Raw genomic sequence first — 67,439 nt, forward strand, 5'->3', positions numbered from 1 at the left:
ATCGACTCGAAACGGATAAAAAAATAATTAATCTACTTTTAAAAAATATTGAGTCCGGGGATCACATTACGGGATTGGAAGGTGTTAGGCACCAACCCCGCCTGGCAAACGCCGGTCTCTACTAATTTTCAAATAAAATTACATTGCTAAAAGGACCTAAATAATAGAAAAAAAATATTTATCTTTACGAATGCAACAGTTTTGTTCCCTCAGATCTGATAGAACAGCTCTTCATACAATACTCTTCGCTTCGTTCTGTCACCGGATTCGCTTCAGACCTCCAAGGCGAAGTACCTCTTTTTTAGATCTGAATTTTTTTGATTTGTTTATGGATTTCTAGGTATTTTTGAAGGGTTTCTAGGTATTTTTGGAGCTAAAGTTGAGGTATGGATGTTAGGTAAGGAGTTTGGACTTCAAAATTAGGGTTTTGGGAAGGTTAGGGAAGCTTCTTGACCTACTTTTCTTAAGATTTATTTTTTCATACGAAAATAAATTGTAGGAACCCTTATTTATAGATTTTTTAAGAGCTTTTTAGATAGAGTTAGTGTTTAATTATAATTCTTTTAGAGAGAGTTATTGTTTAATTAGAATTATTTTAAATAAAGTTAGTATTTAATTGGAATTACATTAGATAGTTTTATAGTTTAATTAGAATTCTATTAGGTAGTTTTAAAGTTTAATTAGAATTCTATTAGGGTTAGGGTTTGACTTTGGTCTTATTAGATTGATTAGGATTTTGACTTAAGTCTCACTTGATTGACTTGATTTTAGGATTTTGATTTAAGTCTCACTTAATTGACTTTAATTTTAATTAGGATTTCACTTTGCACTAATTAGTTTTTTAATTATTAATTTCAAAAATTTTAATTATTAAAATTGTAAAATTACCGTTTTGCCCTCAAAGAGGACTTTTGTGTTTTAAGTCGTTTTTCAATGTTCCAGTTTTGAAATCAATTTTTCGTAAAGAATTTAGTCGGAATATTGGTTTTTGTCATTTATGAAATTTTTTGTGCGAAATGGTCGTGAACTTTATAAGGGCATTTTCGTAATTTTGTCCAATTTTGTGAAAATTGGCGAAATGGTTTATTTGGTTTAGATTTGTTGTTTTATGTATTTGAAAGAATTTTCCTAAACGTAATGTAGGTTCTAGGGATGTTTTGAGGTTAGAGGTATTTTGGTAATTTGATCATTTTTTAGTGATTTTTATCGTGAATCTTCTTTCTGTCTGAAAAATAATGATTTCTATATTTTTGGGGTTATATTTTCCTAACGTAGCGTGGTTTCTTGGTTTTGTTAATTTGAGATACCTCATCCGAATTTCTGAAACACATCTAACAAATAAAGCATTGGAATAATCATCCATCATTGGAAACCGTTGCAATCAGGTTGACGAGTTGATTAATTAGTCGAATGCAAAAATGGGGTATCTACAGATACCAAGTCTAAAAAAGATAAAAGAAAATCCTTCAACTCTCTTCAACTCAACTCTTATTTTCTCTCATTACTTCATCACTTTAAAAACATACTTTCATAATTCTATTAAAGACCCAAGAAAAAAAAAAAAAAACAAGAAAAGAAAGAAAGATTCAAGTCTTAAGGTAGGGTTGAAGTAGTATTGCATTCCCCCCTCTCCATCACCTTCTTCTATATCCCCCTCTTTTTTTTTCTTTTTTCTTTTTAATATTAGCAAGCTTCTGAGATGTAGAGTTTCCCCTCCCATGTCTGCGGTAAATCGAACTTCAATTCGGATAAAAGTATAGGGGTTGTAATTACCTTCAAAAGAAAATCATGTTAAACCCTTAAAATACTCTTTGTACACACTGTAGACACCTAAATTTGACCGGGCCCTCAACGAAAATCCCCAAAAATTGTAAAAATTGAAAAGGGCCCCAAGGCCCAAACCTTAAAAAATGTAGCATCTCTTACCACTTTTTTTAAATAAATGGCCTAAGGACCTACTTACGTGGCCCATGGACCCAAACTCCTCACCACTCTTTTACATTCTTCAACCCATTCAACATAAACCCAAATCCATTCCTATTCAACACATCACCTAAGCCCATTGGATCCCTACCTTAATCCAAATCAACTAAACCCAATACTATCCTACACAATCCAAATCATACATCAACCCAATATTATACCTATCCAATCTATCACCTAAACCCACTAATTCTCAACCCAACCATAGCCCAATTCAACTCAACCCAAACCCATTTCAACTTACCACCTAAGCTCACCAATTCTCAACCCAACTACAACCCAATTCAACTTAAACCCATCACCTAAGCACATTCAACTCAATCTTATCCATTACTCTACCCAAGCCCAATCATTCCCCACCCAATCCAACATCACAACCAATCAACATGATCATCAAAGTGGGACATATGTCACCACCTCAACTCATCTCCTTCATCCCACCACCTATCCCATCACATTTTCTCTAAATATCATCTACCCATACCTCCCCCTAACCTACCCTCATCATTTCCTGTAAACCCTCATTTTCTCAAATCAAACACTTCCAACCCATACCTCCCCATAACCTACCCTTATCATTTCCTATAAACCCTCATTTTCTCAAATCAAACACCTTCAACCCATATCTCCTCCTAACCTATCCTCATCATTCCCCTATATGTAGACACCCAATTTTTGCATTCGTCTGATTAATCAACTCGTCAACCCGATCGCAACGGTTTCCAATGATGGATGTTTATTCCAATGCTTTATTTTGTTATCAGATATGTTTCAAAAATCCGGATGAGGTATCTCATACTGACAAAACCTTAGAAACCACGCTACGCTAGAAAAATACGACCCCAGAAACATAGAAATCATCATCTTGCAGACTAAAAAGAAGCTTCACGATAAAAATCACTAAAAATGACAAAATTACCAAAATACCCCTAACATCAAAACAACCCTAGAGCCTACGTTACGATTAGGAAAACTCATTCAAACACATAAAATAACAAACCGAAACCAAATAAATCATTTCACCAATTTTCATAGAATTCGACAAAATTATAAAAATGCCCCTCATAAAGTTCACGATCATTTCATACAAAAAATTTTCATAAATGACAAAAACCAACATTCTCATTGAATTCCTTGTGAAAAACGGATTCCAAAACATCCTGGAACATTGAAAAACGACTTAAAACGTAAAAAATCATCTCTGATGGCAAAATGGTAATTTCACAATTTTAATAATTAAAATTTTCAAAATTAATAAATAAACCATTAAATAATGTAAAGTGAAACATTAATAAAATTAATTTAAAAATTTTAATCAAAAAATCGATCAATCAAGTTTTCAGGCAAAATTGTTGATGGTTGTTAGGATATTTATTCAAGGGCCTCTCTATCTGGAGGCCCAAAGAATTAAAAGGGGTTCTCCAAAAATTAAAGTCAATCAAGTAAGACTAAAGTCCATCTTAAAGTCAATCAAGTGAGACTAAAGTCAATCTTAAAGTCAACCAAGTAAAGCTAAAGTCAAGATATTAAAAGTTAACCAAGAAAGACTAAAGTCAAAGTATTAAAGTCAATCTCATAAGACTAAAGTCAAAACCTAATCTAAACTAATCAAGTCAAAGTTAAAACCCTAAATCAAAACCCTAATCTAAACTAATCAAGTGAATCTCATAAGACTAAAGTTAAAACCCTAAATTAAAATCCTAAATACTAAGTCCATCTCATAAGACTAAAGTCAAAACCCTAATTAAAACCCTAAAAGAAACCATAATCAAACCCTAATTCTTCTAAAAAACTTTATAAATAGGAGCCTCCACACCCTATTTTCGAATCAAAGAAAAAATCCTTAAAAAAGTAGGTCAAGAAGCCTCTACAACCTTCTCAAAACCCTAATTTCGAAGCCCCAACTCCTTACCTAACACCCATACTTCAATTTTAGCTTGAAAACCCCTAGAAGCCCTTCAAAAATACCCCAAAATCCATAACAAATATGGAGAATCCAGTTCCAAGAAAGAGATACTTTGCCTCGGAGATCAGAAATCAGATCCGGAGACAGAACGAAGTAAGGAGTACGGTATAAGGAGCAGTTTCATCATATCTGAGGGAATATAACCTTTGCGTATCAAAGGTAAAATTTCTGTTATTTTTTATCTAGGTTTTGTCATTAGCAATGTAATCTTATTTAGGATAAGTAGAGACCGGCATTGGCCGGGCGGGGTTGGTGCCTAACACCTTCCAACCCCGTAATGTGATCCTCGGATTCAATTTTTCTGTAGTAGATTAGTTTTTTTATCCGTTTAGAGTCAGTATTCGGTTCTTAGACCGTAATAACTAGGTGGCGACTCCCAAACCTCAAGGGTCAAAAGCGGATCCGCGCACCCCGCGGATCGAGGGTGCTTTCACTATAAAATCTCATTCTCTCAAATCAAATACTCATCCCCTTCCATTAACTCATCTAAACCTCTAATCTCCACACATCTTGACACATGTCACCATGTCTCTCACCCTCCTAAAAACTGAATTAATTACCGTCTTACACAATTTATTTTTTAATTAAAACTCACTTTTCTCAACTCACCAAACACTCAACCACCATCTTACACCCTCATTCTCTCAATCAAACACCATTCATTTCATTCCACCTAACACTCAACCCAAATAGGTTGAAAGATCCAATCCATTTAGATTATAAATAACTCATTTAACCCCTCTTACACAAATTCCATTTCATTACCCTCAATTTACATACCCTCTCTCACAAACTCCTAACCATTCTACTCTTTTTCATCAACTCATTCCATTTTACCCCTAAAATAACCTCCAAAAATCTATAAAATCCTTCATTCTCAACTCACAAAACCTAATACTTAAACTCCTAAAAGACTAAAATCACTCTCCCTACACTACTCATATTCAACTCTCAACTCTCTCAAACAAGTCAAAAAAAGTTAAAGAAGACTCATCCTTTAAAGAAAATCAAAGAAGGTCGAAAGGAACAATGTGGGCTTTGGACAAAACACCCCCCTCTCACCTCTCCAACTTCTCCTATTCTATTTACCCCATTCTCTACACTTATGCACACACCACAAATGATTTGAGTCATCGAAGGACTCATTTTTCAATAAGGGTGCCCTCAATGGATTTAATCAACATCAAAGTCCATCATACTTGAGGGCTCACAACTGATTTTTCCGATTTTTTTTATTTTATTTTCAAAACAAGATCGAATCCGAGGTTACCACCAATAATGAAAGGAGTAGGGTGTCTAACACCTTCCATACTCCCTAACATGGACCCCCTTACTTAGAATCAAAAGTTGGACCAAATGTACCTTATCCGTACACAAGTCACTAAACGCCAAAACAAATGATTTTCTAAAAGTACATCACGGGTAATCATTCACACCCATTTCCAATATGAATGGTGGCGACTCCTAAAGTGGTTGAGATATTCAAAAATTGAAAAGTCTCGTATCCACACACCCCTCACTCAACTTTTTTAGAAGCAATTTGTATTCGGGTCCTTCTCAAACCATGAGAATGGGCTAGCAACCATTAGCCAATACTTTTCAAAAAAGAAATATATGTTGTTCCTAATGCTAGATTTCTATAAGGATCATTTCCTTCAATGAGATGATCCTTATAATCCGAGCCGATAGTAAATCCCTTCTTAGGGAACAAGTTGTCAACCGATCGACTCTTTTATTTTATTAAAAAATAATCAAGTTACATTTTGAGATTATCACCAATTGGTTAAGAGAAAGGGGTGCTTAACACCTTCCCCTTTCTCTAATCGAACAGTTTACCTAGATTTTAGATAGATCGGTGTTTTATCTGTATGAGAGTCACCAAACGCCAAAATGACACTTTTTCTAAAAATACACCTCGGGTGACCATTTACACCCTTTTATAAAAAAAATGGTGACAATTTCAAACCCTCATAGAGGTGATCTTAAAAAATCGAAAAACACGCATCTATAGTCCACACCCCTAAAACCTGAATAATGGCGATTATCAATTTACGTAACACACTAGGTGACCCCATAAACTAAACTTTAGGAGAGGTAAGACTCCAGCCAGAAGAAGAGTTAGGCCTAGTCGAAAGGACAAGTGAGATCGTGAGGGCGGATGCTATACTAATTACTTTAGCAACATGGGCAAATATTACTTAATAGTTGAGGTATTTCTTTTGATTATGACCTTTAAAAACCAAACACACTTTGTAGCACTTTAAAGAAACATATGGATTATATTTGATCTAATACACTTATTTGCATCCAATAACTTGTTTTCTTGGAGGTAAAGATGTGGCGTCCTGGAACATTAACACAAATCCCCATTTCAAATCTTGAGGTACTAAGCAGTGCCTCGAGACTTCGGCATCATTTCCTCTATTTATGTTAGCCTTCTAAGGCACACAACAACCTGATAAACTATCTACAACAAATCCTGTATATGTATGTTCCAAAAATGAACAAACAATGGAAGACTGTAAACATTGAACATCGTAAAGGTAACTCATAGTGCAAAATGAGTAAAAATATACAGCATTACCAAAAAGGTCCTCTCATTAACAAAATCTTAACTTTTAATTCCAAAATTTATATACAACCTGCACAAACTGACGCGGCTAGATATAGCCCCAGTGCTCATCAGGTAGCGGACTTTGATTATCTATATGACCAATCAGATGCTCCTCACTCGTTGGCTCCACACTTGCCTCGATAACTATAAGCTCTAAAACTAAAAAATGGGTAGAAAATGATGAGTAACAATGGTTACTTAGTAGGTAAACAAATAATTCCCACTAATAACCTCTCCTAGTATGAATGAGTAAGCATTCTCAATCATTTCATTACATGCATATTTTTACAAGATAAATTATGATTAATTGGTACATGTAGTCAGGGATGAGCAACTAAATAGTTAAACTTCTCATTTCAACGAGCAATATTATTTATAATATAAAATTTTCTTTTTATACAATTCTAATTGTGAACATTGAAACAGTAAGCATATTTTTCAGTTTATAATTTAAAATAGAGCAAAAGATATATAATACAAAATGGTAGAGTAATAGAATTAGAGAGTTGAGATTCTACGACTGGATCGCTCCCAGTCGGGACATGATGTTTCAATTATTTATTGATTTTAATTCTTAGTTTTGTGGCTAGTCATTGCATTATCACGGTTGATTGAGTATTTATCCGGCTAAAGCTGGCCATCCGACTTGATCGTAAGTAATAAGTCTCTTTTCGATGTGTCAAGATTACTCTATATTGTTTGTGCTCACTAACAAATCATCTTCATCTATGCCTATCAGGCGTACATGTGATTCTCATTATACATCTACATTTGTGTACGACCACCTTTACATTATAAGTTCACTGGTAAAGATAAAAAGGAATAAACTCGGATTTCAGTCATTAACTATATATATATATCATTTTTCTTTGAAAACAAATAAGAAATTAACAATCTAGAGTTGATAATGGATATCCAATTTCCTACCATGCAATTGTGTCCCCTTAGCCTAAATTAAATAACAACACATAAATTAAATCAACGCCTTGCACTAATAGAAAGAAATAAACATGCACTCGAAAGTAAATTACCTTGGATATCTGTTCATCAACCCACACATAGCACAACACTATAAAATGCCAACATCAACCCTTGGGTGTGATTCTAACATTTTACCGTTTCACCATTATTTTCCTTTTTCGATGTTTTCACTTATAGATTCTTCGAATACCATTTTTGATTTTTGAAATTTATTAAACAAAGTAAATCCCTTTAATATCAATCATTTTTAAACTTTAAAATTCATTTTTGACACTTTAACTGAAAAACTATAGCAAATTTAGTTAAAACAAAGTCCCAAAAATGCGTGGAAATCAAATTTCCAAATCAGATATGGCCGCAGCTAGCGATGGCAGAACACTGGTTCTGGAGATGGCAACGCCAAATTGGCCTACGGTAGGTGGCGGTAGCATCACCAGTCCTATCAACAAATCTGGTAGACTATGTAAAAATTAGGTTTTCAATAAATTTTTCAAATTTCTTCGTCGATTCTTTAATCCATTATCCCCACCCACATATCAATTCTCAAAATACGATTAAAACACAGCAAATATGTTGATTTCACATTAATTTGAAATAACAACAAAAAATTTTATGATTTAAAATACATTACAAGTTTTGTTAAAAATGTAAATGCAATTTTTGAAATCTATGATTACCAATAGAAATTGAGAGTCCCCTACCAACGATCGTGGTTGCAAAAAATGATGAGATAGAACGGAAGTTGAAGTTTTATTTGCGAAAATCGAGATTGGGTGGACTTGGGTGCAAAACAATTGAATGGCTGCGAAGCTCTTAATTACAGTACTCTATTTCCTTCTATGATGGAGGACGAGTCTTCCTCTAAGTAGATGAAATCCTTAATAGAATGTGTTGAAATTCACTCGCTAGTTTTTGACGAAAAATGGAGAAGAAGAACGAAAAATGATGATCAACGATTGTGAAGCTGTATAGTTGTATAGTTTGTCGACACCGACAACTTTCCCTTCTTCGTCGAAGCTCAACGATGTCTCATTCGTGATGGATCTTGATAAGAAGACGATGGAATCCCTTGGAGGTTTGATCGGATGGGCTTTGGGTTTCGTTGAAGAGAAGAAAATGAAATAAAAGAAAATTAAATTCCTTTTATATAAAAACTTAAGGGCATATTTGGTATTTTTTCATTTATTTTATTGTTAGGGGTATTTCGACTTTTCGAACTTGAAAATTGACAAATAGATACTCCATTCTTCAAATACAATTCATTATAAACGTAATGGTATGATCATATTCTATAAATTCTTGCTCTAACTAAAAATCACCTTTTTAGGTCCTGATTGACACGAAAATCTAGGATTTTGTAATTTTTTTTTTTCTGAATTTGAATTTGAGCATGCCTATAGGCTAAAGTATGTTTTTTAGCCATTTTGAATCCAATGACGGAGTTATTTTTTTTTATCAAAAGTGAACAGAACAAAATTCTAGACTTTTACCCTTAGTCTTATTTTTAGGATTTTCTCAAAATTTCACTATTTTGATCCTTTGGAAATACAAATTAACAACTTATGGTATTATAGACCAAGTATTATTAGCTTTCAAATCATAAATCTCAGCAAACATAGCTTCACACCATTTTAGATTCTTAATGGCTACATGAAATGCTTTAGGTTCTGTAATGGAGGCAATGGCTATAGAGAAGGTATAATTTATAAGATTAGAATTTAGATAAGGGATAAAAATAACTCACACTAGAAGTCGACATTTAGTGATATGATGAGTTGGGGATAAGATGCATAGCCATGCCATAATGATAAGATTGAAGGTAACACAGTGGATGGCTGGGTTGAATAGATTACCTAGGAGCAGAAAACAGAGGTGGTGGTAGTGGTGTAGGTAAAGAAGAAAGGTTTGGTTTAAAAGTATCATTTTCCAATGTAGAAATTGTGTGCTCATTTGAATCTTGGATGGGCATAGGTAAAACAATGTGAGAAGGGGGATATGAGGAATTGTGAAAGGGAAAGATTATTTTATGAAAAATGACATCACAAATAACAATTGTGGATTGTAATTCTAAATCATAGAGCCCTTTTGAGTATAAGAATATTCAATGAAAATGCATTATTTGACACGAGGAGCAAACTTATGTCAAGGGTCAGCATGTGTAGAAACATAAAATAAATATCCAAAAACTTTCAAGTGTTTATTAGAAGGACAACGTCAAAAATGTTTCTCCATAAGGTGTTTGACTTGAGAGAGTGGTGAGGGTGATTTATTAGGTAGGCAACAGTAAGCACACAATCACCCCAAAACTTAATGGGCAATTTGTCTTGAAAGCACAAAACATGAGCCACATTAAGGAAATCTTTGTGTTTACGTTCAACAACCTCATTTTCTTGGGGCGTAGTAACACAACTAATTTGATGCAAAATTCCTTGATCTAAAAAAACATAAGTCCATATTGAACTCAATTCCATTATCAGGAAAAATTTGCTTGACTTTGGTGCTGAATTTTGTGTGGACAAGATTAATGAAAGATTGCAACAAGTATTTAGTATCAGATTTGTGCACCATAAGGCAAATTCAAGTCCAGTGAGAGAAATCATCCACAATAGTTAAAGAATAACGAGCACCAATGAGAGAAGTAGTACAATACCCATCCCATATATGACAATGAATTAATTCAAAAAGGAGCATTTGTAGAAATTGAACTTAATAGAAAAATATAACAATGATAAATATCTGAAAAAGAAATTGCAGGTACAGCTTGAGAAAAAAATACATACATTTATTTGATAAATTTCCTAAATGCCTATGCCAAATGTGGGAAGAAGAAACAAATGTAGTTGAATTACATATTAGAGAAATGTTGGATGAGAAGTAGTAAAGGTCGTCCCACTCTCTACCCAATCCAATTATCATCCTCAAAAATTGATCCTGGACAACAAAAAAATCCATTTGAAAATAAAATCAATGAATAGTTGGATGGATGAATGAGTTTACTAGTGGAGATAAGATTGAAATGAAAAGAGGAAAACAAATAACATCACGAAGAATAATAATAATGGTGATAATTGAATATAACCTATATGTGTAACATGAGCATAAGTGCCATTAGGGAGTTTCACAGTGATAGCATCAAGATATGTAATGGAAGTAAGCAATGAAGATGAGCTAACCATATGATCAGTTGCAACTACTATCGAGTATCTAAGTAATATTAGAAGATGAAAAACTCAAGGAAATACCTAATTGTTATTTTATTAATTGTATGCCTATGCATATTCTTGATGGTCAATATCCTTATTCTGTTATGTTTCCTTCAAGTCGGACCTTTGGTTGTGTCTCGTTCGTTCATTAGTCGTCTCCTGATTTTGATAAATTTGACCCACGTTCGATGAAGTGTGTATTTCTAGGTTATTCTCGTACCCAGAAAGGTTGTCGTTGCTATGAACCTTCAGCTTGTTTTATTTATGTTAGTGTAGATGTTACATTTTTTTATTCTATATCATATTTTACAGATCCAGTACAGTATGATGATCTTTTGTTTGCTCTTCCTCTTTCTGTGGTCGATTTATCTTCCACTGTTCTATTTCCACTCACTTATGTTCGCAGGAAGCAACTGGCATCTTCAGATCTCCATCCTCCTCTAGATGTAGACACCTTACCATCATATTCACAGTCTGCAGATCAAGTATCTAGCACTTCTTCTAATATTAATCTTCTTATTGCACAAAAGAAAGGCACTCGTAGTTGTACTAAGCACCCCATTTCTAAGTTTGTTTATTTATTTCATTTGCATGATTCGTATGATGATTTATTTGATATTCTTTCTTCTATGTCTATTCCTCATAGTGTACATGATGCTTTGTTTCATTCAGGTTGGAAACAAGTTATTGAGATTGAGATGGATGCTCTTCATCATAATGGTACTTGGGAGTTAGTATCCTTACTTGTAGGTATGCGCAATGTTGGTTGTCATTGGGTATATGTGGTGAAGTATTTTTCTGATGGGTCTGTTGAGTGATTGAAGGTTTGCCTTGTGGCCAAAGGTTCTACTCAAACTTATGGTGTAGACTACTTAAAAAAATTTCTCCTATGGTAAAAATGACCTCTGTTCGTATTGTCATCTCCCTTGATGCCCACTTTCAGTGGCCTTTATGTCAGTTGGATGTTAAGAATGTTTTTTTTGAATAGTGATTTGGAGGAAGACATGTATATAGAGAAACCTCCTGGTTTTGTTGCTCAGGGGGAGTCTAACATACTGTGTAAGTTAAAAAAGCCCATTTATGGCCTAAAAAGTCTTCATTAGCTTGGTTTGGGAGATTCAGTGAGGTAGTAGTTCAATTTGGGTTGAAAAAATAGCGTTAAGAAAATCATTTTATATTTGTTCGCTTCAATTCTTTAGAGATTATTATTTTGGTAGTTTACGTTGATGATATAGTTATCACAGGTGATGACACTAATGGAATAGAAAAGCTGAAAACCTTCTTTCAAATACAGTTTTAGACAAAAGATCTTGGTAAGTTGCGTTATTTCTTAGGATTAGAAGTTGCGAGATCCAAGAAAAGTATTAACCTGACTCAAAGAAAGTATGTTCTTGATTTGTTTGATGAAACAGGTATTTGAGAAGTAAACCTATGGACACCCTAATTCAAAGTTGATAGTAGATATTAGAGAGTTATTTGATGATCCAAAAAAATATAGAAGACGGTAAATTCAATTATTTGGGTATCACTTATCAAAATATTTCTTTTGTAGTAAGTGTAGTGAGTTAATTTATAGAAATGCCAAGAGTTCCACATTGGGAAGTTGCTGTTCAGATCCTTCGATTTCTTAAATGATCTCTAGGACATGATTTGTGATATAAGTTTAAAGATCATTACGAACTTTGAGGGGTATCGTGATGCTGACTGGACAGGTTCTCCATCTGATAGGAGGTGAACATATGGGTATTGCACTTTCTTGGAGGAAACTTGGTTTCCTAGAGAAGTAAGAAGTAAAATGTGGTTGCAAGGTCTAATGCAGAAGCAGAATATAGAGTAATAGCTCTTCTAATATGTGAACTGACATGGGTAAAGATTTTTCTCGGAGAATTGGGTGTTAAGATAACAACACTTATGTGATTATATTATGATTGCAGATGCGTGATTTTTTATTTTTAAAGATCACTTCTACGAAATTTTGGAGTCGCTACCATTCATTTTCATAAAAGGGTGTGAAAGGTCACCCGAGGTACATTTTTAGAAAAAAGTATTATTTTTTACATTTATTAACTCTCGTACGGATAAGATACCGATTTACCTAAGATCGAGGTAAATAATCTGATTAAAAAAAGGGAACATGTTAAGCACCCATTTTTCTCCAACCATTGGTGGTAACCTCAAAATTTTTTGGTTATTTCAAAATAAATAACATAAAAAATTGTTTGGTTGACAATGTGAACCCTAAAAAAGGATTTATTTTCAGCTCAGATTATAGGATCTAGTCTTGGGAATAACATATGTTTTTTAAAAGTGTTGGCTAATGGTTATGGGTTCATTCTCATGAGTTGAGAATGACCCGAATATCGATCGCTTCAAAATAAGTTGGAGGGTTTAAAACGATTTTCTTTTGAGCGTGGTTACAACCCTTATCCTTTCAATAAAATCGAAGTCCGATTTACCAGAAATAGGGGAGGGGGAGCATCACATCTTAAGTCTTTCTAAAAAAATTAAAAAGGTGAGGGGAAAAGTAAAAGAGGGATATGGAGAGGGGGGAGAAAGGGAAGGAAAGGTATGTTTTCGTTTAACCCACATTGATGTCTTAACTTGTTCTTTCTTTTTTTTCCTTTTTATTCTTCTATGCCTTCTTAAGTCCTTAGTAGAATTAGGAGAATATTTTTTTAGATAATATGAGAATATGAGAGTGGAGTAAAAGATAGTTGAGGAAAGATCTTTTTAGTCTTAAACTTGATACCCATTTTAGAAGGTGAGGGGCGTATTTATATGTGTTGATGATTGTTTTTGAGGATAGGATAGGATGAAAAGGTATAAGAGAATGGCATGGGGTTTGAGGGTGAGGGGTGTAAAATTTTAGGTAGGGATGAAGGTATTTGTGGAAGAGAGGTAAACAAATGATTTTTTTTATCCAAATGGTTTGGATCATCCCCAACCAATTTGGATTGAGTGTTTGGTTGAAAGAATAATATTGAGAGTTAATTGGGATGAGAAGGTGTAGTGTTTAATTAAAAAAATGAGTTGTGTAAGGAGTTAGGCGATTACATTTTGAAAGGGTAAAGGGGATTGTGATAAGTGTAAAAAGAATATGGAGATGAAGTGTTTAGGTGAGTTGATTTGAGGGAAGGGGTATGGGGATGGGTTGAGGGTGAATGATGAAGGGAGATGTGGGTTGTGTTGTGTTAGAGAAAGGTGATGGGTTAGGTTTATGACATGGAGTGTGGAGGTGGTTTTCTTGGAGAAAAGTGATGGATTTGATTGGGTAGAATAATTTTTTAAGAGGTGAGTTGTGGTGTGGACAAATATTCATTTGATGATCAAAAGTTGATTGATTGATGTGGATAATGGTTTGTGGGTAATGGTATATGGATTATAAGTGTTTATTTGAATTGATGTGGGCTTTAACATGTTGGACTTAGGTTTTGGGAAGGTTTTTGGTTATTTAAAATTGGTTAGGGTTTATTTTAGGATGGGATTATGAGGGTAGGTGAGTTTTTGGGTTTAGGTGATATGGAATTAGGTTTAAGCTAAGTTGGATGAGATGAGGAATATTTTCTGGAGAATTGAAGGTTTGTTGGCCATAAACAGACTTAGGATATTTTCGATTCCGAAGGTGAAATGGTGAAGGGTGGGGAAGGTGGGGGTAATGCCAAGTCTTCTTGTTTGTCTATTAGACCTTTCGGGGTTTTGGGATCCTTCGAATTTAAGCAAAATGTCACGTTTCAGTGATTTAAGATTTTTAGGCCCGTTGGAGAATTTTATTAGAAAAGTAATATTTTTGGGTCCTTTTGAGTGGGGGCCCATTCAAATTGGGGTGTCTACAACTACCCTTCTTTGTAGGAATTGCATGCAAATAACTGCAAAGAATAGACTAAATCCCTATTTGTATGGGTCAGAAAACTTTGTCAAAAATATGATTTCAAAACACCGAGTAAATTGATGATTTTTGTAAAAAATGGCTACCCAAGCACGAGATCTGACAGGATTTACCTTATTGATTTCTTGATCTCGTGGCACATAACTCGTTTAAGATCTTAGATTTGATAAAATTTTGATGATTTTTGAAATTTAGATGTTTTTTATTGTGCTTCGACAAATCGAAATTGAATGCATCTTGAAAGGATTTTTTATTTATTTTTTTTATTTTTTTGGTGAGAAAGTTCAATGGCTTTTGAATAAGTTGGGGTTCACACTTTCTTTGCCTAAGGTCCCATTGCAATAGGGCTTGATCGAGATTATGTTGGGGTGTTGGGTTCCCGAATTCACTTTTTTCGTTTTGGGGAAGATGAAATGACTCCTACCATTGAGGAGTTTGAGGTATTATTGGGTCTTAAAATATTATGTGTAGTGGTTGTTTCGCCTTTACACGAGGGTTATCAAGACAAGGCTTCTGACTTCTTAGGGATAAATCGAAAGTTCTTGAAGATTCCGGATGATAGGTTGGTTTTAAAGACAATGTTTAAGTCTTTTTTGATTGAATGTCCTTCGGATCCTTTGAGGTTATTGGTTTGCTTCAATGCCCTCACTTTGATAGTGATGAGTCAACTCTTGTTTCCGGGTGGCGGAGACATCATGGACCACTCTCCCATTCATGTCATACAACAAGTCCGAGAGGGACGTTGGTTGGCTCCCATACTTCTGAGTGAGATGTTTCAATTTCTCACGGCGTGTTCGTCTGATCATAAGTAGATTTTTTGAGGATGCGCTCCACTCCTGCAGGTAAATTCCAAACTTAGCATAACTTTACAACTTAAATTCACAAGTTTTCAAGAGTTTAGAATATTTCTCTTTTCGTAATTTGGTTCATGGATCATGTGACTTCAACTGAAGCCATTAACTGTTTATTTTGTGTCAATGTTGAGGAATGGTATGCCTTTGTTTGCAACCTTGATTGGCGGGACCCGTTTCCTTGTCTTGATCGGTCTCCATGGGACGACTTACTATGTACTACTTCAGGTTCTTCAACAGTTTGACTATGATCAGGTGTACTTAATCTCAAGAATTTTAGCGAGTTGGTTGATGCTTTATCCACCGTGAGGAGAAGTGTTATTAGTATATATAGGACGTGTGGGGGCAAACTGATCTTTTCCAGTTCCACATGTCCCACTTCATTGTAGTCCTAATTCTCTTATATAAATATAAAAGAGAAGACTCATAAAAACTAACCTATTGAGACTCTCTCTAAACTTCTCTTCTAAATCTCTCTTTTTCTCTTCCAAACACTAACAGGATGCTTGAGTCGAAGAATTTTTTGGAGATCAAGAGTTTGATGACTAATGGTTCAAGAGATGAGAAACATGAGAATTGTAGGAAGAAAATCCAAGTATCCTGTTAAGAGATGAAAGTAAATCTTGACCTTCTCCAACAACAACACTATCATCTGCCAATTTGAACCACCCTTCTCCTTCTCCTCTATTGATGTTAATAGAGGTGGGAAGAAAATAAGTTTAGAAATGTTGAAGATTGTGGGAAGTAAATATACTATGATACCATAATAAGAATATATATATATAGGGTCCCGTTCGCCACCCTTAGTTTTACCACACACTTTAACAAACGCGTTTTGTCTTACATGGGTTAGAAGTTTCGGAATGAGCTGATTTTTGGTGAGGATGATCTCTATGGTGAGGAGATCATCCTCCCCAAAAATCAGCTCATTCCAAAACTTCTAACCCCATCAAAATTGATTTACAAGAAATGGACGGTTCACGATTTTTCAACGTGTAAACATGGGGCTAAACATTTCGGAATGGCTGATTTTTGGGGAGGATGATCTTCTAATCATAGAGATCATCCTCACCAAAAATCAGCTCATTCCAAAACTTCTAACTCATGTAGGACAAAAAACGTTTGTTAAAGTGTGTGGTAAAACTTAGGGTGCTGAACATTTCCCATATATATATATATATATATATAGAGAGAGAGAGAGAGAGAGAGAAATGTTGTGTTGTTTCACTATTGATAGGTATCTTTTATACACAAATACAAGAGATCTCCTGATCCTTAGATCGTAACACATAGAGATAAATCAATAAAAAAGATAAAATACAATAAAATAAAGAAATAAAAAAAGATTAAAAGATTGCTGACACACCTATAATATATGTCTAGTGTATATTTAATAATCACATTGAAAAATCTAAGTACATGAAGAAGATGAGAAAATACTAGTTTGGGTGTTTTAAAAATATTATAAGGTAAATGAAGATGAGCCACCATTTAAATAAAGTGAATGTGCATGATTAAGGTGTATAATTTGTGGTCGCACTTTTTTTTTGTACGTATATTTTGTTGATTTCCCACCTCCCCCTTACCCAACCCTCAAAAATATGATTTTCCAACCTTCTAATACTTACCCTATTCCTAAAATTAATAACCAATTCTCTTTTGACATTTTTCTAGATGCAATCATATACTAGAATTTGTTTGAGTTGTTTTAATTGACTTCCTTCGACACTATGCTGACGTGGTAGTGTGTATAGACTAATAAATTTTGTTTCCTCAAAAACAATTTAAAATATCTATGATTCTTTGCACAATGCCACGTCTTGAGTGTTGTATGGAAGGAATTCAGCTCAATATTTTCTTTTATTTTATTATTAGGAAAATGCTGCAATGACTTCCTTCGACACTACATTGGCGTGGCAATGTGTAAGGAACGAGAGATTTTTTGTCTTGTTTCTCTTCGAAAAAAAAAAAATCTATAATTCTTTTACCCATTGCCACCTCAACGCAGTGTCGAGGGAAGTCAATTTAGAACGATTCTTATCATTATCACTTTCTTAAAAGAATTCATTTTCCTTAAAAATTAATTCATTGAAAATCATAGGGATCCTAAAATGTAGATGGGCTCCACTCTTATTTCTTATGGGTAATTTAGAAATTTTGGTAAATATTTGAGATACCCCTTTCTTTTCTCAAAATGATGACATACCTCTTGACAGTTGGCCCATAGATAATAAAAAAGAAATAGAGAATTACATAAATGCCCTCATCTTCAACAATCTGCAAAAAACCATTGATTTTTCTTCCAAATTTTCTAAGAAGGTTTTAACTAAGCCTATGAACCAATTTCTAATTCTTAAAGAATGCGAATAGCAAAAGCTCTGATTCGAGATAAAAGATCCTTCCAATCCATTATATTTCCAACTCTCACCATTTCTTCTTCTTCTTCTTATTCGTCTTTCAATCCCACTCACACTTCTCGATCTCTCCCTTTCTGCACCTTGAAACCCGATGTACCTTTCGAACAAAAACAAACAAAACCAGAGGAACCCAATTGCTTATCTTGGAGGGTTGAGAAGCTCTCCAAAGGAGAATCAGTTTTGTCTGCCTTTCAGAGCTGGATGGGTGAGGGATTTCCCATTCAGAGAGGTGATATCTTCCATGCCATCAACCGGTTGAGAAAGCTCAAATTGAACAAACGTGCACTTGAGGTGAATCTTCATTACTACTAGATTTCGTTAAGTTGTGGTTTTAGTTCTCAATTTATATGTAATCTAGTCAAATCCCACCACCTGTTCGTTTAAATGCCTACAAAAAAAAAAAAAACAGTGGCGTTATTTTTTGTGGAGCCTAAGGGTATTTTGGTACTTTCACTGGTGATATATTTTTTTTAAAAGGGTGATTTGTCAAAACATGTATCTAAAATTGAAAAATTACCAAAACGGTGCACTATTTATTTTAATTCTGAAATCGGTAATTTACTGGTTTTAGAATTAAAATATTTTCGTTAAACTGGGGTCAAATTCACTGTTTTATAAAACAAAACTTAAAACAAAATTATTTAACTGAAATTAAAATGGGGAATGTATTTTACAATTTTATAGAATATGAAAAGTTTTTCCCACTTTAACGAAGTTTTTTAATTTCGAAAATGGTAATTTACCGTTTTTGGAATTCAAATTATCGGTACTGTTTTCGAAAAATTCCAATTTTTTGTCTACCTTTTTGGGAATTTTCCCTATTTAAAATTCTAGTTCCGTTTCTTGGGAGTGTACATTTCTTTTTATTCGGTGAGAGGGTGTAATTTGTACAATGGTTTTCGTGGAATTGGTGTGGATTCGTGGACATATTTCAATCTTAAGGGAATCACTTAAATCTCCATGTTTCTTTGTGTGCTTGCATATTTGTTTATTTTTCTATATTATTCTTGGATCGGTATATTTATAAAAAGTGTTGAACTTCAACTTCTACGAAATTTTTTTACAGGTTATGGAGTGGGTGATTAGGGAGAGACCCTACAAACCCAAAGAACTAGATTACTCTTATCTTTTGGAATTCACCATCAAGGTTCATGGGATATCTCATGGCGAGAGCCTCTTCTCATGTGTCCCTCCCGAGTTCCAAAACGACTTGCTTTACAATAATCTCGTTATGTCTTGCTTAGATAAGGGTAAAATAAGGCTATCTTTAGCATACATGAAGAAAATGAGGGAATTGGGACACCCCATTTCGCCTTTAGTCTTCAACCGCCTCATAATCCTCCACTCGTCCCCAAGCCGCCAGAAAGCTATCGTGAAAATTCTCGCCCAGATGAGGGCCGACCGTGTGGATCCACATGTCTCCACCTACAATATTCTCTTGAAAATCGAAGCTGATCAACACAATATTGAAGGGTTGGCAAGGGTTTTTGATAAGATGAATCGGGAAAAAGTAGAACCTAATGAGGTAACTTACTGCATATTGGCTACTGCACATGCCGTGGCACAGTTATATGCTGTTTCTGAGGCCTATGTTGAAGCAGTGGAGAACTCTAAAACAGGGAATAATTGGTCCACATTTGATGTTCTAATTATATTGTACGGGTATTTGCGGAAGGAGAAGGAGTTGGAGAGCACATGGGCCATTGTGCAGAACTTCCCATATGTCAGATATAAGAGCTTTGTGTTGGTGATTGAAGCATTTGGCAGGCTAGGACGACTAGATCGAGCTGAAGAGCTCTGGTTAGAAATGAAATCCACAAAACAGTTGAAGTCGACTGAGCAGTTCAATTCAATCGTATCTGTGTATTGCAGACACGGACTTATCGATAAAGCATCTGAGGTATTTAAGGAAATGGAGGTGAACGGTTGCAAACCCAATGCAATAACGTATCGGCATCTGACGTTGGGTTGCTTGAAAGCGGGATTAATGGAGGAAGCCTTGAAGACTCTTGGCATAGGGATGGATCAAATGATAAGCACGACAGTTAGGAGATCAACACCATGGTTGGAGACCACTCTTTTAATAGTTGACACTTTTGCACACATGGGTGATGTTGAGAACGCAAAGAAATTGTTTCTGGAGTTGAAGGAAGCAAGGTATACGAGGTATACCTTTGTCTACAATACTTTGATAAGGGCCTATGTTAAGGCCAAGGTTTATGATCCAGATTTGTTGAAGAATATGATTTTAGGCGGGGCTAGGCCAGACGCAGAGACTTACAGTCTCGTGAAACTTGCAGAGCAATTTCGAACATGATTTTAACTTGCAAGTTTGGGGAACAAAAAAATGTGTGGAGCAGTATCTCAATGCCTCGAAATTTGATTTACCTCTCCACCCAAGACAAGCTTTGGAGTCAAAATCAATGAGAAAGAACATGGAATAATCATTTGCCTCAAAGAGGAAACTCGAAGGTTTGGAAAGTGGATGAATTGAGAATGGAAGTGGAGATACAGTGATAGCAGGAACATTTCCCCTTTTTTAGGAGGAGAGAAGTGGGATTTGGAGATGATGGAGAAATGGGTTATGCTCATCTGGAACTATGGATGTCTTATACTCATTCATTGGAATATCAGAGAACATTTGAAAGTTGCAATTTTCATTTTCTTTTTGGTAGTGTAAGAGATTTCATTCAAACAAAAAGCAGTAAAATCAGGAGGTCAAGGTTGAAGCTTTGGTTTTGTTGTCCTTAAATGATGGTTTTCCATACCTCCCAAAATGTAAATTATCAAAAGTAGAAAAACATTATAGTTCTGGCATGAATTATAACTATATTTACATACCTTGAAACATCTCCTTTCTCCATCAATATGGCGTATGTATTTGCTTGAGAAACAACAATGACAATAAAAATAAAGACAACACGACAGAATTTATGTTGGCAAAGATTTCCTATGTCAACATACAATTACGAGAGATTCTTTCAAAACATCCATGAAAAAAATGGTGAAATTTTCTTAATTTCAGTTTCTATTAGCAAAATGAAGGGAAATTTTCTAAATAATTATGGAAATTTTCTAAAATGCCGAAAGTGTTACATTGTTTTGGGTTTTCAAGGGAAAGATCTTCAATTGAGAAATTTCCTAAATAATTAGAGGTTTTTTTTTTTTTGCTTATTCTCAAAGTGTTACAAGTGTTGATAAAGCTATCACATAGTGTTAAGTACATTTTGAAAATGATTTATCAAGCGCATGTAGTGTTAGCTCTTTCAACACATGTAACATTTCTGATATTTCCAAAAACTTCTGCACTTATTTAGGAAATTTCCCTTAAAACATAATTAGTGAAAAATCCAGGTTGTGTTTGATTGAGTATGAAAAATGGGTGAGAAATTCATTTTCCATGAAAAATCACATTTTCTAGCATTCCACCCAAGGCTGGATTTCATTTTCCTTTCTAACCCTACGAGAAAATGCAATTCAGCCCCAAAATCAACCTCTCCCGCTCTCCCTTTTTTTCACCTCCCCAGGTGGAACATCATTTTCTGTGGTGCCCATTTTCCCAATTCAAATATCCATGGATTTTCCAGGCAATCAAATAGACCCTAAGGATTTGTATATACAACCTGGTCTCTTCTGTCTAGTTTCCAATAAAATATAATAATAAAAAAAGGTTCAACTTCAATCAAAAGGGTGCACAAAAGAAAGATGATGCTGCTCTCATATATAGAATGCGCAAATGCAATCAAAAGGCTTAAAATGTAGAGAAAAAAGATTATAACATGGCCCTTGTATAAATCCTCCATGGTTTAGCTCTGGAGAAAGAACAGAAACATAAAATAACAAAACTTTATTGCTCCCTCTAAGAAACACAACGAGACTTGAATCATTTCTTCTAAGAACATGTCTTACCTTTCCCCGAAACAGCAAAACCCAGAAAAGAATGCATCATCATTTCTTCTAAGAACACACGAAGATTTTCTGACACCTAAATATTTCTTCCAAACAGCACAAGCCGTCTCTCTCTCTCTTGTCGGTGTGATACCGTTTCTGTGCTAGTGTATGTTCTATATTTATATATTGGTTCTCATCATAATAGCCTGCTAAGGGACTTGATGAGCAACTTCAAATTCTGCCTGGTAGCCTCATCTCCCGTTAGGCCTGAGATGTCAGAGCTTATATTCTGCAAACGTTGGAAGGATGTTAAAAGGGAAACTTAGATAAAATGACAATGAGTCGTGCTGGAGTGACCTCAGTTGGGGACACCTTGACGTGGTGGTGCACATGTCACCGTAGATGCTTTTTCCCCAAGATACGAGTAAAAAGCATCTATGGTGACGTGCACGCCACCACGTCAAGGTGTCCCCCACTGAGGTCACTCCAGCATTAATCAATGAAAATATGTTCCAAGCATAGCCCAGTGAGTAGTAGGAAGATGTTATCTACCAGGAACTCACCTCAATGTTCTTCAGAGTGAATAGGAAGGAATAAATAGACTTCCGTATCCGTTCAGTGTTTTCAGGAGTCATAATGGATGAATTTACCCTCCTGCACGATAAGGAATTTGAATCAAGCAAAAGAAAGGAAAGAGGACTTCAATGCCCAGTAATGGATATTAAGTAATTAATTACAGAGAACTGTATACTACTGGGCGTTTATCAAAATCAAGGATGGATGTACCATCCAACACAAATCTCACTTGTCATCTTAATTATATATTATTATAGTTTTGCTAGATTTCATGAAAACATCGATGTTTACAGAATCTCTATATGAAAATTCTTGAGTTAGTCCATACTCCCTATTTGTACTTCAGCTTGTGGGACCCATTCGGATAATATTTCGGATGAATCCAACCAGGGTTACCCTATTGGTTAATGAGGTACCGAACTGCGAACTGGCTTGATCCAAACCAGTTCGCTATACAATTCACTTTGGGTTCGTGAAAATTAGCGAACCAAACAAATTCCATTATTTTGCCTTATTTACTTTACACCCTCTCCGTACATGTTGAAATATAGTCCAGATTTCAAGTCGTCATTCATAAGGTTTAAGCATGTGAAAATACATTGAAATTTTGTGAGGATGGTCTCCAAGATATGGAAACAATATCTATGTGGCCCCGGGTCCCACAAGTGGGAGCATGAATAGGGAGTAAGAACAGGAAGTACAGACTAACTCAAGATTATTTTTACATCTTATTAGTGCTATTTCATTAAAAAGGAGATAGAATTGTAGTTTGAGTCTATATCAAACCTATTTTAATAAAATATAACTAACTGTATCTCCTACATGGTATCTACAGTATCTTGTGCCAAAATAAAGTTAACCTCCATACATGCTAATGGACAAGTATACAGCTCCAGTGGAAAGAGAACATTACCAAATTACAATAATTATACATTATGAGGGTTATTACGCAAACATAAGCATGTGGAATGACATCACCATGTCAAAAATATGCTGCTTTTCAGTACAGTTGAAAAATCAAAATATGCCTTCAAAAAACCCTGAAAGTATACCTCAAATCTTCAGTTACTTCTGTTAAGCTTTTCGTCAAATTCTCAACCTCCTTCAGCACACCACTATCACGAACCTCAGCAAGCAAAGGTTGTATATCTTCAGCCATGGCTTCAATCTGAAACATCACCATGTCAAAGAAGTCTGATGCAGGATGGTTAGGGAAGAAAGGGAAAATAGGGGATTCAAGAATCAAAATTAAATAATTCAAGAAAAGGATTTCAAGAATCAAGAATTCAAGAAAATCAAGAACAAGGGGAAAAAAACAAGATTCAAAGAAAACAAGAATGTAATCTTGGACTCACTCCAAAATGGCCTCACCCCACACTCATTGTTGGAAAGATTAAAGCTCAAACTCTATGTCTATTCATCATTCTTCATTAAAAAATAATCCTAATACAATCTATATATAAAGAAAATAAATCCAAGACTCGTAATCAAACTAAAATACCAGATAAATAACATAATTTTGTAACTTTCTCTCTCCTATTTTTTCAACCCTAATAAACTTAAGGGTGATTTAGATATACCCCTTAAATTTTGCTGAATATTAGAGATACCCCCCTATGTTTTGAAACCTGATGTCATACATCCCTTGACCTCAGTCTTTTAAATAGACTAAGGGGAAAATACTCAAATGCCCTTACCTTTAATCTCTAACCAAAAACTCAGATTTTTCTTCTCCAAATCAGTTATCTTCAACTTCTTTGGATAAAAATTTTAACCCTCACAATCTTTCTTAAGATTGTATCTATTTTAAGTCTTCAACATTCAAATCTCAAGCAAGATACAATTTTTGAGGAAATATAAATGATGAAATTTTGGATAGAAAAGTATAGGATGTTTTACAAAAGGAGGCAAGATAGAAAATGATGGATGAAAATAAAGTTGAATATATTAAAGTTATCTTGGAGGTTGAAGAGCTTCAGATGATTGATTTTGGAGAAGAAAAATATGGGTTTTTGGTCTATTTAGAAGACTAAGGTCAAGGGATGCATGACATCAGTTTCAAAACATAGGGAAGTATCTCTAATATTTAGAAAAACATAGGGGGTATGCCTAAATCACCCTAAACTTAAATAAAAGACAAACTAAAGTTACTAAATTGCCCATAAATATTATATTAAGACCATGGGCCAATAAAACATCAAATTAAAACCCTAAAACAACTCAAAACTAGAAAAATAACTAATCTAAAATAATCCCAAATGATAAATCTAGATCCAATTAAAAAAAACCTAAATAATTACAAAAAATTTCGTCGGAACCCTTGACTGTTGACTTGATTTGCGTTCTGCATTAAAGTCAATGCACGATCCATGCATTCAACAAGAACTAAGCATATCAAAACATCATGAATCATACCATGACTAGAAAGAGAACTTAGATATTAATGTCTCGCACATACACTCATAGCTGATAAGAAATGATGCACTCTCTCATTGGACAATTATGATTCAAATGTAAAGGACTCTCCATGCTAATAAATGCAAATAGTCTAAAATGGTACCAACGACCTGAAATCGAAATCAGTATAACATGTATAAGAATTTGAAAATTAATTAGATATCCTTTGCTTGCATATTAAATTATCGGTATTAGGTTCAAAGCATGGTCGGGTAAAAGTATCAGATTTTGGAAGAACTTATGGCATGGAGATGCTCCTTAGAGGCTAGACTTCCCCACTTTGTACTCGTTATCTACTAATAAAGGCAGTTCTATGAACCAATAAAAGTGGATATAGATAAATTGGGCAAATATTGGGACCTTGGCATCAAAACTAACTTGATGTTATTGCCACACTCCTTGATGGGAACAATAATGAGAGCATCATGCTATTGGATGGGGGTAGTAGAATGCAAAAGTAGTAGACTCCCAATGGAAGCTCTTCATCATATCTATCTGGGGAATATCATGCTAAGATTGTTTCAAAGGCTTTGAATCTTTCAAAAATAGTCTTTTTTGTGTGGACAACTAGTTTTTATAAAATCCTCACTACTGATCACTTGATGGATAGGGAACTAATCTCAAAAGGTGCATCATGTTTAAGTCAAATTAAAAGTTGGTAGATCATCTAGTTATCCACAAATCTTTCCCACTGATTGCTTGCAAGGACTTCTTTAAGGAATTAGTATGCGATGTACAATTCTTATAGTGTTTATATAATCTTTGATGGTTGGTATGCTAGAGCTTTTTCAAAGAAAGAAAGATTGTTCTGGTAGATCCTTCCCTACAGAGTCTGATGGACCTTGTAGAAGGAAAAAAGAAATGAGGATTTTCAACAAAGAAGGATGTCAAAGGTTAGTTCGAGTCAAAACTCTCCTGTACTTTTTCTTTTCCTCTAGTGATTTCCTCCATCACTAAAGTTTCCTATTTTATTTTCCTCTTTTTCCCCCTAAAAATTTGATTTTATAGATCAGAAAAAAATATAAATTATTAAAACAGCATAATATTTTTTTTCAAGCAACAATCCTAATGGTTGAGGAAGAAGAAACAAGGCTAAGCACATGTGAATCTCTGTCATATCCTTATTTATTGTACATTTTCAAGATCAATTTGGTCACATTAATGTCTGTTCGAGAATTGATTGGCTTTTTCCAAAATCTGCCTTGGCTTTCTTCAAAAGTTGGTAATCAGCAGCCTTTAGATCCAGCAAGAGCATCCTATGCAGCCAGCTCCCGTGTGCAGTTTGTTGGATCATTTTGAAAGAAAGGAAACTATGCATCGGTGATGGTAAAGAGCTCTCATATATGAAGTCTTCACCAGCATAGTAAACCTGATTTTCATTTGGAACAAATTGTTCAAAGAATTTAGAGGTTTTTCTTTGAGAATTTTCTTCTCAGGTGGGAGATTGTACGTCGGAATAAAAACATAAGATTTACACCCAGTGTAGTTAAGGGCGAAAGGCACAAAGGCCACCTAGTGCCTGAGGTGCAGGGCAAGATGCACACCTAAGTAATGTAAGGCCCAATAAAATTAAAAAATTAAATAGTCAAAGGTGGGTTCTAGATATGTTACAATATATAAATGTGAGTTTTTACAAACAAGTTAAAGTATTCAACATTTCAAGAAGAAGATCAATCAATAGTAAAAGAAAAAGTGGAGAGAATAAGGAGAATAAAAAGAAGGGAAGAAAAAGAAGTAAAAGTAGAAATAGAAGCAAAACTAGGTCAACAACCTGTGTTATTGCTAAAACAGCACAACAAAAACTAGGGCTGTCAATGGACGGGTTCAGGTCAAGCTTGGTTGAACCCTAACAAGGCCTTGAAAAGGCGGGCTCTACCTTAGACTAACTTTATACCCTTAATGGGCCTAAATTAACTAAGCTCTAATGGCCTAGGGCCGAGTCAAAATCACCAAATGTAAAATTTAATATTTTTAATGGTAAAAAATTTTACTTTCCAAATAAATCTTCCTTTTGTATGTAAAATTATACAATCAAATCTGAAATTAATGTCTTATTTAAACAAATTAATTCACTTTTAGTGAAGCGCGCGCCTAGTGTGCCTAGTGCCATGACTAGTGTAGTCAAGGCATGCGCCTTGGTACGCGTTACTTAAATTGCCTCGCCCCACATGTATTAAGGCACCTTTGGTCCACCCCGCCTTAAGAACTGCCTAAGGCACACCAAAGCACTCGCCTTGACTACACTGTTTGCACCTAAACTCGCATGACAAATCCTTATCCACTAACTCCCCAACAACAATCCCATACAACTAGTGTTTTCGGGCTCTAAGGCATGAATTGAGGCACTTGGCTCTTATGCCACAATTCATTAGGCATAAGCCTCACACAATTGGAGTTTTAAATAGATAAATAATATAAAATATATAAAAAATTAATATTCAATACAAATAGAAAAAACAAGATAACTATGACATATTTCCAAAAGGAGAATAGAATAATGTAATAGAACCTAAAAGGAGAAAAAAAATTGGCTTTTGCAAAAATAAAATAAAAAACTGAGAAAGGAAAAAAAATGTAGAACTTAGAGACAAATTCCACAGTGATGTGGGATAAAGTAGCTAAAGAAATTAAGAGAGTATAGAAGGAGTTCCATGGAAAGTCTACGGGAAAAAATCACAAATAAGCCCTCCACATTTCCTTAATCTCCTCATCCCATAGTAACACACTTTCATCTTAGCCTTTAATGCACTAAACTTTATTTAAATATCTAGTTTTCCTTTTCTTTGCATGATGTAGTTTTTTTTCATGACTTGTAATTCCATAGAATTAGGGTTTCAAAAATGAAAACAACTCTGGCAAAGACGAAGCAAATAGTGAATAAGACCAAACAATATTCCGATATAAGTATGGAAATACATGGGAAGTTCTGGATTGTCATCGCTAACTAAGTTGTTCAATAATATTTTAAATACTAAAAAGATGTCAGATGGATATGGAAAAGCATTGTAATACCTACATATGAGAATAAGAGATCCATTCAAAGTTGTAACAACTATTGATATATTGAACTTATAAGGCACATTATGAAATTATAGGAAAATGTGATTGAACAAAAGTTAAGATTAAAAAACGAATATATCAAAGAATAAATTTAGTTTTATGCCGGTTAGATCAATTATCAAGGGAATCTTTCTATTTAGAAAAATGATAACAAAATACATAAAAAAGGGGAAAGAATCTCATATATATTTATTGACTTAGAAAATGTATACAACAAAGTATCTAGATAGCTAATTTGGTGTGTAATGGGAAAGAAGGGAGTGTCAAATGAATAAAATGACATAAGGACATGTGTGCAAGGATTGAAACTAGTGTGCAGGTAAATGGAGAGGACACAATGAGTTCCCCGTCTTACAATTGGTCTACACCAAGGATTGGCTTTGAACCTATATTAATTTGCTCTAGTTCTATAGATGAAATACCCATTCATATTCAAGATCATGTACCTTTGTGTATGTTATTTGTCATTGTTTGTATTAATTAATGAGACTAAAGGGAATCACCACAAAATTGAAATTATGGGGAGAGATGTTGAGTCCAAGATACATATAAAAAAGTAGAACCAAAGCTAAGTATGTAGCATGTAAATTTAATACTGACACCCAAGAGAAGGAATACCCAATAAAAAAAGATTCCTGGAAGTACCCTGGAGTGACAACTTTTGTTATCTCGAGTCTACTATACATAAGGATGAAGAGATAGGAAAATGTCGCTCATAGGATCATAGTTGGACAATTAAAATGGAGGTGAACATTGGGCAGTCAATAAGTATCATGTTAAAAAATTGACTATAGCAAAGATGATGACGTTGAGATGGATGAGTAAAAAAATTAGAAAGATAAAATTCAACAAACACATTTGGGAAAATGTAAGAACAGCTCCAATAGGAGATAAACTAAGAGAAAAGTCAACTAAAGTGGTTTAGGCATTCTTAACACAGGTCGATTACAATTAGAAGAAATATTCAAGTGAAGGTCCCAAAAGAGAAAAGAAAATCCAAAAGAACGGAGAGAGAGAAATCAGATATGAACGGAAAGAGTAAAAGGAATTACATGATTAAGCATTGTTTGATTCGTAACGATATCACTTTTTCTTGGGATCTGGGTTTTAGGAGAAATTTCAATGATTAAGAATTAACCGAGGTAATATCTCTTCTAAATCTCTTGAATGGAGTCGAAATCAAGGACAATGATCTGGTCGGGAGGGAATGGGTCAAGATGAAGGATAGGAGATCACTGTTTGCTTCTTTACAAAGTCATTCTTCCAAGGGAGGAGAAATATTTTCCGGTATCTCTCATTTAGTCTTCTCTTGTCCCTTCTAAAATTTCCTTCTTTATTTGGCTTTCCTCCTAAGGGAGGATTCTTTCTTTGGATAAGTTAATTTCTCATGGGTGGATCACTCCTAATTTTTGTCCTCTTTGTAAGAGCAATAGAGAGTTTGTGGATCACACCTTTCTTCATTGCTCTTTTTTCCGAGGTATTTGGTCATCTTTCATGTCTTTGTTTCATATGTGTTTGGTTTTCCCAAAAAACTTCTTTTCGATGTTAGAAGGCTGGGCTTTCAACGTCTTCTATCATAGAAAAAAACACATTTGGGCTATCCTTCCTTAGGTCATAGCGTGGGGTCTTTGAAAAGAAAGAAACAACAGGGTGTTCCAAAGCAAGAAGAACAATTCACATACGGTGTACATGGAGATTTTAGGGTTGCTGTTTTTTTGGGCGAAGTTAAACAAGGACTTCTCCGGTTTTTCGTTTGAGGACTTTGTTTTTAGATGGGATAGCTTATGTAACTAGCAAGCTCTTATTTTTGTCTTTCCTGTTTTTGCCTTCTTTCATGGAGGTTCTCTCGGCCCCCTTTGTACTATCCTTCTCTTGATATATATATATATTTTAAAACTTAGTTTCAATAACAAAAGACTTGGCTTTAGATAAAGTGGAATGGAAGAATACGATTCATTTAGCCAACTCCAAATCTTTGAGATAAAGCTTTGTCGCATGTTATTGTTGTTCTTCTTGTCATTTTTTTTTAAGTTTTAAATAAAACATATCAAATTCAAGTTTCAATCCCATATGAGCCAAGACCTAGGGTAATATTAAGGTTTTAGAGTACTATCAATGCCACTTGAAAAAAAAAATCCTTATACCTATGGGCATCATGTAATATCCATGCCATTGGAGTTTCAAAGTTATATGCATACATACATATATATAAATATATGATCCCGTTCAGCAGAAAATGTTGGGGAGCCAACACGTTTGTCCTATATGGGTTAGAAGTTTCATAATGGGCTGATTTTTCATAAGGATGGTTTCTATGGTGAGGAGATCATCCTCACAAAAAATCAGTCCAATCTAAAACTTCTAACCCCATCAAAAGTGGTTTAGAATTGTGGACCGTCGATTTTTTACCGTTAATTTGTAAATCACTTTTGATGGGGTTAGAAATTTCAGATTGGGCTGATTTTTTGTGGTGATCTTCTCACCACAGAGATCATCCTCACAAAAAATCAGCCCAATCCAAAACTTTTAAGCCCAACGTTATCTCCCTAACGTTGTTTGTTGAATGCTACCATATATATATATGGTCATCGTCATTATCCTAAATATCTTATCCCAAGTATTTGGAGTTGGCTAAATGAATCGCGTTCCTCAATTCCACTTTGTCCAAAACCATGTCTTCTATTATCGAGAGTTAATATATGGTAGTGGTAAAAAATTAGAAAACAGAGGGAGGGTTGACACAGATTGAAAAAGTTAAGAAATAGTGAGCTTTTGAGGTGTATGCCTTACACGAAACGCATATGCCTTAATCACACCTCGTCTAAGGCATAGGTCATTTGGACGCCTAAAACCAAGAGACGTGTGCTTCTAGTGTATTTACATTTTACTTAAGAGCCCTGAGGTATTTTAGGTGTACCTGATCCTAGGGCATGCCTCGAGGCATATACCTTAATAAACATGCACACAATCATCAAAAAGGTTTAACTTCCCACCAACAGTCTCTCAGCTCTCAGTCCTTCATGAAATTCAGCTGACGTACAACCCCTCTCCAAAACCCACCTTGAAATTAGAAATGGACCTCAAACCTCAACCCTTCTACTGTCATGGTTGTTATTACAATATCAATCCCTATTCCTATTCCTGTTCATACTAAATGATTTTCTCCAATGGATTTCAGGCTTTTTCCCAGAGCCCAACGAATGCTCCCCGATGAATACTCAGTTTCTACCAATCAAAATAAATAACAAGAAAATAAAATTAGTTATTTTGGTAATTCCTAACAATTTTTTGGTTTTTTCTGATAAAATAAATGCCTATATAATAAGTATCATTGTAGAAAACTGTGCACCATTAGAAGTTTCATTGCATTATCGCCATGATATTAACACGAAACATTGATAGCTTAAAAATAGAGTAAGGAATCAAGATTTTAGATGGGATATTTCTATTTGTCCTGGATTTCAAGAAGCAAGGAATTGTATCCTCATTTCACTTACCATTATCGTTGTTGGTATCTATATAAAGTATCTTAGCCTTCCAATAAAAAATATGGTGTTGTGCCCTACAATGCTACCCTCACATTAATATCTCGTTGAACTCTTCCCAACATAAATAGCCTTGGTTTCTGAAGATGATATTGGTTCTATCATTCTATATTTTTCACCAATTATTCTATTGTCTTTTAGAAACCACATTTACATCTTGTGATAAAGATAGAGGAAAGATTACAAATAAAAAAAGAAAAAACAAAGGCAAACATTTTTTATGTATGATATCTATAAATATGCAAAAAATATGAAAACCATGCATACCTTTGCAAGTAGCGGCCTTGCCTCTTGGATAACTGATGCAACTCGTTCAGCCAACATATAACTTTTGGAAACACCAATTTCTTCCATTTCGCGCCCAAGACGGGTGAATATCCCCACCAACGCATCCAAACTTACGCCTTGATGTCCCCTTATCTTTTGCCTGTCACATACAATTAGACCTTCTTTAACACATTCTTGATCAAGAGGTCCAACCGAAGGTATTGGAAGTGGATCTCGAGGGGTAATATCAATCATAGTCTCCATTAGAAGGCCAGACTGATTCAACTCAATCAACGAATTTTTAGGTATGATTATTTTATCATCTTCAACCTGCAAATTAAAGTAATAGAAAAGGTAGATGTCTGCATCAAACTTTATTCGCAAACTTAAATGAACTTAAATTAAGTATATTGTTAATAAAATCATAGTATGTCTTATTTATGTTCTATTGTTGGATATAACGGGAAGGGAAAGGACTATTATTCCTCATTTGCAAATATCCAAGTTTTGATGCCTAACATGATTAAGATATCCTTTTTCTCAATATAGCATGGTTAAATAGCACCCATCATACTGTATACTTCAATATATGATAACTTCTTTTAGCATGTTTCTTACATATTTAAATACTCACATATTTCCAATCATATTCTTTTTGTCAGGAAGTGTGGGACAAAAGCTTATATGCCCTTTGAGAAAATACACAACCCTTGGTAATCTATTTAACATGGGAGATGGCCGTGATGTAAGTACAACTACCAAATTCATTATCCTCTGAAATCCAATACCAACATATGTCAAACGATGGTATTAGTTCCTATGAGGCTCGTGTAGCTTGGGTCATTGACATGATAAGGGTCCCAGTTTTATAATTTCTCCAAAGAATGAGAAATAATGGTGCACTTGTGCATTTATATAGTACTAGAACGTGGCACATACAATGCAAACACGCATGTATTAGAAGAGCTTATTTGTAATGTAAAATATTCATTAAAGGGTGATTTTGAAGATTACATAGTAAATAGGATATTTTTGTAATTTTTTTTTGAAAGGTAAAAAATATAAAAATATATTTTTGTAATTTTGAAAAGTAACCAATGTGATTTCAAGGACGTACAACTGCAATTTTCTTGATTTTTTACAAAAATGACCCTGATTATATTAAATTTAAATGTTAAATATTTTGGGAATTCAAATTTTAGTGTCGAATCACTTCTACTACATTCTCTCATTATAATAGTAAAGATGTAAAATTGATGGCCCATCACTTGCATGGAAAGTGGCCGAAAATTGACAACTAACACCTATGGGAGCAATCTAATTAGATTTTATCAATTATCATAGAACTATTGACTGGTCACATAGCACTATTGACTGGTCACATAGCACTATGGACTGGTCAAAAACCAACATAATAAGATAGTTACAGATGTTTGGTAGTGGAAATTATTGGAACTCTTTAGCTGATTAGTGGGATGGACTTGGTCAAGTAAGCATACACAATATTGCATAGTGAGGCATAAATAACGATACAATAAAACTAAGGCTACAACATGAAGCAGAGCTTTACATAGACAAATATATTACAACATGCAACACACCTCAATGACTGCTTCAATACTTTTCAAGGATGGATTGATACGAATCACATTGCCAACAGTCACCCCTCTGATCCTCACTGGTGTCCCTGTGGAAATACCACAAGCCTGAGAAAACTCGAACACAGCCTGATACTTCCTCAATCGAGACCGCAATTGGAATCCTCTTAACCAAACCAAACTAAGAGCGAAAAGGACCGCCCCCGAAACAACAAACAGCCCAACACCACCCTCCCATATGCTTTTCCTTCCAAACCCAAAATCGCTTAGAGGCCGAAGAGTTTGTTTCCAGATATTACGAGGTACATCCAAAATAACTGCAATCGGGTTCTTTGCTTCTGAAGGAGGAGGTGAACCCTGTCCGGTGCTCGCAGAATTTGCTTGTACAGAGACAAGTTTCTTCGATCGTCTGATTGGAAGATATGGCAAGAATCCATGTGAATCATTTGGAGGGCTAATAAATGGCAAAGGTGACACAATGGGGCAAGTAGAAATGTGAACCCATGAACTCCCAACCATTTTCCACTCAAACCCAATTCACAGAAACTTGAAACAATTGTCAAGAAACCCAACACAGATTGAGATTCCCTTAAAAATGAGAATTTTTTTTTTAGTGGGGGGTGAGTAAGGTGGATTCGAATTGATGAACCTCTTATCAAACAGAATGATAAAATTACGAATAGAAACCCTAGAAATCGATGGAGGATTGTCTCTGAAAAGTTGAATAATCCATTTCCGAAAACCTTAGGAAAAAAAGAAGAGAGATCAGAATTTATTAAGAGAAGAAGTAAAACCCTAAAAAGTGACAAAATTTGGAATAAATTTAGAGGAAGCTGTTGCAGAGAGATGAACTACGAATTAGGGTCTCTTAGGTGAGAAATGCATACCTTGATTTAGGGTTTTAGCGAATCTGAATCAAAAGTTGGAGAATTTAAAAGATTGACTTTTCGTGACTCTCACACACATTGTGATAGTAGTCGGGCTCTCCCGACAACAGACACGAAAATATGGGTCTCTTCCGAACGATATTTTCAAAACTAATTTAAGGAAATAATTGGCCTTCGGAGGGAAGATTTTACTGTGTTATTATGATTAGGTGTGCCACTTCGTTCGGTTTATAATCGAAAATAACTTTGTTGATATAATATTGATTAGACGGTATAACACATTATAAAAGTAAATAGATGTATTACAAACAACCGATGATTTATGACACGCAGGACTTCCACGTAACTCAATATTATATCAACAAAATTAACTTCGGACTTTACATCGTGTTGCCTTTGTTCTCTTATTTGGTAATTACGTATTATGTGTCTAGATTTTCTTTTTACAAATTTATTTGTGGATTAGCACCCTTTACGCCACACAACCTCGCTTCGAAAGAATACAGCTGTGACACTTAGACTGGTTTACTTCGGTTAGGAACATGTTGCACATAAATTAATGAGTTCATTTTTTATAATTAATATAATGATATTTTAATAATTTATTATTAAAAAAATTTTATTTTTATTATTTATTTATTTTTCAATTATAATATACCACTTCCAAGCAAGTTAAGAGGACATTGGCATATCATAGAATCAATCCAAACCTACCTATTGGCATTTTGATTCGGTTTTGATTTTTATTTAGGGGAATCGACCTAAAGTCGGCTCGATGCAGTCCAATTTGACTCTAAATCAAATCAAACCAAATCAAGTTGTATCCATAACTAATATCTATGATGAACCAAAAATTTATTCGGCAACTATTTGTGCAAGTCTATTTTCTTCCTATTTTTATTTAATTTACTTTTGATGTTCATCCATTTGCTATCATAACAAGGCCATCATTCTACCTAAGGGTGCAACTTGGTACGGTTTAAATCGAGAACCAAACCAAACCAAACCAATGGCTTTGGTTTGGTTTAGTTCAGTTTGGAACAAGTTCCGATTCGATTCCGAATTAAGAATATGGAAAACTATTCAATTTGGTTCAATTCTCGATTCAAGATTCGTTTAGAACCAAACCAAACTCATAATGATTTACTACTTTTAGCACATAGATTAATGAATGACATTTTTATAGATCAATTAATGAAATATTATATGTAATTCCATATTCATTATTATTATTTTTTTTTTCATTAAAAATATGTTGTTTCCAAGCAAAATTATAGGATTTGGCAACCCATTGAATCAAATCGACCTTAGATTGATTTGGTCTGGTTCTATGGGCATTTTGGTTCGATTCTGGTTCGTATTTAGTAGAACTGACATATGTTGGTTCGGTTCTAATTTTGTCACATACCAAACCAAGTTGTCCACCTAATTATACCTCATGTTTCAATACACTTTAAGATGAAGAATAATATTTTTTGTTCACTAAAACAATACAATAATTGAGCAAAGGATTGTAATTGTTTTCTTTTTTTTTAACCGAGGTGTCCGGACTTCTTAGAACACTTGAATAATCCTCGGGGACATGCAGTCCCCCCTCCCTTCACACGTAGTGGCTCGGATTATCATTTTCTTGTTCGAAAAAGTTTGAAACATAAAAGCATATTGTATAGATATTTTCATCTTGTTATACGTGAGAATTGGTTAATGATAATTTATTTAGAAAGACACGAATTTAGCCGACATCGGAAGGGAATATGATTGAATAGTTAAGGAAATTAAAGTTACAATACACGAAATCAAGCAAATATGAAAAAGATCAAGTTTAAACACAACTCAAGTAATCAGTTGGGTTGTGACAATTTCAAGTAATTCAACAACATTGTAACCCTACACTTACAAAAATTTATAAATAGGGGTCGCAAGTCTAATTCAACAACCTTCAGTAACTTTTACAAATTTTGTCTTGTATTTGAGAAGAGCAAAAGAGAAGAAGATATTTTTAAACTCAAGAATATGGTTTTTGAAATCTTATTTGTGCATATTGATCAATTGAAAGCGTCGAAGCTTGTAAGTTTCTCTAATATTGAAATATCTAATTTTTTTGTAGTTATTTTTCTTAAAATCAAAGTTTCAATTCTGATCATTTTTTCGAGAATGCTCTTTTTGTAGTTTTTTTTTTTCCTTCTAGAAATGTGCTTCTTAGCTTAATTTAAAATGAAATTTAAGAAACAGAGAGTTTTAGAAGCAATATGTAGATACCCAAATTCATCATTCAATCATTTTTTTCTTATTCTGATTCTGTGAGTTACATATAAAAGAGTTCATTGAAAGAATGTTTATTTGAGAAAATTATTTTTGTTCTAATATCAATTCATCAAAATGAATGAGGGGTTTAATTCGAAGCAAGTAAGTTATTTTACAAACATAAATAATCATAATTTTTTTTATTTCTTAAGAAGAAATATGCACCTTGTTTAGTACTTTATTTGTTATTTTTGTAATTTTGAAAGTTAGATATCGACGACACTAGAAAATTTAATCTAGCACACATTACTATTATTGAAATTCTATTGCCTGTTAATATTTATTTAAACTAAAGAAATAAAAATTTTGATGGCGCCTTTCATAACTTGCTTGTATTGCATGTTGAACAGCCTCCCATTCTAAATTTTGGTCTAACATTCAACATTAGCTCTTTTTGGTCATGGGAAGTCGATGGTATGAACATGGTTTCAAAACTCGTCCGAGACCGAGATGTATTGTCCGAGTCGTCTCGGTATCAGGCATGAACGAGACGGACGCACAAGTCAATTTTTAGAACAAGATTTAATACCTCACGTTCATTTTTGAAAATTTTGGACGAGACATCTCAAACAAATCGGAAAACTCATATGAGACGACTCGGTATCAGGCATGGACGAGATGAGACGCAAAACCGAGTTTTAAAACCATGGGCATGAATCAACTACTTTTTTTATCATCTTCTTCATTATGTGTGTTACACAAAAAGGGAAGAGATAACCTATGTCTTGTATTCTTCCTCTTACACCTTGATTAAAAAGTTGCAAATAAGTGGATACCCCATCCTGATTTGGTGATTTAACATTGAAAAATGTGTTGATTGAATTCCGAACCTACACGAATTTCATTTCCAAATTATGTTTCACAATTAGGGATCAATCTCTAAGTATTCTTCTTCCTCGAAGGCCAAGTTGTACAATCCAGAAATTTTGCATTGATTATCGATTTGAGCAAAAAACTCCTCGAAAGTCAGTTTGTAAGGTAGACTTTATATATGATTTCTAAATGGTGGACGAATTTGTGTCCAAAGTTTATAATTTTAGTGACCAAAACGATCTCATCTTTCTCTTTTGTGATTTTGCTTACTCTAAAAATTAGAGGTGGAGTTGCAAAGTTACCTTAACACGATGATTTTGAGCAACTATTTTGATTTCCCACTCCTTAGCAATGGTAGTAGGCATTAGTTATCGATTTAAGCTACCATGCATTACTTGATTTTATGAGTCCATAGACTACATATCTCTACTTCACTTTTTCATATTAAACGCACAACTCTAGACTTTTACGACTAGTAATTGACTACCCCTTCCTCACTTTGACCACCTCTCAAATCTTTCTTGGCACCACCACTCCCCCCTCAGTACGACTTTCACTACTTTTTGTCCTATGATGATTGCATAAGAAAAAAAAAAGTAGAACACTTAGACAACTCCTTGATCTGGGCCAATTGTGGTTTAGATCTAACAAACACACTGGATCCATGGTTTTAAAACTCGTTTTGGCTTCTTGTCTCATTCATGAATGAGATCGAGTCATCTCAAATGAGTTTTCCGATATGTTTGAGTTGTCTTGTTCAACAATGAGAAAAATGAACCGTGATTATAAATCTTGTTTGATACATTTGAATTGTATATCTGTTTCATTGGTAGATGATATCGAGATGTATCGGATGAGCTTTAAAACCATTGGTCAGATGACCTTACTTAATGAAATGATAAAGACAACCCCAAAATAAAAATCATTCCAATTGGCTCATCGCAACACAATTTTTTCCATCCCACAAATGGTGCAAACTATAGGAACAACTTTAATTCCCTGATTCCAAATAATACCCGTGTAGACAGTACAAAAATGTTAAGGAACCAAAGAGAATTTTCAAGATTTTCTCTTCGATATTATCCGAAAGCTTAATCTAAATTGAAAACCACTTGAGAATTTTCTCTTTGATATCACTCTCATCTTCTTCCCTATAAACCGAATGCCACTTAACCCCTATTGAAGTTCGTTTTGAACTCGAGATCACCGTGTTCTACCCTAAAATTGTCATTATCAACTTGAGTCTTTAGTTTTCTTAGTGATTTCAGAACACTAATATCGAATGAGAAATTCTAAAGTATGTGTATCTTTAATTTTTCCCAAATATTGAGAAGTTTATGTTAATGAATTAGTTATTTTCCTATTTAATTTTTAATTTTGAACAAATTCATATTTATTTGTTCTTTTGATTTAGAACACATTTAGGTTCATTTGTTTTTACACAATGTGAATTGGTTATTTTCATGTTTAATTTTCAATTTTATACAAATAAAATTGACTGAGAAATTTTCATGTGAATGAGTTGTTCTTTTGATTCATATGTAGCATGGATCGATTGAGAAATTTCAACTTTTATATGTTCATATGTAGCATGAGTTGCTCTTCTACTATGAATAGAGAATTCCAACTTTCATATGTTCATACAAATTTACCATTTATGTTATCACGTTGTTTGTATTTGTGTGGTGAAAATAATTTAGAATTTCTGAAAAATGCTATCCGTTTTAAAAAAAATCATGTCACATTCCATTCTTGATATCGTCATTCATTATCAAGGTAGATTTCCTCAAGATGCGAGGTTTGAAAGGTCTAAGTGTAATGATTACCATGATGGGAGAGAGAAACATATATATGGACTAGATGTAAATAGGCGTTCCTACATTAACATATTGAAATATACAAGACCTATATAAGTATCCCAATGGTAGCAGAATCAAAATTTAGAATATAAACGAAAGGGGCCTATGACAAAATCAAAACCACTGGCATGATGAAAATCTGAAAAAGGCGTCGATGAGCAAAAATGTAGAAATCGGGTTTTGTGAAACCCATAACTGGCACCAAGGGCAATATGGGAAATAATAAAAAATAAGTAAGAAAAAAAATAATAATAAACTCCTGGTATGCAAGAGTATAAATTGTAAATGGCAAAAATCTCTAAAAAATCCCAAGTCCCAAGCAATCAATATTCTCCCAACATTGGGGCACTAAGGATGACTCTAAAGGAATCAAAAAATAGTCGACATCTATATCCTTAGTAGTCGGCAATAGCATTGAAGTCGTTGAAATCCCAAAAAGTTTTCAAACTCTAAATCTATTGTATTCATTCAACAAAGACAAGTCACAAAGATTCAAACGTTTTCAAAACTATTATCTTGGTCGATGATGAAAAATCTAAGACTTATTCAGCAAAATTTTATGTTTTCAAAGTAACAGAAATATTTGAAACCAAGTAAATAAAAAACTTATTTTTCTTTCCATTAAAAGTCTTAAACTTCGTGTTACATTTTGCTAATAAAAGAAAAATACAAAAAAAATGGAGATATAACATCATTCATACATCTCGACGAGAAATAAAGCAAGAGTCAATTCTCTCCTCTAAAGCATGAATTCAAGCAGTTTGTCCAATCATCATCATCTCAGCATCTGAAGCATCACGACTCATAAAGTAAGATGCAAAGGCATCAAAATGGGGGTTTTAGACAAGTCTCTCTCTCTCTCTTTCTCAAGTCGTCAATCTCAACCCTCAACACAAAGAATTCACACCTCAAAGACTTGAGTCGGGCTACTTAAGTATTTAGTTCATTCTCGTATCATTGCCAAAGTGTCTCGATCCTCTTATGAGACACTCTCATCTCTTCTAGTTGATCACAATGATCAAAGAAACAGGTACAAGATGACCTCACTTGGATTGGAGGAGTGATACCAACTCTTTCGATAATCTACTTTTGGATCTAAAACTGATAGTTCGGAAAGGAATGACTTTGAAATACTGGTTGGTCTAGAATCTTGACATTCTTCTAAGTTTCTCCAAACCGATCCTGTAATTGCCACAAGGGAGGTGAAAGAAAAATTAACCCGACCAACTCGATAAAATCTTCATGGCTCATTATGCTTTGTTCTTCACCAAATTTTTTCAACACACGAAGAGGGGATATAATGAGAGACAGGCGTCAAACTAATCAACACAACAAAGCAACTCTTTTGGAAAGAAAGAATGAGAGACACCGAAAGTTGAAAGGTACCCAACCAACGCACCTCATCATCAGATAATTTCCGCAAGCCTTCAAACCAAACCAACTAGCCACCAGAACGAATATGTTAATCAAAACAACCAGATTAGTATGAACATTAAAGAGATGACTGATGGCCATTATTGAAGCCAAATGATCAAATAATCAAAGATGTATAAAGAGGGAAGTCAATTAAAAACTTATCCAAATCAGAATGTTTTCAAACTTTAAAAAATGAACAAAATAAAGACTTTATCTAAAAAAAACATAAAAATATATATATAATAAAAATAAAATAAGCAAAATAAAAATGCATTTTTTGTAAATTCAATATCAAATTGTTAAAATATGTTTAAAAGCTCCAATTTCAAAATTCACCACTTTCATCAAATTCGAGACCTCAAATGAGTCCCGTGTCACGAGGTCGAGAAATTCAAAAGGTTAACCCTGTCAGACCCCGTGCTTGGGTAGCCACGTTTCGCAATATTCATCAATCTATTCGGTATTTTCAAAATGTGCTTGAGCAAAATTATCGGGCCTGTGCAAATGGTGATTATGTTTATTATTTGTAATACTTCGCACGCAATTCATGCAAAGAGGGGCAGTTGTAGATACCCCAATTTGAACAATCCTTATGAAAAAACAATCCAAAAATTATGTTTTAATTAAAAAGGGCCTAAGGACCCAAAAAGCCAAAATGTTTATTTTTCAATTCAAATAAAGGCTCCAAGGTTCCAAATAACCTATAAGGTTATTCAAAAACCATTTTCTCAAAAACTTTCTCAAAATTCTAAACCCCTCACTCCAACTCACTATCAAGCCTTAAGCCATAGCAAGCCCACCAAGAGCGCTTTAACCCTAACTCATTCCAATCCCAAGGTTACCCCATCCAATCAACTTTAAACTAATTCCAACCTAAACCTAACCCTAGCCTAAGTCAATTCCATCATAAACCTAAGCCCAACATACATAAAAGCCCATTTTACACCTCTACTCAAGCTCAAAATTAAAATCACATCCATGATCTCAATCAATCATCACAAAAGAACCAATGATCATCAAGATGGACACTTGTCACCACCACAACTCACCTCCCTAAATCAATCTAACCAACCTCATCATTATCCTCAACCCATACCCATGTAATAACCTACCCTCATCATTTTCTCCAAACCATCCTCACAATCAATCCCCACACCCCTTCTTAATTAACTCACTTAACCCATACACCTTTATACATTTTTGTCATATATCATCATATCCTTCACCCTCCAAAAATCAAAATACCTACTCCTCTTACATCATCATTCTTCCAACCAACATCCATACCCCTTAACCTCACGTAACACTTAACCCATATGGGTTTAGAGATCCAACTCATACGGGTCAAGTAATCCATTTCAACCCCTTTTTACTAACTTTACCCTCTCCTAACCACGAATTCCCTACACCTCATTCATAAATCTCAAGTCATTTACTATCATTTTTTTATTTTCACCCCATTTTACCCCTAAAAAGTCCCTACAAAATTTATAAAAGTCCACTTCTCTCACAAACCTCCCAGTGCTTGAACTACCCCTCTCAAGTTATCTCCTCCTAATCTCTCATTTCAATACTTCTCAAACCTTCCATAAATCTAAGCTCAACTCAATACATCAATCAATTATTCATTCGTTTTCCCTCTCTCTCTCTTCTCTTAATAAATGATTTAACATAAACATTTTCATCAAGGACTCACGAAGAAGAAAAGAAGAAAAAGAAAGATAAGTCCAAGCTTCAAGGTGGGTGTAGGAAATGATTTTCCTCTTTCCCCTCTTCATCCCCCTCTCCTAATCTTCCCCTTTCACTTATTCATTTTTCAATTTTTTTAGATCTACTTCTATAAAAATGTAAGTGCTCGAGGCTTAGATAATAATGGGATTCCTTTCATAATGAGGTGACCCCCACGATTTAAACCCAAAACAAAATCTCTCAAAGATTAAAGGTACAAGTTTTATTTTCATCAACTTTCTTTTTTAGATTTTTTTTCATAGAATGAAAAATGATCAATGTATAGGTTATCACCTAAGGTAAAGGAAATAGGGTGCCTAACACATTCTTTATTTCCTAAAATGAACCCATATCCATACAAGAGTCATTATGATAAAAAAAATTATTTTTCTAAAACTATTTTTCGGGTGCTCATCTACACCTTATTCTAAAAAAAAAAATGGTAGCCAATTCAAATCCAAGTAGAGATTGGATTTTCAACGAAAAATTTATGTCTACATCATGCATAAGGTCTTAACCCCGTCATGACCTTAATCAACTCATGAACATTGCCTATGGGTCAAACCAATGGAGAAAAGGTCCCAAGGGAGTACATAAGAAAGATTTGAAGCTTTAAGACTCAAAATGGTAGAATCCAAGTGTATAACTTGCTCATTATCTTAATTTCTCTAGTTTGCAAATCAAACTATAGTTATTTTTCCTCTTAATTTCTAATATCTCCCCCACTCTAAAAAACCAGTTTTTAAAACTTTAACTATGGTTATTTTAGTAACCATCAATGAATGGGAGGGACAAGGTGCCTAACACTTTCCTTGTCTCTCAACTGAACCTCCTTACTTAATTTTCTAAGTAGACTTATAGCCTTGCCGTTGAAAGTGAGTCACTATAAGTCTAAAAAATATTTTGAGATATCATTTTAGTAGGTTCATTCATGCTCAAACTCTTTGAATGGTGACGACTCCAAAATCCAAGTAGATGAGATCAAAATCCCGAAAAGTTTTGAATTCTCATGTATCTACAATCTAAACAAAGAAATGATGAAAGTCAAGGGACCAAGATTTTTGGAAGTCCCAGTTGTTAAAACTAAAGTAGCATCCAATGCTAAAATCATAGCAAAGCTCAAGGGACAACAGCCCATGCTTATATTAAATTTGAAATCAACCAATGGAGGTTACAAAACAAGCTCTATAAAAGGCCATGGGAGCAGCCATCAAAGGTACGCAATTCCAACTGAGAATTCTTTCTATACTATTTTTTTCTTTGAGCTTTGTTTTGACGTTAGTGTCGAAGGCATTGCAGAGATGCATAGGTCCACACCAAAGCTCTGATAGAAGAAATGGAGGTCAGATACCAAAAAATACATTCACAATCTCTACGATGAGAAGATCATCTTTATAAAAAATCAGCCCATTATAAAACTTTTAACCCATCAAAAGTGATTTATAAATAATTTTGCGATCCACGATTCTTCAATTTTTAAACTAGAGTAAGAAGTTTCGGAATAGACTGATTCGTTGTAAAGAGGATCTCTATGATGATGAGATCATCCTTATAGAAAATCAGCCCATTCCAAAACTTATAATCATATGGGACAAAACACAATAAAATATCTGGCAAAATGTTTGTCCTTTAACACTCCTCTTTACTCCTAATAGATACCCTCTTGTTTTCATCTCAAATTCAAAATTTACATAATAATAAAAAAAAATTCTGTTTACAAATCTAAAATATCATGGGGTAGTGCGCCAAATTAAGTGGGAAAGAAGGTATTTTGAGACACTGAGTATTTTAAAACAGAATCGCACAAACTCTTATAAATCAGCTGCCAACAATATCATTGAATAACACACCACACATGGGACATCGGCACAAAATCAAGTCAGAGTATCCCAAGTTACAACATAAGCAAAGGTCCCACGCATGCTCAAAAACCCATGCCAACCCAACGTCCATGTGAACCCAACTCCATCTTCTAAAAAATAAAAAATCTATTACAAAAGTGCCATAGCCGAAAGAAAGCTTCTATGTAAATAAATAATACAACATAGCTACTTCAGCAACAACAAAAAAAAAAAGAACTGTGGGGGATGTCGGAAGATTGAATCTTGAGGCCACCAACTTTAAAGTCTAGATCTACATCACTTTCAAGAGACGTATTTACATGTGTCATGACCTGCAACAATACAACAAAAGAAAAAAAAAAGAATAAGAGTAAGGAGACCTTAAAAAATTGTCACTTAAAAACCTTCGATGTCGTTACCGTTTACATTTCAGTAATTAAAATGAACAGCGAACAGGAATAGTAAATTCGTCAAAAGTTAGTCACGTTTTCGTAAATATCTCTAGAAAATAATGTACTTCAACTAAAATTAAAGAAAATGCTAAGCATTCCAAGTGTGCAAAAAATCATATATGCTTTTTCTCATGGTACAAGTATTACACACTCGAGGACGACAATCGATGGTTCTCTGCATACTCGAAGTGGCACTCGAGTGCCACTTCAAGTGTTATTTCAAGCACTTTAACAAGGCTCAAAATTAGAATCTAAAGAACATGTGGAGTATTTGTATTTATTTTTATTTTCCCTTTAAACAAAGTTCCGTTTATATTCTCCATTTCTTCATCTCAAAATACAAACAAAGATTTATGATTCTAAGTATCACATTCAATAAGAATATGAATCAAATGTTTTATCTAGGTTTTAGTTTTGGGTATAATATGTAAAACTGAATTGAATAAACTTACTGGGATCGGATGGGGTGAGAACTCCAGAGTGGGAAAAGTCGCAGTTGTAATCATGGCGACCAGAGATCTGATAGAAAGCGTTCATGGCGTATGATGCGTGGGACCTGATATTATTGGGATTGAAACACGGCCCACCTGCCTGTATTGGCTTGCAATCCACTACTCCCGAGCTACACACGTAGTCAATGTTAGCCTGCAGCGCTGCATCATTTGCATCCGACTTAGGTACGCACCACATCTTCCCCGAAACCGAAGGTGTTGATGGTGTGCTTGGTGTAGGAGTGGGACCTCCACCAGACTGAGAAAAATTAAAATTAAAATAAATACCATCACAATTCAGGACCATTCAATTAGTAGATATCATCTATTGGCACATCAGACTGAGTTTTTCTTCTTCAAATGATCTCTAAAAAGAAAGGAAAAAAATAAGAAATATATGAACTTTTTGGAGAGTTTCATTCACAAAGGGTTCTTGAAATCTAGAAAAGAGAGCTCATTTCTTCTCCAAATACCTTCTTGAATCAGAGAAAAATTATTTATTGGACTGTCCAATGCTTTTCTGAAACTATTGGACAATACGGTACAAAGATGGGGAAAGTAAAACTTTGGATTGCGCAACATTTTAAAATATGCTTTCGATAATTTTTGTAAAATTACTATTTTTATTAATAAACAGTAGAATTAATGTTGTTTTAGTAATTTTTTCATCTTTCTAAGATCTTTCAAAATTCCTCCTAGAGGATGATTTTGGTGTCTCTTTAATCTTATTTGGAGTGTAATGAATAATTATGTGCAATATGTAAAAGTTGGTGTACCCAATATAAGTTCTCTTTCATAGGTATAATTATTCAACACCACTCTCCTAAATCTAGAGAGCTTCTATTAAAACACAAATTTTTACTTATAACACACCAACCCATATGTAAATAGATGTTTAACTGGGTGAATCTCCATTTTGTAAGCTGAATATGATGAAATTCCAAGTTCGGTACACTGTTAATTTTAATTCTCAAAACATGCATTCTTCATTTTTTTTTTATTTAATATCTATGAATTCCTATATATACCAATGAATTCATTAATTATAAAAGCGATGAATTCACTCGAAATGCATGTTTTAGGAATTAAAATGAATAGTGTACATAAACTAGAATTTGGACATAAGTTGCGCATGTTTTGGGAAAAATCCCTGTTTAATTTCAATAGGATTGGTGAGTTATAAGTAAAAGTTGGTGTGCCAATGGAATTTCTCTAAATCTATTGCAAACACTACTATTAGAGCATCTCCAACAATGCTCTGTACGATAAAGAGCATATTTTATCCAAATCTAACAAATGTTAGTTTAGATAGTCCAAAATTTGTTGGGTGCTCCAACATTGACAAATCTTTTATTTGTTTAACATTGACTTAAAACTTAACAAGAGGTGTGACTTCACATGTTGAAATCCAAAAACATGATCTAATGCCACAAGCTTCTAGATAACGAAATTCTAAGAACTTTGAAAAAAAAAAACATTATTTTTCATCATTGATTTATAATTTTAAGTTTTAGGAGTTCAGTAATAATCCGTTTCAACATCTTGGATCAAGCTAAAATTAAATATTTAAATTTCTTTTTGTGAATATGAATTGTTCAATAAAATATAAAAAGGGTGATGTGGTCGATTGTCAATGTGATAATTCATGTGGGCCCAACAACCCTTATTAAGATTTGAAATCTTATTAAATTAATAAGGAAAGTATTTTTTTTTTTTTAAGTTTTTATATTATATTTTTAATAATAATAGTCAAAACCTCTGCTAAATTTAGTGCGCAATTGTCTCGATTTGATTTCCCGCCTTCTTTACTTTAACATTTGTCACTAAAGAGTCTGTTGGACTCAAAGACTTAAACATTTGTAGTAAAGAGTCTCTTGGACCCAAATTTTGTGTGACGTGGCAATTTATAACAAAGAGGATGTCAGGTTTAAAGAGTCTATCGTAGTTGCTCTAGCATTACCACTATTTCTAAACAGTAAAACCAGAGAAATATATCAATAAATAAATAACACTCAAAACCCACTAACCTGTCCGCCGCGCAAAACACCAACATCGTAAACAGGACTGAAATCGGGTCGAAACAACCCGAAATTCCGCTCCGCTGTCGAACCCGGTTTAAGATTCTCATTAAACAAAGAAAATATATAAGTCTCGAACTTCCGTTTCGGTAACAACGGCGTTCCTTTACCCGAGTTAACATGCTTAACAAGATTCCCGTTAAAAGAAACGGCGTTCGCTAGGTTCACATCTGGTTGGTTTGGATCTCCAAGCGAAGGCCAACCAGTCTCCGCCACCATTATATCCACATCGCCGTACCCCAATTTGTCCATCGCTGAGTAAACCGCGTCGATCTGCGCGTCAAACATATTCGTGTACATTTTCCTCGTTACTTTATCGTAAATCCCCGCATTGGGTTTAAAAAGCGCGTAATTTAGGGTTTTAGCAGAGAAGCCAAAGTACGGATAAGGGTTTATCATGAAGGGAGATTTGGTTTCTCTAAGGAACTGGAGCATTGGAGCGAAGATGACTCGGTCGTAACCGCGTCGGAATCGTCCAGAACTCGGTGGTTCAGAGGAAGAGAGAATACCGAGTGAATGAGGGGTAGAGACTTGAATATCGTTGATTCCAGCTATTTTGAGAGCAGAATGAAGAGATTTCATAGCTGGGACGAGAGAAGCAATTAGGGTTTTATCAGCAGTGGCCATGATTTCGTTCCCAACTGCGATTCGATTGATTTTGGTTTTTGGGTAAAATGGGGAAATGTGAGAGGCGACCCAGTTACGTGCGGATGGAAGTTTAGCGAGTGAAGGGATGTCACCGTTAGCGACGGTAACGGTAACGGCGATTTGGGTGTTGGCGAAAGCTTGGAGGATGTCTGCGTTGGTGTCGAAGATTTTGATTCGATCGATTGTGGTGCGTTGTTTGAGAAAAGCTGCGACTTGGGATGGTGGTGGAAGGTTGTTCGCTAGAGTGCCATAGTTGACACCAATATTGTAGGCAGCTATGGAGGGTTCAAGGAGAAGAAAGAGAAAGATAAGAGAGATGGTTAAGTTTGCAGAGCTCGCCATGTTTACAGCGAGAGAGAGAGAGAGAGAGAGATGGAGATTTTGGGGTATTTAACGTGAGGGGGTGGGGTAGAAGAGTGGGACTGGAGGGGCGAAATAGGTGGGGAAATGGGGATTGTGGGGGTACCCTTAGAACTCAAAGGAGAAGGATCGAGGGGGCCATTTAAAGGTTTGTGCTTTTGACCATAAATAACAAAGTTGGGCGGTTCTGTTATTTATGGGTTGTTTTTGACTAAAATTAAATCGAGAATTGAAGATGGAGAGACAAGACGAGTCCAACTTCGCTTAATCCATATCCACCTGTGACAACTCAGTTTGTATGAGATTGACAGGATATGATGGCGTAACACGCTATACCTTACGCGTTTTGGCTTTTAGACGAGTCAATGCGGAAGACTCAAAACGATTTTTAAAATTAGATTTCCTCGAGTTAATATAAGAGAACTGCTATTGACCCCCCAGCTTTTACTTATTACACCTTATTTCTTAAATTATTTCTCACACCCCAAATAAAGATTATAACACACTCTTCAAACACTACAAAGGTTTGACTCAAATTATAATCTCAACAATATAACATTGGTTCAAACAATTTCAGTGGTCTTTTACAATTATGACTAGACTCATATAAAATCTTAAACCCAAAAAATAGCAACTTAGAAGAGAAAAACAAAAAACTTATAGTGGCACCTCAAGTTTTACTTAATACTCAATCATTCACTTATTTTATTTATTTTTAATAGGAGTGTAATAAGTAAAAGTTGAGAGGTCAATAGTAACTCTCTAATATAATGAGAGATACTATTGTCACCCCATTTAAAAATAAGGAAAATAAGTAAAAATTGGGGTAAGACTGGAAGCTCTCTTAATTTTTTTTGTTAGATTTTTATATGAGCCTAATCATATTTGTAAATAACTATTAAAATTATTGGAACGAGTACTATAATACTCCGTGAAATTGAAATTCTAATCTAAGTCAAACATTGATGAAGTTGGAAGAGTGAGATTTTATCTTTAATTGGAGTGTGACGAATAATTTAAGAAATTGGGGTGTAATAAGTTGGGGTGCCGATAACACATCTCAATATAATTCTTCAAGGTTAATTGGATTTTTTTTGTAAAAAAAAAAATTATAAACTTTTTTTACATAAAAGATATGAGCATCTTCTAATCCATTATAATTGTTTTCAAAATTATAACATAATATATATTATATATATATAATTTAGCTCATCTTATACTATAGTTAATAAACGAGTCAACTCAATATCGTATGGAACAGACAGGACAGAATAACGAGTTTTAATGAAAATGACTAGAATGGCCTTTAGTGAGGGTACGTGTGCAAAGTGCGTAAAGGAGATAGTGGGGACCACATATTCGATGAGTGCTTTAGTTATTTTGAAGTTCGATACCCCGCGTTGATTTACTTTCAGGTAAAGAAAAGATTGTGTTCGTTTCTTTTTCCCATTCCTTTCCGCGTTTTTGCAACGGGAATCAAACCTAAATTTTACAACCGACAACAAGTCCAAGCAGCACCCTACAAAATGACTAAAATACCCTTCAATAAGTGTCCCATCTTACACATTAGGAAGAAATTATTATACGACTTAACGGGTGGTTCAAGGGATAACAATGGTGACAACCATTTTGTTTGTTTTTTATTTTTCTATTTTTTTATTTTTATTATTTTAAGAATAATGCTCAAGTGACCTCAAGAGTATATCTCATATTACACATCCCGATGTGAAATTTTGTAAGAATCATTGGTGCTTTTCATCGAGATACAAGTGTAAACAAAAATACTCTTGTGAAAAAAGAGTTTACTTGTGAATCCTTGCCTGAGTATATTTTTAGTTTTTAAATTTTTAAATTTTTTTAAAGAAAAAGATAAAAAAGAGGGTAAAATAGTATAATAACATCTAAACTTTAACATCGATTATGAAAGGGTAGGTAAGTGCAATTGTCAAAATATTAAGTAGTTAAAATGGAATTATGTCAAACCATAGGGGGTCAAATTGTATTTTCTTATTTTTATAATAAAAATAATAATGACTTCTCAAAAATTAGCACAAGAGATTTAAACAGCTTCCACGGTTTCCTATTGGATTTTTAAATTGCTTTTGATAATTTTTAAAAAATTAATATTATTTTGATAATAAATAACAAGCCTTACTTTGTAAATTTTTCTTATTTTATGATTAATTGTTTAGCCAATAAAATTTGGAACCAGAACATCTCAAGAATCAGCCATTCAACAGTAAATTAACAAGGCTTAAGAGCGTAGCACTTCGAGATCTTAACACAAATTCCTGCACTAAATAACACTCTACATAAATGATAATAATATAAATAGGCAACACATGGTTAAATGATAATATATAGCAACAAAAGTAATATAAACTAGCAAAATGTGTGTCCACAATCTCACATAAGCATAAGTGTATCAAAGTGTACTCAACGATGAACTCGAACATAATAGTAATATAAATGAAATGGTATAAGTATCACCAAATATACGAAAGTTCTCTTACTACCATCAAATCTCACTCTCTCACTCAAAGGAAAAGAAAAAAATCTTAAACCTGTAATGCAACTAAACTAGTAGTAATAGCCCCATTACTTGGCGTGTTGAACTTCCTTTACATGACAGCTTGCATGATCTCCTCGGTAAATGGTGCGACCTAAAAATTCCTTATGGCAGAGAACGCCATGTAGTCGATCCATCATTTTGTGTCTTCCTAAGGTGAGCAATTCCCCCAAATCTTTTCTCTACTTCTTGAGAAGTTTGACAACTTCTTTTCTATTGATCGCATCCCCTCTTGCTCGGCTGACCCGAGAATTTTGCTCCAATGCTCAATTATTTTTGACCTATAACGAAGATCTAAGACTTTCTCAAAACCAAGAGTTTTCAAAAGAAGTAGATGCACTTGAGGCCAAGTAAAAAAACAAAACTTATTTTATTTTAAATCAAACTCTTAAAAGTTTCATATTACATTTTTTACTAACAAAAAAGAAAATAAAAAATAACATTTTTTCAAAAAATCAAATTCAAATTACCTAAGACTCGTTGAAAAATCCTTGTTTTAAATTTTTTTTACCAAACTATCACAAATCCAAGACCTCAAACGAGCTTCGTGCCACGAAGTCGAAGAATTTAAAAGGTTAACCCTATCAGACCACGTGCTTGAGTAGCCACTTTTTGTCATCCATCAAACCAATATGGTGTTTTCAAAATCTGTTCGAGCAAAATCCTCAGAACCTGTACAAATAAGAGTTTCGTCTATTATTTACAATTATTTTCACACAACTCTTGTAAATAAGGGCAGCTGTAAACACCAAAATTTGGAAATGCCCCCAATGCAAAATAAAAAAGTCCACAAAAATTGGAATGGACTGCAAGGCCCAAACCCTTAAAAAATTTACTTATATTTCCAATAAATAGTCTAGGGCCCCTACTTGTGTAGACACCCCATTTTTGCATTCGCCTGATTAATCAACTCGTCAACCTGATCGCGACGGTTCCCAATGATTGATGATCATTCCAATGCTTTATTTGTTATCAGATATGTTTCAGAAATTCGGATGAGGTATCTCAAGCAAACAAAACTGTAGAAACAACACTACGATAGAAAAATATAACTCCAAAAACATAAAAATCATCATCTTGTAGACAAAAAGAAGCTTTACGATAAAAATCACTAAAAAATGACTAAATTATCAAAATACCCCTAACCTCAAAACATCTCTAGAGCTTATATTACGCTTAAGAAAACCTTTTCAAACACATAAAATAATAAATCGAAATCAAATAAACAATTTTCAACAATTTTCACAAAATTTGACAAAATTACAAAAATGCCCCTCATAAAGGTCACGATCATTTCGCACGAAAATTTTCATGAATGACACAAACCAATATTCCCATTGAATTTCTTACGAAAAATCGATTCCAAAACATCTTGGAACATTGAAAAACGACTTAAAATGCAAAAAGTCCTCTCCGATGGCAAAACGATAATTTTATAATTTTAATAATTAAAATTTCCGAAATTAATAATTAAAACATTAATTAATATAAAGTGAAATCCTAATTAAAATTAAAGTCAATCAAGTAAGACTAAAGTCAATCTTAAGGTCAATCAAATAAGACTAAAGTTAATCAAGTAAGACTAAAGTCAATCTTAAAGTCAATCAAGTAAGACTAAAGTCAAGATCTTAAAGTCAATCAAGTAAGACTAAAATCAATCTTAAAGTCAATCAAGTAAGACTAAGGTCAAAATCTTAAAGTCAATCAAGTAAGACTAAAAATCAAAATCCTAATAGAATTCTAATTAAATAATAACTATATTTAAAATAATTCTAATTAAATAATAATTCTATTTAAAATAATTCTAAATAAATAATAACTCTCTCTAAAAGAATTATAATTAAACACTAACTTTATCAAAACAAGCACTTAAAAAAATCTATAAATAGGGATCTCTACAACCTATTTTCGTATGAAAAAATATACTCTAATAAAAGTAGGTCAAAAAGCTTTCCTAGCATCCCATAAACCTTAATTTTGAAGTCTCAACTCCTTACCTAACATTCATACTCCAATTTTAGCTCAAAAAACACTTAGAAGCTCTTCAAAACATCCAAAAAGTCAGAAAATTCAGATCTAAGAAGAAAATACCTCGTCTTGGAGATCTGAAGCAAATCCGGTGACAGAACGAAGCGAGGAGTGTTGTACGAGGAGTTGTTCTATCAGATCTGAGAGAACAAAACCGTTGCGTTCGCGAAGGTAATTTTTTTTATTATTTAGGTCTTTTTAGCAATGTAATTTTATTTGGGAATTAGTAGAGATCAGCGTTTGCCAGGCAAGGTTGGTGCCTAACACCTTCCAACCCCGTAATGCGATCTCCAGACTCAATATTTTTTTTTTAGTAGATTAATTATTTTTTTATCCGTTTCGAGTTGATGTTCGGTTCCTAGATCGTAATAACTAGGTGGCGACTCACAAACCTCACAAATCAAAAGTGGATCTGCGCACCCCGCGGATCAAGGGCGCTTTCAACTTGCTTGAGCTATAAACCCAAGCCCATTGACTTAAAACTCAACCCTATACACACACAACCCACCACCAAACCCATTAAACTCAAAGCCCAACCATTACCCCAAACTCATGTCTTAACCTAGTAATCACAACCAATCACCAAGATCATCAAAATGGGGTACATGCACCACCACAACCCCTACCCTAATTCATTTACCAACCCCATCATCTTTCTATAAAAAATTAATCTACCCATATCTCACTCATACCTATGTCATAACCTACCCCATCAATATTTTCAAATCCCTCATCACAAGTCACCCCCATACCATTCTCTCTAATTAACTCAACTAACACATACCACAACACCTTTTAGACACATGTCTTCATATCCTCTACCCTCACAAAAAATCAATAACCACTCTCTTACATACCACATTCTTTTAATCAAAATCCACTCCATTCAACTCACCTAACACTCAACCCAAATGGGTTGAAAGATCCAACCCATTTAGATCATAAATAACTCATTTACACCCCTTCCACAAATGCCCTTTCACCACCCCAATTTACACACAACCCCTTTCACAAACCAAATACTATTATACATCTTTTCACCTTTTCATCCCATTTTACCTCTAAAATTTACCTCCAAAATCTTATAAAATCCCCTTCATCAACACAATCTCCTATAAATAAATAAAAAAAACTTGAGCCCCCTTGCTAAGTTTCAATTTCCTCAACTTCATCAACTCTCAACTTTCCCACCTCTTTCATAATCATCATACTCATATCCACCAACCATTAAAAGTTTTACATCTCTAACACATCAAGACTAAAATCAAGGTTCATCAAGTGGAGATCAAGAATAAAAATCAAATAAGAAGCAAAACAAGGCAGGGTGTGGCCAAAGAGAAAGAAAAATTATTACCCATTTTCTCCCCTCCAACATTTCTTTCTTTTAATTCTTCCCTCTCTTCCTTTTATTTTTATCTTTTTACTCAAACAACCCTAAGATATAATGAATACCATCCCTTACCTCTAGTAGATTAAGCTTCGATTCTATCGAAAGGGTAGGGGTTGAATTTTCAAAATATTAAAAAAAAAAAAAAATCTCTACACTAGTGCACACACTAAAAAAGTTTTAAGACTAAGGCCTTGGGCCCTTTCCCTATGGCAATGGGCCCTTGATCAAAAAGTCTACATTTTTCAAGATTTACCATAAGTATGGACCATAGGAGGGCCCCTTCCTCAATAAAGAAGCCCTTAATAGTTCCAACCTAAATCAAAGTCCCTCGCTCTTGATGACATAAATCATATTTTTTTAACTTTTTATTTATTTATTAAATTGACTAAATCTGATGTTACCACCAATGGTAGAGGGAATAGGGTGCCTAACACCTTCCCTATTCTCTAATATGAATTCCCTTACCTAAATCTAGGGTGGACTAATGAACCTTATCTGTACAAGAGTCACTACTAAACGATTTTTTATAAAATCATTTTTTTGGGTGCCCATTCAAACCATTTCCAAAAAAAAAAATTGTGGCGACTCCCAACCCAAGTAGGAGATTTTCGGACTCAGAAATCTCGTGTTTACAATTCTATCCATGATATTTATGACAAGTTTTATCCTTATCAACTATAAATATTCTTTTCATCTCAACCCTTTGATGCAAAAAATATATTTATTCTCAACTATTAGATTAAACACTCTATCTAAAACCCTTATGACAACTTGTCCTTATTAATCATATTTTTTTTTCATCTAAACCCTCAGATGAAAAAAGTACATTTAATCTCAACCTTAATTAAATACTATGTCTAAGATATTTATGATAAGTTTTCTCAATATCAACTACAAATACTATTTTCATCTAAACTATTAGATACAAAAAGTATATTTAATTTCCAGCATAAATCATTTTTTTACCCAAACTCTTACATGCAAAAAGTACGATCCATCTAACTATTGAATTAATTAACAACAATTCAAAGTCATTTTTGCCTATAAATAGTGTAATTTTTTTTTTTTTTTTGCAAAATCACAATCTTTTCTCTTCTTATTTCTATAATCTATGTTTTTAAATATCTTTAAAATTCTCTTTTCAATTAAAGACGATAAAATTCTATATATTGCATGGATTGAAATTTCTCAAAATCATATCTTTGGTACAAATAAAAAAAGATAAGTTAAGCAAATGCATTCAAAAAAATTTTGAGATTCGTATATTCAACTATGCTGGTAATGCACCTCGAACATCAAAAAAATTTCAATGTTGTATGAGTATAATTATTAAGAAAATTAACAAATTCCAGGGATACATTTGCCAAATGAAAGTCTTAATCAAAGTGGAGCTTCTGAATTAGACATTATAAGTGTTTACCCATAATAATAATAAGTTAGGATTTTGTTGTATTTGTTTTTATTTTTAATTATTTTTATCTATTTCTAGTTGATTGGTGCTAGAGCCCGATTTCAATAAGATCAGGATGAAAAAATGATTCTTATTTGACCATTTGTGACCAACCTTCTAGGAAAAACAAAAAAGTATAAGCAATTTGCTCAATTTGATAAAGATACAATATTGCACTATCAAGTTATGATGTTAAAAGCTAATAATGATCATAAAAAATAGAGTGTCAACTTGAATGCGAATAAAAAGAATTCATGAAAAAAGACCTTAACTCAATTCACGATCCAATAGAATGTGAATATTTTCGTACTAAAAAAATAGAAATTTAGAAAAAAGGACCAATGGTTCCCAAGCTGGTCGATCATCTTCTACCTATAATCATAGAGATTTTTGTAACTTTAATCACTATCATGGTGGATATGGATAAGATGACTTACTGCCTTATTAGTGTTGGCGATTTATCCAAATGTCATATGTTTAATATTTTGTATTTATTTTTCAAGAAAATGAACTTTTGAAGTTTGCCTTAATATAATGTGATGTTTGATTTCTTTTACAATATACTCATTTGTTATCTCCATCTAGATTATTTTATTTTTGTAGAGATGCAATTGATATCCCAATTTTTTAAATTATTTATCACACCCCAATTTCAAAAATTAGAATACATAATGCAAACATTACAAAAATTTGGTTCAAAGTTATTTCTTCAACAATACAAAGCATTATAACTCATTCAAACAACTTCAAAAATTGTTTCCTAGGGATTAAAATCATATAAAATACTAAATTCAATCAATAGAAATCTAAATAATAAATAATAATTTTTAATTATTTTCGTTAGTGGAATGTTTGTTTAAATTGGGGCGTAACAAGTTAAGTTGGGTTGCCAATAACAACTTTTTTTTTAATATTTAACTTGGGGTGTAATAAGTAAACTTGGGTTGTCTATAACAACTTTATTGTTTGTTTTATATTTAACGTGGGGTGTAATAAGTATAGTTAGGTTGCCACTAGCAACTTTATAATTTTTAATTATGTGAATATCAAATTAGAGACATGAATAGTTATATAGAGGTTGGGGCTCCGTTGGAGTTTGATTTGGTTAGGAGACAATCATCTTCTCTATAATTAGATAAGATGCCAATATTTTTTTCCTACTAAACAAGTAAGGGATTATTGGTTAATGGGGTGAACATGGGTTCAACGAGATTTGAACCCTAGGTCATAGGATCAACTCTTCTCAAGCCTTTACCACAGCTAAATGGCACATTCAGAGAAGATACCAATAAAGAGAAAAAAGAAGAGATCTGTGTTGGAGTTGCTCTTAACAAAATCTAACAAGATTTCATCCAAGGGAAGACAATCCAAATGGACCCCACGTCCCATGTTCCATGGTTCAGCCAAGCAAAGGTAGAAACACGATAATAAAATTTATTATCTATTTAGAGTCAAAAATATAAAAAATATAAAAGAAACTTTAAAGAATCACACACAAGGAATTGTCCAATTAAGATGAGAAATAAAAAAACAAAAAGAATAAAATAAATTTTTTTGTATAACCCCACCTATAGCTATGTGATTTTCGAGTCCAAAGATCGACACTATATGGATTTGGAGTCGCCACCATTCTTTTTTAGAAAAGTGTGTGAATGGGCACCCAGAGATAATTTTGAATTTTTTTTTTTATTATAATGACTCTTGTACGGATAGGGTACTAATCTACCTAAGATAAGGAATCATAATTGTTCTACAAGATTTGAAGACATGAAATTTTTATAGGCTGATAGGGAATGCAATTATACGTTGAGTTGCTATTGGTTCATAAAAAAATAGTGAAAAGATGAAACCAGGTTATGACACATGCGATTTAGCCATATGTGTGAGTGGGGTATGTTGGAGCTTCATAATAGAAAACTCTTAAAATGAGTCAAAATTTGTAAGTTAGATTATTGCGAAAACTATATATTTAAAAATAATGCGGGGTACGTTTCAAGGCTTTGAAATACCGCAATACAGAGATATTTGAGTACGTCCACTCAGATGTATGAGGATCAGCCATAATAACCTCAAATTCAAGAGTCATGTACTTTGTAACATTCATAGATGATTTCTCTGGAAAAGCATGGATATATTTTATGAAGCAGAAATCAGAAGTCTATGGGATATTCAAAGAACAAAAAACCAGAGTTGAAAAGAAAACTGAGAAACAGGTGAAGCGTATCAGGAGAGATAATGGAGGAGAATACAAGGAAAACAAGCTTCTGTAGTTTTGCAAAGATGTAAGCATTGAGCATAACTTAATAGTAAAGAAAACTCCACAACAAAATGGGGTTGCAAAACGCATAAACACGACTCTACTTGAGAGCTAGATACACGAGGATCAATATAAAGATATCCAAAAGCTTTTGGGTCGAAGCAGTCAGTATAACAATTTACTTGATTAACAAATCACCATCAACTGCAATAAAGCTTCAGACACCAGAAGAGGTATGGTCAAGTAAATTACTTGATTATTCTTATTTGAGAATATTTGGATACATTCCCTACATGCATGTTCCTAATGATGAACGTAACAAACTTGATCCTAAATCAAATAAAGGTATTTTCATAACTATGCAAAAAGCATACAAAATGTGAGATCTTGTAACCAAAAAAGTAGTGAAATGAGATGTGATCTTTAATGAAATGGATATGTTAAAACAAGATAAACAAAAAGATGAAATCATAATCAAGAAGACTGGTCCCATTGAAGTGGAGATTGACATTTCTGGAAATGATAGTTCTCCACAAGAAGAAGTTTTACAATCTTAGATACGAAGTTCACAGTGTTCACGGAAGGTGCCAAAGAGGTCTGAAGATACATATATGGTTTTTTTTGGATTTGTGAAAGAAAATGATGAATCGTCAAATTTTTAGGTTGCCTTTATTGATGAATAGCAGAACAAGTAGACAAAGGCAATGGAAGAAGAGTATAAACACCTTGATTTGCACAAACTCGTTAGAAAGAATCCAAAATTTTAAAATTTCAAGTTGATTTGAATTAAGAACTTAAAGCCCTTCAACAAGCCCATGTTGCACAATAATTGCCACTTGGCATATCTTTTCATGCATACATGCACACATGCATCATTTCATATTGTTTTGCATTCTCAAACCTTGTCCCTAGTCCATATATATAACCCATTCAATTTTATAGCCACTTCCCTAATCCATTGCTCTAAATCTATAAATCGACCTAATTATTTGACCCCTAATCCAAACTCATTCTCTATTAATTAATCCATTATCCATATCCTAACCCAATACTAAGTCCATATTCAAGCCTAGTCTAAATACCCAAATCTAAACCATCCTAAGTCCATAACCCAAACCTAAAACCAAAATCCAATGCTAAGCCCATTCTGTGCTGATGCCAACTCCAAAAACCTATGGTCTTACACCTCCCCCAAGAAAAGGCACATGGTGGTTTCTAATAAGCTTCAACCTAATACGAAGACTCCTCATTAGTGGGCCAATGCTCCAACCTAATTGGAGAGTCAACTCCCTTGAGAAATCCTAAAAATGTTCTCCTCAAAAAGTAAAGTCAAATAAAAAATGTATTTTGATTTTTAGTAAAAATCTATAAAGTTGGGAGAACTTCCAATCCTACCCTCAAAAGGTTAGAATCTTCAACTATATACATGAAGTTCTTCTATTAGTCAATTTCAAAAATATATCTAACATTGCTTTATGAATTATTTACAAATGAATCAAGATTTATTTTTTACCTACCATTCTACCTTTAAACATTCCACCTTTAAACATGTCACTCTTGTACTCACCCTCTCAAAAGTACTTTTATTCTATTACATCTATTTATCAAAACACCAAAGACTAAAAAAACTTTTAGGATTTCATCTCACAAATTTCATATCTACCCTTATAAACACCATGAATCTTCTTTCTTTTATAATGTATCTCATGCATCATATTGTACATCATGAGCCCACTCATATATTCTTAACAATGATATAAAAAAATGTGTCACCCTTTTGTTGGGGTTAAAATACTAGGTTTCCAGTCTTGCGTACATGCATTAAGCTTGTGGTATTAAGAGAACTCTATCATGGAATCTCTCTAAAAAATTTAAACCAATATTCCTCCTCATAAAAATAATGTAAGCTAGACGGATCATCATTTTTCATAGGATTTTTTCAATTTCTCATATTGATATTAAAGCCCCATTTTTAAGGGTATATTTTTACATATTACACACACCACGTCTAAACATGTATTTTCATGTATTTTTTATTTTCTTAAGCATTTTAAAAAATTGGTCAAGTTTCAAAAGTAACCACATTTGGTGGAAAGGATGGGATGCCTAACACCTTCTCTATCCTCTAATCGAACCTCCCTACTTAGGTTTTTGGTAGATCATGCATTTTCCATATATAAAAGTCACTGCAATGATAAAACTAATTTCAAAATTATTTCAAGTGTCCATTCACACCCATTTCTAAAAAAGAATGCTGGCGAATCCAAAAAACGTGGCATTGAAGTTCTATGATAAACATCTCATGTCTACAAAGAGAGTGACTCTTTGCATAGAAACAAGATGTGGGATTTATTGAAGTTTCTTACGGAAAAAAAGTGATCGACTTTAAGTGAATTTTTAGAAAGAAAAAAAAAACCATCTTTGAAAATGGGGAAATTAAATACAAGGTAAGATTGATAGCATGGATTTGCACAACATAAAAATATTGATTTCAATGAAAATTTTCACCAATGGTCAAGCATACTTATATTCATGTTTTATTTTTCTAATGTTTTACATGGATAGCATGTTAATTGTTGCTAAGGATTAATATGATATTTATAGTCTTAAGAGACAATTTATCAATAAGTTTGATATGAAAAATCTAGGGATGCAAAGATGATCCTAGGCATGAAGATAAAATTAAATAAGTAATTGGAAAAATTGCACTTATCATAAGGAAAACATTTGAAAAAGGTAATCGAAAGGTTTGACCTGCAAAATTCTAAATCTATTAGTACCTCATTAACATCACACTTCAAGTTATCTTCATAGTTGTGCTCAATGAAGAAAATGAGCAAATGTCCCAAATTCCCTATGCTAGTGTAGTTGGAAGCATTATGTATGTTATAGTTTGCACTAGACCTAACATATGATAAGTAGGCAGTGTGGTTAATCGGTACATGACAAACCCCAGAAAAGAACATTGGTAAGCAGTGAAGTGAATTCTTAAGTACTTGGAAGGTACATTGGATGTAGGTTCAATAGGGATGTCAAGGAGGGAAACAGAGTTGTTAATTATGTTGATTCAGAACTTGATGGTGACTTGGACAAAGAAAAGGTCTACTATTATGGATTTATTTACAATAGCAAGTGGACCCATCAGTTGAAAATCTATGTTACAACCTACAGCTTTGTATACGGTTCTCAAAAGCAGTCAAAGAAGCAATCTGGTTGAGGGGGACTTGTTGATAAACTTGGGATTAAGTAGAAAAATATATTATCATATTGCGATAATCAAAGTGCGATATACTTGGCAAAGGATCAAGTTTATAATGCAAGTACTAAACGTATAAATGTTCATTTTCACTTTATCAGAGATGCAATATGTAGCAAGGAGATTATGTTGGAGAAGATTCACAGATGACAACCCATAAATTATGATGACTAAGCCAAATACAACAATTGAGTTTGAGCATTGATTAGACTTGGTCAACATTCATTGAGATGTGTTTGAAGACCCCTCACCCCCATAAAGTAGTGAGGGGTGTGGGAAGGGTACCTCAAAGAGGTACAACGGATGAAGGATTTATCGATTTTCTTCAAAGTAGTAGAATTCAAGCCAAGGTGGAAATTATTGTGGAAATATCTTGTATTATGTTTCACTATGCAGAGTTATGGCAGTTTAAGGGAAGTGCCCTCGCCAGGGGTTCCATTTCTCAATCAACAAGAGAGGGTAAAAGGTGCAACTCCCCCTCCCAGGGTGCGGGTTAGATTCCTCGAACCGAATTTTAAGGGGTGTGAAAAAAGGCAATCATGTAATATTTTCTTAAGGATTTTTTTTTTTTTTTTTGTGTGGAGGGGATTCTATTTCTGGGAGATTTACATGTTTTGGTAAGTCCTAATTTTATAAATAGAGATTTCTAGGACTATTAAACTGATGAGAAAATAGTGATTGTTCTTGTTCTATTCCGTGGATGTAGGCACACTGCCAAACCATGTAAATCCTCATAATTGTGCTTGCTTTTGTCTTTTTGTTGTTTCAATTTCTTACAATTATAAAGTACTAAAATCGCACAATATTGAATTCCATAGGAAACACTAAAGCATTATTTTCTTAAACTTTAAAGGAAATCACAGCCACCAGATTTCAACCACAATCATTCAAACTCCAAACTGCAACGGGAACAAAAGGTTGGTATCAGTATTTTTTCTTCAATTTTTTCATTTTATTTCATTAGTAATTTAAATCTTTTATTTTTATTGTAAAGGTCGAGCTAAATCAACCTGATTTTGCTTATTATCAATATGATTTTGTTATACTATTAAAAAAATCTTGAATCATGGTCATTTATTTCCTTCTTTTTTTCAATGGGATTTGGCCTTTACTATTAGATTCAAGTCGATTAGCATATGATTTTATGGTCAATTTGATTATGAATTAGATTTTATGCTAAGGTCCCTTAGTTTTCAAAAATATCATGACTTTTGGAGTTGAGTATAAGAAAAGAAAAGGCATTCCTTTTTGGGGTTGTTTATGACCTAAGATCAATATGAATTGTTGGTATATATTGGGTTTCTCGAAGTTGAGAAAAGTCTCAAAGATGGATTAGATGATAATCTGATTTTGAGGTTAATTGGGTAAAATCTGGTTGGATGGATGTGGAGACTGATTTCTGTAGATGCAAAAAAATTTGCACTACCTTGGGATTCGAAGTAAATGTTGATGATTACGTCTTCCCATGCTCATAGGTGTGCCTGCAACAACACCTCTCTAACGTCCAAGTCAGGACCTTAATACAAAAAATTGGTAAAGACTTTTGAGGGGGGAGAATTGCCTACTTTTTAATGTTTTTGTCCATGTATTTATAAAGGTGAAACCCTAATATCCCTTTTGATCTTTATATTGATTTGACATTTATCTAATTTAGAAGGTATGTCTTAATTGGTGAAGAAGGAATGTATCTAGTCAGTATCCCATCCATATACATTCATTATTCTTTGGAACTTTCCCTCACCACGATTCTAACCACTTTTGACCTCATTCGGAGTTTTTAGGGATTTGAGCTGATTGAACAGCTCTACCGCGCGTCTTTGAACCAATATTCCCTCGACCAACCGAGACCTAAACCCATGGTTGGTTTGCAATTGAGCCACCGAACTTACCTTCAAATGAGTTGGCTTGAATCTCCGTGCCTAACTCGAATCCCTAGGTATCACACGTCATGTCCATAGTTTTCTTGTGTGGACTAGTGCCTAACATCTTCCTAATCCCATAACCAAACCCCTTACCAAAGATTTCTATCGTAAACTAGTTTGAATCCAAATTTGAAATCAATCTTATGGTTCCTAGACCTAGAACTAAATGGTGACTCCCAAAATCAAACCCATACACAGGTCGACGCACTTTATATGTATTCTAACGACTTTTAAGATGGTAAAAGGTGAGAATGAGAGAAGATGATGTCTTGGTGTGGTGCTTGCCAAAGATGCTCTAAAGTTTAAGTCAGATTTCAGTGAAAATATATAACATGTGAAATGGAGAAGCTGATGAATAGTAGAGTTGTAGAGAGAATAAATGTTTTTAGACTTAGGAGTATGAAAATTCTCAACCCCCCACACTTTTGAGAAGATTTTTTATAAATGAACTCCAGAGACATATGTCACCACATGGCTTGTTCAGGTGTTATACTAGGTGAAGGCTATTGACTTCGTTCTTGAGTTTTGTTCCCACACCTCAATAATGTTAATACTTGAGTTGGATTAATAGTGTCTCGGCCCATTTAATGATGAGTTGTTGTTTGGGGGTGGATGAGTCAAAGAATGTCTTATCTACCCTTCATCTAATAGTCGTTTTGAGATATTGCATTAAATGCCTTGAATTCCTTGTCTTATTATGTCAGGAGCCAAGATGATATACCGAGCTGAGTATCCGCTTAACTTATTCGAATGTTACCTTGATTCTGATCTTGACAAGGCTAACCAACTAGTTTGCCTCAAAACGTAGTAGTCCTATCTATACCATCTCGGGTGATCGGTTCAAACCGTGTTGATTATGTTGGGTTTCCCCTTATGTTGGGACTCCCCTTGTTTTTGGGGTTGGTGGGAATGGTGATCCGTTGTGATCAACCAAAGAATCTATACGAGCGCTCACATCGGGCTCGATCCTTTTTTTTTACTGAATGTTTTACTTCAATTATATGTGTCTTAATCTCTACTAGGGACAAAACTAGTCTCCACATATTACGTAGTTCACTGATAAATATAGAACAAAATCTTTCAGATCTCAGGTGTGATGCCACTCTCTTATGCATCCCATACTACATATAAGGTTACCATCTCAACTGTATTTCCTAATATAGCATCCCAGCTATATTTTTTACTATGCAATAGCCAAACATGATGAAACATAAATAACAATCTCAACAAGTATCATATGCTCATACACAAGATAAATAAACATGTACATAACCTCGTGATAACAAAATTTAAAGATAAACCTTGGATATCCATTCGCCACGCATGCACCCAAAGAGAGTCTGCACTATCATTTCCAAATCTAAAATATCGTACTTGCAATGCGATTCTCAAACTTTAAAAAATCAAATCATTTCCCCTAAAAAACCATCCAATCTTGTACTATCTTTGAAAGAAGATAAAAGTATCTTTTTCAACAAAATTAATGTATTCAAAATCTTTTTAAAATGTCTTTTGAAAAAAAAAGGTACGAAAATAGGGTTTATGACAGCAAAATGCCAAATTCGACGACGAGTAGCGGAGCCACCGTTGCAGTAAGTGTCTGTGGAACAATTTCATTTTTGGCGGTGCTGCCTCAGTATGGTGAGTTTTTTTTTTCTCTTTCGAAAAAGCGATTTTTTTACTAAACATTTGATTATTCTTTGATTGAGACCTTCCTCTAAACCATTCTAAACTTTAAAATTGTCTTAAAATCATTAAATACTTCTAAACATGATTTTTATGAAAATATCATCTTTCTCTTTTTTTTTTCTTTTTTTTTTTTGTAACAAAGCATAGGTTTCTTGAATCAGAAACTAATATGCATTGAAATCTACAACTATTAGGAAGATGTATAAATTCCTTACTTCAGATCCAAGTTACAAAAGTTACGAGAGATGCGAAAGTTTGAATTGAATCGAAAAAGTTTCACTTTCTAACATGGTTGAAATATCTACTTCTTCAGTTTCTGTCGAAACTTGCGACAAGCCGAGCGAATCTCTCTTTTACACTGAAGCCCAACAAAAGTTCCATGTAGATAAAAACCAAGGAAGAGAATGGAAAAGAAGTTAGGGTTTTATTTTTAGAAAAGAAGCGAACGTAAGAGATTAAAATCCATAAATTCTCTTAAGTTTTGGTATTTATAATGTCCCAGGGACATAGACGTCGTTTTTCGCATTTTCTTTTGACGATAACTCAATAGTCATAACTCAAAATTTTGAAAATTTATTGTCTATTTTTAATAATTTTTCGTCGTGAATCTGATGGTGTGATCGGATTGCCCAAATTCAAACTCCAAAGAACATCCCCCTTTTTGGATAGATAACACACTAATCAAGAATTTGATAACTTTTCCGTCTGACCTCCGATTGATGCATGTTTATAGGCTAAATAATGTTTTTCAACTATTTTGAATATAATAATGATATTGAATTTCCTCAAAATTTTGTAAATATATTTGATCATGGTATATTTGAAAATGTAAAATTCAAGACTTTAAATTTTTTCTCAAGATATACAAGTTAATTATTCATATCATTACAAAAAGAGTTCTATGATGCTTTTAAAACTCATTCTAGTCGACCAAGAAGTATTTTAAAAGAAAAGAAAATAATTCAAAACCATAATTCATATGTAAACCATCAGATGGTTTCCTTCACAGCCCAATCAATGGAAGACATGAGTGGGAATAATGATGCAAAATCCACATGTAAACCATCAGATGGTCTCCTTTACAGCCCAATCTATGCAGGACATGAGTGGGAATAATGATGCCACAAGGTGCAATAGAATGATAATCAGGCCCCTTTTCAAAACTATTCTAATAGTTCATTGCAATGCTAAATATTTGTGTTTTTTGAGTTGGAGATAAGGTATTTGAAAATGATAGTAGGAGTTACAATTCCCAACTTAAAATTCTAATGGATTGCTTGGTTGACCAATTTCATGGAACTGCCACTCCGAAGGCCCTCAATTCCCAATTTTTAAAGGAGTTACCTACCACCTTTGTGAGTGGGATTTACAACTCCACGCACAAATCTTTAATCCCTAAAATCAAGTTGATTCGTCTAAGTCATCTAGTATATAAATCATTTAACTCACTTTAAATAATTATAATTTTTTAATAAAATAAGGTGATTAGAATAGAGCATAAAATCTAAAATTTGAGTGATCCAAGTTCGAATTTAGTGGTAAAAAATTAAATTTTACTTTTCAAAATATATTTTATCTACTACTTTATTATAACATGAATTCTTAGAAAATAAATAAATTATAATAGAAAAATAGAAAAGAAATATAACAAGAAAATGTTGAACAATCCTCAATTATTTGACCCAAATCAAGTATTTTGGTCGGGTTGGATCCGGATTTAGTGTAATTAATATGGTTCGGATTTGATTTTAGCTAATAAGATCTAAGTCGGATTCAAATACAAATTCGGATCTGAATAAAAAAATCAGATGTTTCATCACAAAATCATATTTATTTAAGATATAAATATTTAAATTGGAAAAAAATAATTAGTTTATCAAAATATATATAAAACTCAGTTGACTCAGTTGAATTTTATTGATTATGTTAATATTTTCTAAGTAATAGAGCAGTCATCTCGGATCTTAGTCAAATGCGAACAATTCATCGATTGAATTTCTATAGGAAACCAAACACTAGAGTTCATTTAAGAAGTTAAGAATGAACTCCAACAACTACAACTCCAACCAACTCTCATTCTAAATCCAACTACAGCTTCCAAACACACCCTAAATGTCCCCTCAGCTATAGTCAAGGTTTAAAATCTCGTTTCGTTCCGATGTTTCAAGTTTCTCAAAAATTGAAATGAAATTGAAACATTTCCGAGACATTCAAAACATTCCTATTAGGTCTTTCAATGGATACCAAGGTCAAGGGGTACGATATAGTTAAAAAAATACAAGGATTTCTCAAATATTTATTTAAAGGGAAACTGAGGTTAAGGGATTTTAATCCCATTTTATCAATAGTCTCTCGAATTTTGATCTGAGAAATTTAAAAAAAACAAAAACAGAGGAGAAAAAGAAGACATACCAACCCCCAAACTCCAATGCCAATCAAGTCTGAAGTCTCTCTCTCCCCTAGATCTCCTAAATTTGGTTTCTTAACCCCTTTCTTATAGATTTATTAGATTTACAAAACAAACCTAAAATTTTGAGCGAAAAAATGAATGTTTCAACCATTGTTCCGATTAAAATGGTGTTTCATCTCAGAGGATTGAAAAACCGAAACGAAATTTTAAATCTTAACTACAATTTTGTAATTGGACAAATACCTCACTTTTTTGTCTTTCCCTTCACTGCTTATAACTATATTGAATAATGATTT

The 67,439-nt window shown here is 33.8% G+C and overlaps 3 protein-coding genes across 3 annotated transcripts; 1 reads left to right on the forward strand and 2 right to left on the reverse strand.

Annotated features, from left to right (window-relative positions):
- Positions 1 to 17,608: 17,608 nt before the first annotated feature.
- Positions 17,609 to 20,852, forward strand: LOC147384582 (Tetratricopeptide repeat (TPR)-like superfamily protein). The gene is made up of 2 exons (XM_086425150.1): positions 17,609 to 18,192; positions 18,968 to 20,852. Exons 1-2 carry the CDS (start codon positions 17,845 to 17,847, stop codon positions 20,216 to 20,218), a joined length of 1,599 nt encoding a protein of 532 aa, XP_086281276.1. The 5' UTR covers positions 17,609 to 17,844; the 3' UTR covers positions 20,219 to 20,852.
- An 806-nt stretch (positions 20,853 to 21,658) lies between these two features.
- Positions 21,659 to 34,380, reverse strand: ABCI15 (trigalactosyldiacylglycerol2). Its single transcript, XM_086425151.1, has 6 exons — positions 34,183 to 34,380; positions 33,299 to 34,038; positions 31,698 to 32,027; positions 23,421 to 23,536; positions 22,356 to 22,446; positions 21,659 to 22,081 (listed from the first exon to the last, which is right to left on the reverse strand). The coding sequence occupies exons 2-6, from the start codon at positions 33,812 to 33,814 to the stop codon at positions 21,989 to 21,991; spliced, it is 1,146 nt and encodes a 381-aa protein (XP_086281277.1). The 5' UTR covers positions 33,815 to 34,038; positions 34,183 to 34,380; the 3' UTR covers positions 21,659 to 21,988.
- A 9,706-nt stretch (positions 34,381 to 44,086) lies between these two features.
- On the reverse strand, positions 44,087 to 48,284 carry LOC147384584 (glucan endo-1,3-beta-glucosidase-like). Its single transcript, XM_086425556.1, has 3 exons — positions 47,114 to 48,284; positions 45,048 to 45,345; positions 44,087 to 44,475 (listed from the first exon to the last, which is right to left on the reverse strand). The coding sequence occupies exons 1-3, from the start codon at positions 48,152 to 48,154 to the stop codon at positions 44,447 to 44,449; spliced, it is 1,368 nt and encodes a 455-aa protein (XP_086281682.1). The 5' UTR covers positions 48,155 to 48,284; the 3' UTR covers positions 44,087 to 44,446.
- Between the last annotated feature and the right edge of the window lie 19,155 nt (positions 48,285 to 67,439).

This window comes from Akebia trifoliata, chromosome 15 (genome assembly GCF_017979445.1).
Source record: "Akebia trifoliata isolate Shusen 1 chromosome 15, ASM1797944v1, whole genome shotgun sequence".
Taxonomy (NCBI): Eukaryota; Viridiplantae; Streptophyta; class Magnoliopsida; order Ranunculales; family Lardizabalaceae; genus Akebia; species Akebia trifoliata.

Coding starts and splice junctions, on each gene's coding strand:
- LOC147384584 (XM_086425556.1), bottom strand. CDS start 48,154: ATGGCGAGCTCTGCAAACTTAACCATCTCTCTTATCTTTCTCTTTCTT. Junction 45,346..47,113: donor GTGTTTTGCGCGGCGGACAG/GTTAGTGGGTTT, acceptor AATTTTTCTCAG/TCTGGTGGAGGTCCCACTCC. Junction 44,476..45,047: donor TCTCACCCCATCCGATCCCA/GTAAGTTTATTC, acceptor GTATTGTTGCAG/GTCATGACACATGTAAATAC.
- ABCI15 (XM_086425151.1), bottom strand. CDS start 33,814: ATGGTTGGGAGTTCATGGGTTCACATTTCTACTTGCCCCATTGTGTCA. Junction 32,028..33,298: donor GTATTGAAGCAGTCATTGAG/GTGTGTTGCATG, acceptor TTTAATTTGCAG/GTTGAAGATGATAAAATAAT. Junction 22,082..22,355: donor TCACTCTGAAGAACATTGAG/GTGAGTTCCTGG, acceptor CAACGTTTGCAG/AATATAAGCTCTGACATCTC.
- LOC147384582 (XM_086425150.1), top strand. CDS start 17,845: ATGCGAATAGCAAAAGCTCTGATTCGAGATAAAAGATCCTTCCAATCC. Junction 18,193..18,967: donor TGAACAAACGTGCACTTGAG/GTGAATCTTCAT, acceptor ATTTTTTTACAG/GTTATGGAGTGGGTGATTAG.